The 72,089-nt window shown below is 40.8% G+C and overlaps 1 protein-coding gene across 1 annotated transcript in view; it reads left to right on the top strand.

Annotated features, from left to right (window-relative positions):
* Positions 1–70,955: 70,955 nt before the first annotated feature.
* The window catches only part of MAMDC2 (MAM domain containing 2), a gene marked incomplete at its 5' end in the record, with an annotated part of 166,334 nt that continues 165,200 nt past the window's right edge, over positions 70,956–72,089 (top strand). The window contains 2 exons of the mRNA XM_082843703.1: positions 70,956–70,989; positions 71,331–71,444. Of these exons, the coding sequence (XP_082699829.1) occupies positions 70,956–70,989; positions 71,331–71,444 (148 nt within the window). The remainder of the gene's footprint in view (positions 70,990–71,330; positions 71,445–72,089) is intronic.

Genomic DNA, 72,089 nt, shown 5'->3' with positions numbered 1-72,089 from the left:
CAGCCCCTACCTTTTCTGCAGTAGGTTTGATTCACAGTGACCCAGGAGGATCTCATGAACATTTAAAGCCCAAATGTAGGCGGAGGAAGTGGAGAGACTGGCTTGTTTCTCACTTGGTGGGTGATGACGTGTTGGAGATGGATGTGAATGCCAAGAGTCCAAAGGAGAGAAAGACGCAACTTGAACTGGAATTCTAAACTCTTTCCCAGCAACTGCTGTGTGATGGACACAGTTGCTCTTGAAGGTAGAAATCTGTTCTGTTCCAGATTCTCTGGTTTTTATTCTCAGATGTTGACCAGAATTTCAATCCAGTTGAGATGGATACTGTGTTAGTGGAATTTACATTGCACCACTTAGAAAATGTTTCCCTTTCACTTGGCCCTGACCTCTGTGTTTCTCCCTCTTACGTCTTCCTCTTGCAGAGATAAAATGCTCTGCAAGGACTTAATGGTTTTACAGCCATGCAGCTGGCAGCAGTAGATCACAGAGCTCAGTGCAGAAATCCAGTTATTTCCTTTGTCTGAGATGAAAACCGATACTTTGGGGGTGGTGGGCGAAGGGCCTCTGCTGCAGGGTTGCTTTTTTTTTTTTAACATCTTTATTGGGGTATAATTGCTTTACAATGGTGTGTTATTTTCTGCTTTATAACAAAGTGAATCAGTTATACATATACATATGTTCCCATACCTCTTCCCTCTTGCGTCTCCCTCCCTCCCACCCACCCTCCCTCCAGGCGGTCACAAAGCACCGAGCTGATATCCCTGTGCCATGCGGCTGCTTCCTACTAGCTATCTACCTTACATTTGTTAGTGTATATATGTCCATGCCTCTCTCTCGCCCTGTCACAGCTCACCCTTCCCCCTCCCCGTATCCTCAAGTCCGTTCTCTAGTAGGTCTGTGTCTTTATTTCTGTCTTACCCCTAGGTTTTTCATGACATTTTTTTTTTTCTTAAATTCCATATATATGTGTTAGCATACGGTAGGGTTGCTTGATGTTAAGATTTTGTTCTAGAAAGGACAGGTTCTCTGATGCAGCTTGATTCCTGGGTCACAGAAGCTTACTTTTCTCTCCAGTTGGTGCTGGCCACCTGAACACACTTGGGATCCAGAAAATAGGATAAAAGAACCCCTTAGTCTACTGGCTCCTTTAGGGCTTAAGATGAGTGGTTGAACTAGCATTAAATAGCCTAGGCCAATGATGATGGTGATTCCAACAACTTACTGTCAATGTAGGAGATATTTGGGGAGTAATTTGAAAAGAAAAGCTGCCACTGAGAACACCTAAGCCTTGGAAAGCAAATGTAGAAAGAAATTAATTCACAGAGAGGTTAAGATAGCCAGAAACACCACTCTCTGGGGTTTTTCATTTGCTTAGGGTAGGTAGGAGAATTTCCAACTCCAAAACAAAGAAAGAATATTTATGTCTCAGTTTTGAAAAGAAGTAGCCATTGAAAAATGCAAAAAGAATAGAAACAGCTACATAGTTTCATAGTTATCAGAAACCACTCTGTCACCCTACCTGATACTCTCATATGTTCCCTCTCCATTTTGTCCCAACAATCTTGTAAAACGATATGATTATGAGCTTCTTCACAAAGGAGCCCGGAGAAGTGACTTATTCAAAGAATTAAATAATTAAAATTAGAGCTGGGATCAAAAATTGGGCAGAATAGGATAGGGCAGGAGTGTGGACCTTGAAGTTAAAGAGATCTGTGTTTGAATTCCTGTTCTGCAGCATAAGAGCTCAGATCTCTTATCCAAGCATTCATTCCTTTATCTATAAAATGGTGAAATAGTTCTTACCTTGGTGATATGTTATGAGGATTACTGATAATGTACATAACTGTATTTTCCCCATAATAATCCTGTAGAGTAGGTGAAAGGCAACAGTGAGTAATAAGACAGAAAGGAAATTGGACTCATTATGGAGGAACTAAAATCCATCAGCTCTGCCTGTCAAGATGCTTGGCCACAAGGGATAGAGATGGGCTTTGACCAACAGTGATATGGCATGGCTGAGCCTATTGTAGGCTTAGTGGAAGCTTATAGGAAATATAGCACTGTAGAATAACAAAGCTTTTCCTATATGGCCATAGTTAGACTTTTTTATTTTTTTAAATTTATTTTATTGACGTATAGTCGATTTACAATGTTGTGTTAATTTCTACTGTACAGCAAAGTGATTCAGTTATATATACATTCTTTTTCATATGCTTTTCTATTATGGTTTATCAGAGGATATTGAATATATTGTAGTTCCCTGTGTTATACAGTAGGACCTTGTTGTTTATGCATTCTCTATGTAATAGTTTGCATCTGCGAATCCCAAACTCCCAATCCATCCCTCCCCCACCCACCCCTCCCTCTTGGAAACCACAAGTCTGTTCTCTATGTCTATGAGCCTATTTCTGTTTCGTAGATAAGTTCATTTGTGTCATATTTTAGATTCCACATATAAGTGATATCATATGGTATTTGTCTTTCTGACTTACTTCACTTAGTATGATAATCTCTAGGTCCATCCATGTTGCTGCCAATGGCATTAGCTCATTCTCTTTTAGGCCATAGTTAGACTCTTGAATACAAACTCCAGCCTAAAAGTATAAAAGGCAGGAGTCTTACTTTACATGGGATGCTTTGTCTTCTGAACCTCAGCCATGCCCCTATGAAGAGCTAGGACCCACTCACTCAAGTATCCTCTCCTGTTGTCTACAATTTGCTTATTGGCTGGTTTGGGAATAAACTGAAGTTAAAGCATTGTTAAAACCTCATCCAAGTCATCATGCTTGTCAGTCCTCAAACTTGGACCATCCCTTTATGGTCTGGCCTAGCTAACTAATTTATGCCAAAGAATAATGAATTTAAAAGATACAGAGTAGTAGGTCAGGGGATGAAAAGAAATGCTGAGCAACCAGACCTCCATAGAAGGGAGTCTGGGCTAATTTGAGATCTACTGGAGGCAGAAATGACTGAGCAGTCTTTCAGGGGTTCCACTGATGGGTTGATTAGTTTCAATGATTTTCCCAAACTTGGGTCACTCCCCTGAAGATTCAAAGTCCTAGGGGAAAAAATCTGACTGGTCCAGTTCAGGTCACATGTTCACTGTCTCACCCAGACCCTATCCAATGAAGGAGGGGCATTTTTTTCAAGGAAGCTAAGGTAGAAGGGAAGCTGAGTAGGTCAAAACATCTGGCTGTCTCTCCTCCTGTTAGGACACTCAGTAGAAAAGTTACAGTCTCCTGATGTTGTAGCCCCACAGTCTTTCTCTGAGGAAAGCTGCCTCTGCAGAGTACAGTGAAAGAATGATTAACTAAAGCCTGTCCACGTTTTGCATATCACTCCTGGGCTAAGTACATCTATGCCTGTTAGTGAGTGAACAAGCTTCAGTATAATCTAATATGAAAACTGCTACTGAGTACCTCACAGTTCAAACACTGCAGGGTTGCATTTTGAACAAGAAGTCAGTATTTTGGCATCTATGCACATATCTGGAAATACGCCTCCTGATACGTGAATAAGAAGCTTATTCAATTCTAGGTGTTTTTGCTTAGAAAGGTATCTCTCCTAAGCAGCTGGAAAACAGGAGCTGTTTGGGATTGCAGCACGAAGCGTCACAGAAGGGCTAATGTCTTGGCCACCTCAGTTTTCTGGGGAATGGCAGATGAGTCTCAGCTGTTCTGTCCCTGCAGCCTAATATTCTGGTTCATCCTGGGTCAAAGCATTCTGAAACAGCTCTTCAACACCCAATCCACCTCCCTAAGCAAAGTGGCTTCAGTCTGAGGCCAGATTCTCTATCCCTGCCCCCTCTCCCTACATTCTCAGGGGCCAAGGACTCTCTCCCCACACAGCCCTCTCAGAATCTGTTTTTAGCAAAGGATGTGAAGTACTTATTCATAAAAAGAGTAAACAATAGCTAATATTTGTGTAACACTTCATATGCTTTTAAATGTTATCTCTTTCAATCTTTGCAATGACCCCAAGAGCTGGAATGCTCATTTTCCCCTTCATATCCTCTCTGTACCTTTCTCTATCCTTCTGACTGTCCCCAGGAGACTGACTTTCTATGGACTATGTCACAGGCTGCCTTGCCCATTGGTTTTTTCTTGGGTTTGGCCAGTGGGAGGCTCCAGCAGGATAGAGGTGGGTAAGAGGAGAAGGAAATCAAGGTATGTTTTCCCCTGGCTCCCTCCATGCTGGACCAGGGATTAATACCATCTGTATTTCCCTTGAAAGGCCACAGCTCCTGCTGTGTAGCCCTTTTCTCTAGCTACAGCCATAGCTCTCTCCTCTCATGGTAACTGTCCTCTCTCCTCATCCCTTCACATCTAGGAGTGATAAGGGCTCCCTTCCCGCAGTGCTTCGATACATCTTGTTGGTTTCTCTGAACCCTTAACTGAGCTTTGTAAATAGTCCCCCATTTAACCCTCCTCAGTTACCCTGTTTGAGTGTATTATCTATTTGCTGCTGGGATTCTCCCTGTTCCAGCTGAGTATTACTGTCCCTATTTTATAGGCAAAAAAACTGTGGCCCAACAGTGTTGAACGCAGGTTGTCCATCTACAAAACCCAGTCTCCCTCTTCTAACCTTGTCTATGCAGCCATCTTCATATTTAAGAGAGCTCATTGTCTTTAACTAAAGTATTACTCTGGCCTTTCAGGCTTTAACTCATATGTGGGGATGTATTTTTGGAAGAGAAACTCTTTCTTCTTCCCACCAGGAATAGGTTCCACTCTGTCCCACCCACCACATGTGATCTGGGACCTTATTTTCAGTTTGTGAAGAACCTTTCCTTCTTTAGTTTAAAAAGAATTATTGTGAATTCCCTCTTTTCACTAAGGAATACCTCCTGAGATTTTGATATTTTCAATCCTATTAAGCAGAACTCTTAAACTTAATTATTTGAAAACAACATTAACAAAATCTGATTCAAGGCAAGTCCTGAAATGCCAGATCAAAAAGGAAACTTATTAGCTATCTTTTTTTCTACTCTAGATGCTACAAAACACATTAGAGCTGGAAATGCCTTTAGAGATTATCCAGATTCTTAACCTCATTTTGAGTAACATAGACCCTCTTAAGATTTGAAAATCTATGAACTCTTTTCCCTTAGAAATGCAAATTCTCTCTCTCTCTCTCTCTCTCTCTTTCTCTCTCTCTCTCTCACACACACACACACACACACATGCATGCACACAAAGTATTACCTATAATTTGAAGGTTCATTGTCATCCTGAAGCCCACTCATTGGCCCCCATATTAAACCTCCCTATCCTAGGCTAATTCCTTAGTTTTACAGATATGGAAGCTTATACTCAGTCAGTAAAATGCAGTAAATGACTGGCCCAAGGTCACACACGTCATTAGTTGGTGTATCAATCAGGTTGGGCTAAGTTATGCTACAGTAACAAACAACAAAATGTCCATGTCGTAAAACAACATATTTATTTCTCATTCATGCTGTGTTTCCACTGTAGGTTAGCTAGGTGCTCTGCTCCATATAATTTTTACTTTGGAATACAAGATGACCGACAGATGTCATCTAGAACATCATCTGTCAACATGACAGAAGAAGAGAGAACATTGCACACGATGTGCTGATTCTAAAGCTGATTCTAAAGGGACACATCACTGCTATTCATATTTCATTGGCCAAAGCAAATCATATGGTCATACCTAACCTCAAGGGTGGCAGAGAAACATTGGTGGATAGTGCAATTGATGAAGAAAGCTGGAAAACCCAGAAGTAGAACCAAGGCATTTTAATTTTTTGTCCAGCACTCTGTACACTCCCAAGGTTTCCACAGTATAATCTGATTCTTCTGGGTGTATCCCACAGGTTTGTCATTAGCTTGGGAAGGCTGTATTTCTGAAATGCAATCAAGACAAAGTTGGAGGCTTCTGTTTATCTTATTCGTAAATGCTGATTTTCTGGCACAGTTCATTTAAGATGCTACAGTAATAACGGAGGCCTGTTCACACTGGGTGTGTTGTCTTTAATTTTATAGAACACTCATTTTTCAAACTAAAAATCCTTTCTACTGTCTGAATTGTTCTTATGCTTCCAATACTCATTTGCTGACCCTTCATAGCTTGGGACCCATGGTGTTACCAATGCAAACACAGAGGAGTTTCTGGATTTTTCTACTTTAACAATGGGTGATAGTTGTGGCTCTATTTTTTATCTTCAGTTCTTCATTCATTCCCCGATTTACTGAATACCTGCTTTGCCCTGAGGGCTGTGATGAGAACTAAGTTAGAAAATTCACAAAGCCTGGTACAGAGTAGTTCCTCAAAACATGTTGGCTGGTTTGTTTGTATGTGTTTATTTTTTATTTTTAAATCAATGTAGGATTAATGCTTGAAAGCACACACTTACTATAAGATTTAGATGATTTTATTAACTTCTCTGTGCCTCAGTTTTCTCATTTATTAAACAGGAACAATAATACTACCGAACCCTTGGGCTGTGATAAGGATTAATTGTAATAATACATGGACAGCATCTACCCTAGGACACCTGGCTTGGAGAAAGTCCTTGATGGCATTAGCTATTGTTCCTGTTATCAGCAAGATTACTAGAAAATATGACGGCTATTTACCAAGTGGCACTGTAGCAAGGAGAAAAAAGTATAGGCTTTGGAATTAGGTAGCTTTGAGTTCCAATCTCAATTCTGTCGTGGTGTGAATTTAGGCAAGTTACTTTTCTGAGCTTTGGTCTCTTCTACAGCATTCGTACTAGCCCTACTCCCCTTGCAGGGTGCTTGGCAGTCCCTAGGGGGATACAGTATCATAATGTATCACCCAGTGCATGGCATGTTGGAGACAGTGAATAAATATTAGTTCTCTGGATGCTGTGGGGCATACAAAGATGAACAAAGGAAACAAACCCTCTCTTTCCTGACTTCCAGGGGTTTTTAATCTTGCTGTGGAGATAAGACATGTCCACAAATAACTATAGATACCCTAAAATGGTGAGTGCTGTGAAAGAGCTACAGCTAATGGGCTGTGGGTGTTTGCAGTCAGTGGGTTACTAAAAGAGGGTCATTTGAGCTGGGCTGTTGGCTTTGGCTGAGAAAAGGAGCTCTTTACTAAGGAGCTACTTTAATTTACAAACCCCGCTTGTTTTCCTTTTTCTCTCCCTCCTCATTACCACCTCCTCACCCCCAAACCCCAGAATATCCTATTATGCACCACTGGTAATTTTTGTGTGGAGGGGAGAAATTCATTATCCTCACTGCCAGTAGAGTTTGCTGATGCACTCTGTTTTCGGGCTGTGATATTTACAGCATCTCCGTTAAGATTTAATTTTCTATTATTCTCTGAACTTTGCAGCCCTCATTTTTCATTTGCTGTCTGAGATGTGTTGCTCCAGCACCCTGGAACCACTGCTGGAAAGACTTATTTAACATTCAGAATCGATGAACAAACAGGAGAAACATTTTCCCAGAGACAGGCCACAAGGGATGTGAGCTTTAGCTTTGATTCTTAGTAATAGTTTTATACTCTTCTTTCTGCTTTCTGTGGCTAACTGCACTTCTCTACCTAATTATCAGATAAGATGCCTTGGAGGTACCTGAACTTGGGTGTTCTTGCCTGGAAATGTTATAGTCCAGGATCTCTCTGGTGTTGTTATTATTTCCTTTTAATCTTGGCCTCTGGATTTGTTTGATACCACAGGAAATCTTTTTTTTTCCTTTTTCTCTCATGAGTCTCTTGCTAGAATTGCCCTATGACACAAAAATTTGTCTAAAGAGATCTCAGGGCTAGCAGGCCTTTTTCCTGCCTCATTATTTTTGGATTCATTTGGTTGCTGAAACAGAATTGTGATTAAAGTGTTTATCCACTCCGGAGCTCATTGCTTCCTACATAGCACCTTCCTCTTGACTCCATGAGAGTGTTCATCAGGGATGGAAGTGGTTGAATATTTTCTCATTCCATTGCTTTCACTCTCAGCCCATCTACTAAGGTGTTAGCAGACTTACTGTCATTCTTGACCTGTGACATTTTGGTAACTGCCTGCTCTTCTCCAATGTATATATCCACATCACTGCACTGGAAGCAGCCATTTTATACAACTTGACTATGCCTTCCTAGCCATACCTTATCAGTGGGTGGGAACTTAACAAAAACAGTCTTCCCTGGGATATTGGATTTGGGACTGAGAGAGAGTTAGGCCAGTCTCTTTATAGGGACTGGAGCCATGAATGTGAAAGTGAGGGTGAAACGGAGCAGGACCCTATGGTCCTTACCCCCATGTCCTCAGCCTGCCTGCTGTCTGCGGAAAATTTTAGCCAAAGAATAAGTTTAATCAGAGAAGTGAGAAAATGCAGAAACAAAGGAAAACAGTCAAAGGAGACTGAATAATAATAGTTTAGTCATTAATCAAAGTCAAGGACCTTTAGTTCCTCCTGAAGGGCTGTAGATAATATCCTGAGCCACATCCTGCGAGCTGTCTTATAGATACGGAAACCCCCACCAGGTGGAAGAAGTGAACTACATGATGACCAGGCTGCAGCCATGACATAAGCTGCCACGATCCCAAGAATTGGCCTCAAAGAAATGGGAACAAATGGACCACGGAACTGAAGATTAACTGTACTTAAAACATCAAGATGATGCTGGTCAGACCACTGATGACCAGTTTCAAGCCGACCGTCAGAGCTGACTGTGCTGTTTCTGCATGTGGCCCCCTCCCTCTGTCTACAAAAGCTCTTGTCCACTGATTGTGTGGGGGGGAGTCAGCCTTTGGACAGGAGTCCACTCTCTGCCCTGCCCCCTCCACTGGTTGCCGGCCTCAAAAATAAAGCAAACTTTCCTTTCCACCAACCTGGCCTCTTTATTGGCTTTTGAGCAGCGAGCAGCTGGAACCCACTTTTGGTTACAAGGGGAGTTAGGTGCCATTTTTCTTCCAGGTGGAACCAGAGCTCAGTGAGAAAAAAAATAGAGCAGGCATGCAGAAAGGGGAGAGTGGAGACAGAGATGGAGAGTCCCGAGGGCAACTTGGAGCTCTGGTACTATTTGTTCCTACAGCCAAGTAGTGTCATTCTTTGAATGAGATTCATTCTTCATTGGGTACCACAGATACCCTCAAACCTTTCCAATAAATCTTCTCATTGGCTTAGACTAGTGAAAGTTGGTTTCTTCATAGTTAATCAAAGAGTCCTATTTGTCACATGTTTTTCTATACCAAATTGCTGGTTTCATGTTTCTGGTGATAGCTAACAAGAGAAAGTTTACACCATTATTCAGTACCTTTCTGACCACAAAGGAAAATGTTGAAACTTAAATGTGCTCAAAAAAGAACCATTAGATATACTCAAAAAATTGAAATCAAGGTCCTAAAGAGATATCTATACACCCACGTTCATAGCAGGATTATTAACAATAGCAAAAAATGGGAAGCAACCAAAGCAACGATCAGTGACGGAATGGATAAACAGAACATGGTCTATACATACACGGGAATATCATTCAGCCTTAAAAAGGAAAGAAATTCTGTCACATGCTACAACATGGATGAAACTAGAGGACATTATGCAAACTTAAATAAGCCAGTCACAAAAAGACAAATACAGTGTAATTCCATTTATACAAGGTACCTAGAGTAGTCACATTCATAGAGACAGAAAGTATCAATAGAATGGTGGTTGCCAGGAGCTGGGGGGAGGGATGAATGGGAAGTTATTGTTTAATGGGTACAGAATTTCAGTTTTGAAAGATGAAAAGAGAGACCTGGAGATTAATTGCCCAACAATGTGAATGTACATAACACTACTGAACTATACAGTAAAAATGGTTGACAAGGTAAATTTTACACTATGTATTTTTAATCACAATTTTAAAAAATAATAAAATTCCCTGAAGAATATCACTGATTTCTGGAATGTGGACAGAGGTAGTGGGATGAGCCTGGGCTATGAGTGAGAAGCCCTTATTCTATTCCTGGCTTTGGACTCAAAGAAGCATGACTTGTCCAGCACCATTTAACTTCCTTATGCCTCACTTCACTCATATGTTCCTTGAATTCATTCATATAAGTCTCTGCTATGTAGTTTCTAGGTCCCCTGCAAAATGCTGGGAACATGAAGATGAATAAGATGTAGGTTGCTGGAGAAGCTTATCCATAGGGAGTGATCTCTGAGCATGTCTAGAAAGATGAACTGAGGAATTCACCAGGTGGGAAAGTGAGAGATGGCATTCCAGGCAGAGAAGCAGCACGCACAAAAACCCAGAGTCATGAACAGGCCTGATAACGTTTAGAGAAATCTGAGAAACACTTTTGTGTTGAAGTCTGGGCAGCAGATGGGGACAGATAAGACAGTGGTGGGAGATGGTGCTGAGTAGGGAGACCAAGACTGGACTGTGGAAGGGCTTCCTACCGATTATTTTAGAAACAGGCAATGTTTCCCTCTACATGTTCTGTGGACCTCTGGCCCCTCAAGAGGCTCTTAGGGAAATAATCTGGGAGATGTTCCACACTCTACCTCCTTCTTGGATATTTTGGATATCCCTTAGCATACAAAAAGTTAGAAGAATTCCTGTTATAAAAATCCTGACTGACTTTGTTTAACACAGCATTTCCCAAATTTATATCCATGGAATTTTTTTGTATATATCCTTTAGTGGCAGACCTACATTTTAAAAAATCACTTTGGAAAATCTGTGTTAAGTCTGGGACCCTGGAATATAGGGCACACTTAATTTTTGTTTCATCTTTTAAAACATGAGGGAGTTTTACTGGGAGGTGATCTCTTATTCTGTATTTTCAAGACTCTGGTTCCTTAACTGCCTTCTTCTGCTAACTTTCCCAGATGGGGAGATGTCATATAGGAGAAAGCTACAATGTAAGAGGCAGCTGGATTAGGCATCTGTGTACATGTTCTGCCCCAAAGGCATGCCCTACTTCTTCCCTCTACCTCCAGAAGCAGGTCTCTGAGACAAAGATTTAAGTGCAAGTAATTTATTTGGGAAGTGATCCCAGGAAACATTCGTGGTGGAGTGAGAAAGTGAAGCAAGGGAGGTAAGGCAGTGGATAAATAATGTGTTATCAAGCAATTTTTTTACTGGGGACAACTGGGGCTTTGGGGAGCTCTGAGAGGTAGTGTAGACCTTGCACCTCCAAGTTATTCCACTGGAGTGGCGAGGGATCTGGGGCATCTGCCCACCAGCTCCTGCCATTGAGTAGTTTAGGGTTGATCCTTTTAATTCCCTGGCACTTCTCATCTCTCACCCACATGGACAGAGCAGACTCCAGGGGCTAGAGAAAGCTGGCAGAGGCATGCAGGGGCTGGCATCTGGAAGTCAGACTGACTGGTATGGACCAAGGGGATAAGGATGGGGCACTTGAAAGTGTCCGCTACAGTTTGGAAGCTGGAGAAGCTGGAGAGAACATTGTTACTACTTTAATCTGTTTATCGTGAAGGAAGACTCTGATAGAGTGGTACCTTTCTGTTCACTGCTTCAAGATTCTAGAATTTTACCTGTAGCTCTCTTCTTTTACACAATATCCCAATGATCTCATTTCCAATTATTTGCTGATTTAACTCTCATTTTCACCTTTTGTACTCACCTTTTATATTCACCTAAATTTAGGTCCCAGATTTTTTATTTATCTGATTTTTACTCTAAAACATATCTTAGCCCTTCTGAAGAGGCACTGTTGTTACCATCAAGTTCCTGCTTTTGTTTTGGGCTGGAATATCCTTTCTAAATTGCCTTTAATTTTTTATGGAGAAAGGTTCCTTGTCCTCACGTCTTCTGACTATTGAATAGGAGAAAATTAGATGGGCCACTTTGAACTATGTCCCTAAATCTATCCTTTCAATTCCCTCTCAGCAGCCCTCAGACCAAGACACTTGGACATCCCAATCTCAGGGCTTATTTTTTCATCATTAATCAACTCACACTTCATTTTTATCCATGTTTCATTTATTCATTCAACAATAATTCATTGAGGTTCTACCATGTACACGAGACACTGCTGCAAATGATCTTGGAGTAGGAGGTGAGAGGTGAGGATGCAGGGGAACAGTGGTTCCACAGAACAGATTCTGGAGAGATAGGCTTGAGTGAAAGGTTCATTTCTGCCTTGGGCAAGTCATTTTGTCTTTCTGAGGCTCAGATAACTCATCTATAAAATGAGAATAATCATAATACCTCTATGATGGGCAGAATTATTATTCATATCCATATGTTAAATTACCAATCCCCAGTACCTCATATTTGGAGATAAGTTCTTTTTTTTTAAAATACATCTTTATTGGAGTATAACTGCTTTACAATGTTGTGTTAGTTTCTGCTGGACAATAAAATGAATCAGCTATACATATAAATATATCCCCATATCCCCCTCCCTCTTGCATCTCCCTCCCACCCTCCCTATCCCACCCCTCTAGGTGGTCACAGAGCACCGAGCTGATCTCCCTGTGCTATGCAGTAGCTTCCCACTAGCTATCTATTTTACATTTGGTAGTGTATATATGTCAATGCTACTCTCTCACTACGTCCCAGCCTCCCCTTCCCCTGCTGTGTCCTCAAGTCCGTTCTCAACGTCTGCATCTTTATTCCTGCCCTACCACTAGGTTCATCACTACCATTTTTCTAGATTCCATATATATACGTTAGCATCTTTTCATGTGCCTCTTAGCCATCTGTATGTCTTCTTTGGAGAAATGTCTGTTTAGGTCTTCTGCCCATTTTTTGATTGGGCTGTTTTTTTTTTTTGATATTGAGCTGCATGAGCTGCTTGTATATTTTGGAGATTAATCCTTTGTCAGTTGCTTCGTTTGTAAATATTTTCTCCCATTCTGAGGCTTATCTTTTTGTCTTATTTACTGTTTCCTTCGTTGTGCAAAAGCTTTTAAGTTTCATTAGGTCCCATTTTTTAGTTTTGTTTTTATTTCCATTACTCTAGGAGGTGGGTCAAAAAGGATCTTGCTGTGATTTATGTCATAGAATGTTCTGCCTATGTTTTCCTCTAAGAGTTTTATAGTGTCTGACCTTACATTTAGGTCTTTAATCCATTTTGAGTTTATTTTTTTCTATGGTGTTAGGGAGTGTTCTAATTTCATTCTTTTAGATGTAGCTGTCCAGTTTTCCCAGCACCACTTATTGAAGAGGCTGTCTTTCCCCCATTGTATATTCTTGCCTCCTTTATCAAAGATAAGGTGACCATATATGCGTGGGTTTATTTCTGGGCTTTCTATCCTGTTCCATTGATCTATATTTCTGTTTTTGTGGCAGTACCATACTCTCTTGATTAGGGAGATAAGGTCCTTGAAGACGTAATTAAGCTAAAATTGGCCATTGGGGTGGGGCCTTAATCCAACATAACTAGTGTCCTTTTAAGAAGAGGAAGAGACACAGGGGTGCATGTGTGTATAGAAATGACCATGTGAAAAAGCAACAAGAGGGTGGCCATCTGCAAGCCAGAGGAATTCAGCACTGCCAGCACCTTAATCTTGGACTTCTAAGCCTCCAAAACTGTAAGAAAATAAATTTCTGTTGTTTAAGCTAGCCAGTTTGTGGTATTTTGTTATGGCAGTCCTAGCAAACTAATACACCTACTTTCTGTGATTATTAAGAATGCACACATAACAGTACAGTCCCCGACACACATAAAATGATGACTACATGCATAGAATTATTTTTGCTATTATTATTACAGAGATAAACTAGACTTAGATGCCATACTGAAACTACCCTTCATTCAGATGGAGAAACACAGACTGAAATATCTATAAAACAAGATGGAAAATGCTAAGTGCCAAAAAGAGGTAGAGAACAACCCACGGTAGTCAGAGGAGGAAGAGCTGGGAGGAAAAAGCCAGGGGAGGCTGAGGTGGGTTTGACAGAGGTAGCATTTGACCTGGGGCAGATAGGATTAGTGCATACAGATGGCAGAGCTGGGATGTTAATTGTATACATATTTTAAATTATCTATATTATATGTTAATATGCTGCATGCATAAATATCTATACTTGATTGACCTGTAACAATATACGTGCACTATTCATTCAGTCAATAGATATTTATTGGATGCCCACCTGAAGGTACTGTTCTAGATGCTAAGGAAACAGCAATGAACAAGCAAAATCTCTACCATTATCAAATTTATATTTCAGGGAGTAATGTTCATGATTGTTAAGAATAAAAAGATTCTGAAATGGTATGTGCAGTATGATCCTATTTTTAACATATATGTGAATATATAAATTAATATATTAGAACAGTGATATCATGTGTGTACAATTACACATAAATAGAAAGTGAGAGAGCTAGAACAACAGAAATTTGGAAAGATAGATACAAAAGTGTTAACTGTGATTATATTTCAGTGCTGGAATTATCTTTTCTCATTTTTGTTTATCTGTATTTACCAAATTTGGGTGCAGTAAACTTATGTTTTATACATAATGTTTAAAAAGTTGTGTATAGTGTGTGCAATTAAACAACTAAGCTATAAAAGTTAGAACTTTAACAGAAGTTGCAAAGAGCCCTTGCCTACTTTCCTTATTCCCATCTCCTAGATAGTTGTCACTTCTCCCACCCGAAGGCTTGTTTTTGTTGTTGTTATTCTTCTCGTTTCCACCTGAGGGAGTCTTGATGTTCAACTTTCCCCTACAGCTGCTACCACCACCTTGTTTGTAGTCAATAAATCCTTTTATTTCATAAAATAAAATCTTCAGTGGAGGGGATTGCTTTTCCCAGACAACATTGTGCTCAAATTCTGAATTTTCAGGCTTTTAGAAAGAAAAATACTCAATAGTAATAATAAATGCAGATGATTGCTATTTCTATTTGCTTTACAGTTCTCAAGCGTGTAGAAGATGTTCAGATAAAGCTGGCTAGAAAGTAGCTCATGGATTTTGTCAAGACAGGCAAAGCCCACAGAATTTAGGATCCCCTTGACAGTGCCAGTCTCCCATTCACAAAAGGGCTTCTGATATAAAAGCATGGTGCCCTTCCAGGCCCCCAAATGCACAGGAGGTGGACCCTGACTCGCCAGCTCTTGGCCCAGGACCTCAGCCATTGACTGCATTGGCAGAGCCAATTTCTAGGCTGAGGTTCAGGAAAAGTTGGTCATGGCATCACTTCTGGCAAACACAAGTATGTTTTTTTTTCCACTGAGGACCCAATTTCCTTGGCATGACCTGGTTTATCTGGCAAAGTTAGTTAGTGTTGTTGTAGCTTTCCAGAGCTGCCCTCATCCCGTAAATAGGGTGGGTATGGTGATTTTAATAAGCTTACAGCTTAGAGTGTATTTTCACATTTCCTTTTGTTTATTTACACTGGTTTTTTACCCTAGTCGTTCCTGTCTTTTCTCCTTAAATCAAATGCTGGAAATTTTAACTACAACTTTGCAGTGCATGTATTTATCCCATAAATATTTCTTTAACCTGATTGGTCACTTATGATTGTGGGCCCTGCTGTCATTTTTTTTTTTTTTTTTTTTTTTGGCTGTGTTGGGTCTTTGTTGCTGCGTGCGGGCTTTTCTCTAGTTGCGGCGAGCGGGGGCTACTCTTCGTTGCAGTGCGTGGGTTTCTCATTGCGGTGGCTTCTCTTGTTGCAGAGCACGGGCTCTAAGCACGTGGGCTTCAGTAGTTGTGGCTTGAGGGCTCGTAGTTGTGGCGCACGGACTTAGTTGCTCCACGGCATGTGGGATCTTCTTGGACCAGGGCTCAAACCTGTGTTCCCTGCATTGGCAGGTGGATTTTTTTCTTCTTCTTTTTTTTTTTTTTTGCGGTTTGCGGGCCTCTCACTGTTGTGGCCTCTCCCGCTGCGGAGCACAGGCTCCGGACGCGCAGGCCCAGCGGCCACGGCTCACGGGCCCAGCCGCTCCGCGGCACGTGGGATCCTCCCGGACCGGGGCACGAACCCGTGTCCCCTACATCGGCAGGCGGACTCTCAACCACTGAGCCACCATGGAAGCCCCCTGCTGTCATTTTAAGTAAAATTAATCAATTCGCCTCTGTAAGTTTTAAAAAGATGTAGTCTGGTGGGGGTGGTTATTATTTGAGTAATGATTTATATGGATTCTGGGCAAAAGAGAATGAGCTATTTAAATATTGAAGTGAACACACATAGGTATATTCATGCCACTGGGGAAAAAACCCTCAAAGTTGAAAAAAATTTTTTATTCCTCATCAAGAAAGCCATTTATGTGATCGTTTCACTTTGTTACTTAAAAAATTTCAGTTTTCTATTGCCTTGAAGATAAGTACATTAAACTGGCCTATCGGATCTGGATGCACTGGCCACTGTCTCTTCTGCAGCCTCAAGCCTCACACTCTAACCAGAGTATAATCAGATTCTTTCATTTCCTCTAGAACATGAAACTATTTCACCTCCAGTTCTTCGCGTTATATTTTTTTCTTCCTGGAATGCTCTACCCATTACTCTTGGTCTAGGTAATTCCTTCTTATTTGTCAGGTCTCATCTCACAAGTGGCTTCCCCTGGGGAGCCTTCTGAATCCCCTTGGCCTAAATTAAGGTCCATTCCTCTGTGCTGTGTCATCATAGCAAGTCATTGCTTGTCTCCTCCCTTAGTCTGTAAAATTGTCTTTATGTTACCATTTTACCCCTTGTACCTAGCACAGTGCCTGACTGGCACATAGTAGGCACTCAATAAATATTTCTTGACTGAATGGATACCTTGGAATAATTTGTCCAAAGAATCAGGTTTAAAGTGATTTTATGAGCCCCATGCTGCCATTTATTTGGTTGACTGACTTATTCAATCAATCCAGATTGGACAGTTATTACTGAACACCATTATGTGTCAGCTGCTTCCACCTACACTATTTCATTGATCATCCTATTACCTTTCTATTTCACTGCTGAGGACATGCAAGCGCAGTGAGGCTGAAGTACTTGATCATGGTGACTGATGAATAAAAAGAATCCTGAACTTCAGATATCTAACTTATCCCTCTAGGCTCTGTGTCAGGGTGCTGCCTCTTTAAACTTCTGACCATTACCATGTTTTGTTGCTACAACATTTGCTAAGCTATCATGTGAGAATTTAGGAATCTTTGAATTGCCTACATAAAAGATACGACTGAGACAAAAGTCAAAATGGAATCCTGGAGGGGAATTGAGGAAAGAAGCACTGGTCTAGGGATCCAGACACTTGGGTTCTCTTCTTACTTGTGTTACTGACCATCTGTGTGACATTGGGCATGTCACTTAGTCCCTCTGGGCCTTAGCCTTCTCATCTATACAATCAGTGAGAGTTACTGGATGATTTTTTAGGGGCCTTCCAACTTTAAATTCTATGATCCTAAGCATGAAAGCTGGTGTGAGGCATCAGACTCTCACAATGATTACTGCTCAGGGTATCATCAAGTCTACCTGAAAGAGTTCACCTCTCGAGGACTGTTCTGAAATTGCATTCTGAAGGTAAGAAGTGAAGAGAATCAACACAATTTCATATCACCTTCTTATTTACTTTTTTGTACATACATAGGTAACAAAATAATAACCATGAGTCATGGGGGGAATTGAATGAAAAGAATGAATTACTGGCAATCAATATGCCACCTTTTCATCAGCTGTCATTATGGGCCTTTGAATAAGCCCCAGTGAATGCTGGCCCTCTTCTGTATGCCTTCCTGTATTCATCGAATAGGCTCCTTCTAATCCAGACTTATTCTATGAAAATTGTTTGTAGCTCTGTGCTTCTTGAAGCTACCTTACGTATTTAAGCAATTAGTAATCATACTTCACATCTTATTGCTGCACAAGCATATCTGAAATGTAAAAATGCAAATTGTAAGGAATGAAAATAGACTTTATTTGCACATAAATTGATTTCCATGAACAATTAAAACTTACCATATTTGTAATGATTTTTAGAGGTTCTAAAGTAAATAGAATAATTACATTACCCACATGTGAACATAGTAAAATAACAGAAAAACTGTCATTCTGAATTAAAAACGAGAGCTAATTTTGGCTTTATTGTAGTTGAAAACAACAGAGTAAATTAAAAATATATGTAACTTTAAAACTTGAGGTTATCATAGAACGTATATCAGTGAGTACCTTAAAACTCCCTTTGAAAATTGAAGTTGTAGAAAGGGAAACAGAAGGAAATTAAAATTAACAAGACTGAATTTGAAGATTAGTCTGAGCTAAAACAGTAGGCATGGCCAAAATGATAGAAACTGGAATAGAAAATGAGAGTATGTGTTTTTCCTGTTTTCTCTGTTTGTGTGACTTTGAAACTACATCAAAAAATCAGAAAGCCCATTTTTTCCTGTCACCAGCTGTGTCAATTTAGGCAAGTCACTTTAACTCTCTGGAGAGAAATTTTGCTCTGCATGGAATTAATATTTTATAAAAAGCTTTAAGCCTTAGTAACTTTAGGAAAATGCTAAAAGGTCCTACCCGGAATGACACCATAGATTTCAGCCTTATTCCAAGTTAAATAAATTCTGGAAGTAGGTGTCCACTTTTTATGGAAACAATGATGCATTTTGTTCCCGTATTGGATCAACTTCCTGTCTTAAAATGGGATTTCTGTTAAGAAGTGGCCTTATCATTGACACTGTGGTATAGGAATGTAAAGGACAAATCCCACAGAGCATAGATGGGAAAATTCCTGAGGTTCTTAACCTATATGGTAAAATGTAGAATATGCTCCATTAAAAGACAGACAGAATCAAGAGATATATTTCTAGCAGTGTTTTTGTAGTACTGAGACATCTCATGAAAAGTGGATCTCTTTTCTCTTTTAAGATTGTTGCACATTTTAAAAAAGAAGTTAATTAAGAAGAGCATTGCTTCCTTTTTGACCAAAAATCAATAATAACGTCGCAGAGTTTTATGGCACCTTTCTCAAAAGAACTTAATATATTCAAGTGAGAAATTCTATTTTTCTTATTCATAAAATTTCTAATTTGATTTTTCTCAGTGATAATGTAAAAAATATATATATAACCTATGGATCATAGAGAGTGTTTATTTTAATTGGTTGAAATTCAGAGAGAAGCAGGAAATGGGGTGAGCTTCAGTGTTAAAATGTGGAAGGGAACTTCACTTAAGTTTCAAAACAACCATAACTGCAACAACGTAGATTTAGGAAGCAGGGCTCATTTTGATGTTGAACTTGAACCAAGCATTCAGGAGTGAACTCTGGGTGAACTATAAGAGATAGCTGAAGCAGGATGAACTACAAGAGTCAGCTGAAGCAGGAGAAGTGGGAGAAAAAGATGATGAGCATGAGAAAAGGATTCAGTTAGTGCAAGAGAGAATGGTGCTGAGCTATGTGGCTCAGACGGGAGAACAGGGATGGAGGGTGTATGAGGAATTGTGGATAATATGGAAGTTATGGCAAGAGATTGCTAAGGCTATAAACATGAAGTCAGAGGGAGAGGGACATAGTAAACATGAGGGTGGTGATTATTGGAGGGTACATCTGACTTTTCATCAAATATGCATTACTGAAAAGTGTGAAAATCTAATTGTCATAAAGTAAAAATGTATGTAATAGTTAGCTATTTAAAGGAAATTTGTGGCTCTAAGGGAGAAGGTACTTTTGTAATATGAATGCCAATCCCCTAACTTCTTTGAAAATTCATTTTTTTGTGTATATTGAGTTTTCTTAGAGCAATGGGCAACCGAATTAGGCAGTTGAGAGGGAAATACCCATTACTTAAGCTTTGGGTGTGGCATCAAGAAAGGACAGAATATTCCCAACTGAAAGAGGCTCTTGCAATTTTCTAATTCAACTCCATTCTCTGATGAATAAAACTGAAGATTAAATGCTTTGCTCCAGGTCAACCTGGGGTTCACTGAGAGTTAACCAACTGTTAAGTGATTTGTTCATGGCCCTCAGATGGCTGGCTGAAAAATGAGTGCTATAACTCAGTAGCCCTGCTTCCCACACAGGCCTCATTCTCCGCATCTCACTTGGACTGGATGGTTTGTTATGTACAGAGAATGAAACAAAGTCACAGAGCAGCTGTGAAATTTTGTCCTCAGGGGCCCTTTCCAACTTCAAAATTCTATGATTCTATATCATCCGTGCATCTCTTGTTTTTTAAGACTGTTACCTAAAAAGATTCATTGTAAGATCAGGAGTCAGCCAAAAAAAGAAATAACTGTATTGGCTCCCAAATGGCCAGGTAGTATAGTAATATATCTCATAGAAGGAGATAGATAATGTTCAAAGAAGAAATTTATCTTCCAGAAAGCAATAAAGCTTTAAAAAACACCAGCCTAGTTTCCCTTCAGTTCTGCCAGAATCTATCAAATATGGCACCTTAAATTGGTCCAAGTTTCACAGATACCAGGAAACCACAAGTGTGATGTTTTTGACGATGCCATACATCTCCCAAAACACATCATTTTGTTCCAACTTTCTCTTCTGCACATGCCATTTAACTTAGCTTCTTGTCATTTCTTCTCAGAGATCACATGTATGTCTAGCTCCCCAGAAATGGAACCCTTTATTTGTAACTGCAGAAAATACATTATTTGAGAATTCAGAAGAGAGACAGAGACAGAGAGAGAGACAGAGATACACACAGAGAGATTAAACACCATTGTCAGGCACCCACTTTTCTATTCTCTGCAAAGTGCCATAGAGATGATCCATGAATAAGGGCTCCAATTTTAACCTCAGGGTTTGGAAATTATTTTATTTCTAAGTAGCAGCCTTACATCACCTATTTCTCATTTTGATCTCTTTTTTCCCTTATCTCACATACATATTTCTTGATAAAAATATTTTAGGTTGGGACTTCCCTGGCAGTCCAGTGGTTAAGACTCCACACTTCCACTGCAGGGGGCAGAAGTTTGATCCCTGGTGGGGAACTAGGATCCCACATGCCACACAGCATGGCCAAAAAACAAACAACAACAACAAAAAGCTGCTCTAAAAAATATTTTAGGTCATTATGCATTCATGTGAAATTTTTAATGTAGCAACATTTTGTTGGGTTATCCAAAGAAGAATAGGAATGACTGTTCTGAAAAAGTGTTCCAAAACTAAACTACCTTTAAATAGAAATCATGTTCTGTGACAAGAACATTGTCTAAGTTTTAAAATGTATGTAAAATATCAAAACATTTAATAATTAGCCATTCTATACTTCAATATAAACAGAACCATAGAATCAAAGAATGCTAGAGCTGGAAGAAACATTAGAATTTCTAGGGGATTTTTCTCATATTACAGATGAGGAAACTGAAGTCCACCACAAGCAGATTAGGAGGAGGGCTAGCTAGCCCTGCCTCAGCTGCCAGTCTATAAAGAGCACTAAACCATCACTAGGATAAATGAGAAATCAGAGCCAGATAACTCAGCTGTTCATATACAGCTCCTTATTTGTACAGTCAGCTGAAAGTTGACAGCCTGCTAAAATGTCTGGAATTAGAGAATGCATGGCGTAGTATGTTAACCAAGTGTAAATGACTTATTTTATTATCTGAATTTCAGTTTCCTCAATTTGCCTGCAAACACACTAATTTTTAAATTCACAAAAGAAAGGAGAACAAGAAATACAGAAGAATAGGTGACATATTCTTAGAGCTTTTAGAAACAGTGATCCTACTTTGGCCAATAGAAAATACATTGTTAATTAAATTTACTTCTGAAAGCGAACACTTTAAATTTCAAATTCTCTCTAATCTTACAAAATAACAAGCATGAAAAAATAATGGTTGACCAAGTGCCAAATCATTAGCTTTCCTCAGATTCCCACAAGTCCTAGGAGAGGCTTTTCCAAGATCATGGAGCCATTGCTACATTCATATCAACCAATATAATTAAACAAATATTGGTGCTGTGCCTGCACTAGAATGCTGGGGCTACACAAATCAAGTAGTGATCCAGTTTCTTCCCCCAGGATCTTACATTCTAATCATGACAAACACACACAGACATGAAAATACCACAGACTAAATCTTTGCAGAGATAGCTGGAGGTCCCTAGGATCACAGAAAGTGGAAAGCCTGTGTCTACTGGTGGAAACTGAGAGGCTTCACAGAGGAGGCCACATTAGACTGATAACTGAATGGTAAGTAGGAGTTTGTCAGGTGGAAGAGGGCAGGAAAGGGGAACCAAAAGGTCGTGGGGTCAATGGAAACATCAGCATAAGCAACCATAGCCTAGAAGACTGAGAAACTTATTCTGATGAAATGTTCAGCTAAAATATTAATATTATTCTTCAAAAACATCAGCAAAAGAAAGTGAGGAAGTGTAGTGGTTATAATGATTCGCCACCCAGATCCCCCTTTGGACCTTATGGACTCATTCCTCCAGTTGCTGAGAGTGATGCTGAGACCATCCTCAGCCATCAGCCTTCTCCAGGAAGACTCATCTGAAAGGAGTTCCATTTCCTAAGGTGTCATCCTTTCTCTGAGGCATATGTGATAACAGGTCAGGATGGAGGTGCCCCAACTTGAGACAATGCTGAAAGGCTCACTCCTATCTCAGAGTTCCCCCAGGGACTGGCTGAATCTATTTGCATCCCAGCCTAACTTCTTTCTCCGCCCAGTCCTGCTTCCATCTCTTTGCATGACTGTTGATCCCAGGAGCACTCTTTAATAAATTTCCTGCATGCTAATCTCCATGTCAGTGCTTTCTCCTGAGGTATAGAGGGATAACTAAATAGTATAGGATCAAGGAAGATATAGAATATCACATCTCAACAATCAGGAGCCCACCAAGTCCTGTACTCACTGAAGGGTGGTAGGATTGAGAAGCCAGGATCGGTCACCAGCTTAAGGCAATCACATCTGAACCTTTCCTTCTAGCACTTTCCACTTAGAACAATTTTTCCCTTTTAGTCCTCTTTCTGACAATCTCCAAACCCTTTCCCCCATTCCTACCTTCAGGGGCTTCTAGGAGTTTCTTGGGCTCCTGCTTCCAGATGACTTTCCTGTGAGCCTTTAGCTGAGTTCTACTCCTGGAGCTCCTCCAGATATTTCCTCCAGTAGTTCAATGTAGTAATTCTCAGAATGTGGTCCTCAGACTGCCTGAATCAGGTGCTTCTTTAAAATTCAGATAACAGGCTCCAGTCTACTAATTCAGCTGGAGAAGTAGAGTCATGGGGGGCAGAATCTGTATTATAAACAATCGCCCACTAAAGTTTGAGAATCTTTTCCTCAGAATCTGGGGAATGTACTAAAGAGAAACAATGACAAGTGTGTTGGAATTGCCTGTGGAATCAATTGTTATATAATTGTTAGAGATCTTTATAATTCAGTGACAAAACCAGTGTAGATAATGCATTTACTCCTGTTGGTGAAGATACTGGGGCTTCAACTTGCTGTCAGTGGCTGGGATAGAGGCCCTCTGAATCTAACCAGGCTTCAGAATTCAGAGAAGTCTGACCACATCTGCATCTGGGATGGTTCTGGGTATTTTTTTCTTTTTTTTTTTGCTGTACGCGGGCCTCTCACTGTTGTGGCCTCTCCCATTGCAGAGCACTGGCTCCAGACGCGCAGGCTCAGCGGCCATGGCTCATGGGCCTAGCCGCTCTGCGGCATGTGGGATCTTCCCAGACCGGGGCACGAACCTGTGTCCCCTGCACCGGCAGGCAGACTCTCAACCCCTGCGCCACCAGGGAAGCCCGGTTCTGGGTATTGTTTGGATCTATGGTGGGGTGCTGGGGGACTGTTTTTCAGAGAGTGTAGTGTCTTGCTGAAAGACAGAGTTGGGTAACTGTCAGGCAACTTTCAAAGGCTTAGCTCCAGGTCATTCACAAGTATCTATTCAGCTGGAAGATAAAGAGCTGAGTTTTAACTAGGGTAGAGCAACCAAGGATTTGCCAAGGGGCACTGAAATATCGAAAGTGTTGTTGTAAATAGTTGTTGTTTAAATAATTGAAAATATTTGTTGTTGAAAATAATTTTTTTAAAAATCAACTTGAGGTAAAAATTAATTAAATTTAATTAAACACACCTCTTTTGAGTGTATAGTTCAATAATTTTGGACAAATATACAACCATGCAACCATTGCCATAATCATAATGAACATTAATATCATACCACAAGTTCTCTCGTGCGCCATTTGCAGTCGATCCCCACCCACCATTCCTTGTGTAAGCCAACCATTGGGCTACTTTCTGTCACAGTAGATAAGCATGGACTTTTCTAGAACATAGAAGGCTATCTCCACTAGATATATAATTCTAACAGTTTTTTCTTTTAGCATTTTAAAGATGGTGTTTTATTATTACCTCACTTGCATAGTTTCTGATAATTTCTGTAATCATTTTTATCTTTGTTTCTATGAACTGTATCTTCCTCCTCTGGTTGCTTTTAAGATTTTCTCTCACTGATGTTGTTCAATTTGATTATAATATGCTTGGGTGTGTGTGTGGGGTGTGTGTGTGTGTGTGTGTGTGTGTGTGTGTGTGTGTAGTGATACTGCTTGGGATTCACTGAGCCTTGGATCCGTAGGTTTATGGTTTTTATCAAATTTCAACATCTTTTTGACCATTATATCTTCAGATATTTTTTTAATGCCTTAGTTTCTCATCTATGAGATGGGGATAATGACAGTATCTATTTTATAAAGTTATTATTGAAGATAATAAAAGTCTGCTTCAAATAGGATGTCATATAATGAATTGTACAAAACTGATCAGGTTTGAGATTGAAAAGGGATACTATTTTTTCCAGTTTTATTGAAATATAATTGATGTATAATTTTGTATTGGTTTAAAGTGTACAACATAATGATTGATATAGGTAAATTTTGCAAAATGATTACCGTAGTAAGTTTAGTTATCATCCATCACTTCACATAGTTACAGTTTTTTTCCTTGTAGTGGGAGTTTTTAAGATCTACTCTCTCAGCAACTTTCAAATGTATAATACAGTACTGTTAACTAAAATCATTGTGTTGTACCTTTCATCCCCAGGTTTTATTTATCTTATATCTGGAAGTTTGTACCTTTTGACAACCTTCCCCCATTTCCCCCACCTCTCACTTCCTGCCCCCACTTCTGGCAACCACTAGTCTGTTCTTTTCTATGAATTCACTTTTTAAGATTCCATATATAAATGAGATTATACAGTATTCATCTTTCTATGTCTGACTTATTTCACTTAGCATAATGCCCTTGAAGTCCATCCATGTTGTTTCAAATGGCAGGATTTCCTTCTTTTTTAAGGCTGAAATATCTGTCTTACTAGCTAGCTAGCTACCACATCTTCTTTATCCATTGATGTGTTGATGAACACTTAGGTTGTTTCCATGTCAAGAGGGGCACTATTAATGTTTATGCTGGCCACGGGCATGAGCCAAGACTATTCCAGGCAAACCAGTATGCATGGTCACCCTAGCTATGAGAATAAAGCTTCTGGTATAGCTTCCATCTGTAACTTGAGGGACAGCTCTGGTGTAGAGGAAGATTCCTCCCCACTCCACCTCCCCCCCACCTTCCTGGAAATGAATGTATTTGCCCTGAATTGGGGTGAAGGCACCAGGACTGTAGCTTGGACTGTAACACTAATCAGCTGTGTGGTGCTGAACAGCCCTTGCTGACCCCCAGGGTTTTGTTTTATTGTGTTTTAATTGACTGTTTTTTTAGAGCAGTTTTTTGTTTACATAAAACTGTGCAGACATACAGAGAGTTCCTGTATATTCTCTCTCTCACCCTTACAGTTCCCCTATCATTAACATCTTGCATTAGTGATGCACTTGTTATAATTGATGGCCAATACTGATACATTATTATTAATTAAAGTCCATAGTTTACATTAGGATTCACTCTGTATTGTACAGTCCTATGGATTTTACCAAATGCATAATGTCCTATATTCACCATTACAGCATCATACAGAAAGAATAGTTTCACTGCCCTGTAAATCCCTTGTGCGACACTTATTCACCCATCTCCCCTACCCACTCCCAGTCCCTGGCAACTGCTGATCTTTTTACTGTCACTATAGTTTTGCCTTTCTCAGAATGCATATAGTTAGAATCATACAGTACATAGCCTTTTACAAATGGGTTCTTTCAGAGAGCAATGTGCATTTAAGATTCCCCCATATTTTTTAGTAGCTTTTTTTTTCAGAATAAAATTCCACTGTATGAATGAACCATAATTTATTTATCCATTTGCCTTTTGAAGAACATCATGGTTGTTTCCAGTTACTGAAAATTGTGAATAAACTGCTATAAATATTTGTGTGTAGGTTTTTGTTTCTCATCTCATTTGGGTAAATACCTAGGAACATGATTGCTGGATTATATGGTAAGACTATGATTAATTTTTAAGAAATTGCTAAACTGTCTTCCAAAGTGGCTGTACCATTTTGCATTCCCTCCAGCAATAAATGAGAGTTCCTGTTACTCCACATCATTGGTATTGTCATTTTTCTAGATTTTAGTCATTCTAATAGGTGTGTAGTGATATCACATTTTTGTTGTAATTTCCTATTGACATGATGTTAAGCATCTTTTCTACACTTATTTGCCATTTGCAAATCTTTGTTGGTGAGATGTCTGTTAAAGTCTTAGGCCCACTTTAATATCAGGTTGTTTGTTTTCTTATTGTTGAGCTTTAAGAAGTTTTTTTTTAAAAATATATTTTGGGTAGTAGTCCTTTATCAAATAAATGTGCCTTTTGCAAGTATTTTTTCCCAGTCCATGGCTTGTCTTTTTATTCTCTTAGTCTTCAAATATTTTAATAGTCCCCTGCCCTTCTGGGAATACAGTTATATGTATATTAGAATGCTTCACACTTTCCAGAGATTACTGAAGCTCTGTTCGTTGTTTCAGTCTTTTTTTCTCTCTTTGTTTCAGTTTGGATAGTTTCAATTGTTCTGTCTTCAAGTTCACTGATCTTCTCTTTTGCAGTATCCAATCTGCTATTAATCCCACTCAGTGAAATTTTTCTTTCTACACGGTGAATATTTTTACCTCTAGAATTTCTTTGGGTTCTTTTTTTATTTTCAATTTCTCTTCTCATTATATTTCCTTTACATACTTGAAAGTGTTTATAATAGCTATTTTAATATCTTTGTTAATTCCATTTTTTTGTCATTTTGGGGTCCATTTCAATTGACTGATTTTCTCTCCAAGCTGTGGGTCACATTTTGCTGCTTTTTGTGCCTTGTAATTTTTATTGAATGCTGGATATTGTAAATTTTAGGATATTGAATATTGGATTTTGTTTTTTCTCCTTAAAGAATATTAGACTTTGTTCTGGTAGGTAGTAAAACTTGCTGACCAGCTTTATCCTTTCAAGGCTTGTCTAAACCTCTGTTAGGGCAGGTTTGGGGTAAATTTTAATCTAGGACTAGTTTATCTGATTATTAAGTGTGACCCTTCTGGAGTTTCTGCTGAATGCCCTGAGTATTCTCCTCTTTGGCTGATCAGAACTTCAGTATTTCCCAGTCCTGTGTGAGCTCTGGGAATTTTTCAGTGTGCAGTTCCCCAGTCATTCTTTGCCTGACATAAAGGAATTTCATCCTATACACTCATGGCTTCATATTAGCAATGGACTCTAAAGGAACTCTGTGCAAATTTCTGGAGCTCTTTCTCTGCCACATGGATTCCAGCTGCCTTCACCTCCCTGAACTCAGTGATTTTATTGTACTTGCTGTGAACCTCCTCCCTACACTGCTTTCCTGAAGGTGACTCCAGACAGAAAGCCAGGGCAATCATTAAGACTCACGTCATGTTTTTTCCTTTCTCTCAAAACAATTATAGTCATATCCTGCCTGTTGTTCAATATCTAAAAATGTTATTTAGTATTTTTTCTAAGTTCAAATTATTTCATCATGGTTGGAAACAGAATTTCCAGTATTAAATTATTCAATCTTTCTCCAGCTGTGGTTGAGAGCTTATTCTAGCTCTGAACCAGCCCCTTTGATAACTGGTGAAAGATCTAGGCAAGAGAGGTCTCTCCTCTGGACCCCACCCTTTAGAGGAATACACAAGCACATACACAAATGAATTTATTAGGAACATCTGGGCAGTGGTGCCTTTGTCAGTTGAGATCTGATTTCAGGTGACTTACACTGTTCAGGCCCAAGGGGACTGCTTCTTTACATCTCTGCCCCTGTGTCCTGAATCAAAATGTTTCCAAAAGTGACTACATTTGAATGCCAGGAAGGTTTGTGGATCGTGCCACTGATGATTTCAGAGGCAGGCACTGCTTTAGGGAGCTGGGAGGATTTGAATGGCAGAAGCACTTAGTGAGAGAAAAGACAAATTGTCAAATTCTTCTTCTTAGACAGCATGAATGCAAAAAATTCGTATTTATCATTTGCCAATAATGTCAAATGTTCATTTTCTCTTGCTTCTCTTTGTGTTACAATTTACTGTACCAGAGATACTCACAAATTATTGTAGTATCTGCAACAGTTGCACATGACAACTGAAGAATGTTTGGAAATAGTAAAAAATTAATATTTATGTTAAATTTGTATGTATGTAGATGTGGATGTAGATATAACATGTGTGAAGTGTGATACTGATTTTTTTTAATTAATTAATTAATTTTTGGCTGCGTTGCACGGCATGTGGGATCTTAGTTCCCCAACCAGGGATCAAACCTGTGCCTCCTGTGGTGGAAGCATGGAGTCTTAACCACTGGACTGCCAGGGAAGTCCCTGATACTGATTTTTTACCTCACCAGCTAAACCAATGTTGAATTCTAGAATTTTGAATAGGTTAAATTTTGCTAAAATATTAAGATTTAAATAAATTTCCAAAAGAGCAGTTTTTATAATTTCAACATTATTTAAAACTTTTTAAAATTTAACATTTGGTATTCATTTAGTTATCATTTGCCTTTTAATTTTAATATATAATTTTGAATATGTCAGAAGAAATAAAATTCCAAAAACATGAAAAAATTTATTTTTTAACATTTAATTTAAATTTTTGGTAAAAATATATTCAAGATTTTTATACTTTGAATAAATTATATTTTAATATTTTATACCATTGGGAGTGACTACAGGTTGCAATCATGATAAATGAGTATAAGTTACAATCATTATCATAATAATGCAATCATGACAAAATAAAAGTAATCATAATAACCATACCAAAATGTAGTTCAATTAAGTAGCTGAAGAGGAAAAACTAACCCTCGTTATGAAGATGTATTTGTCAAGGCAGGAGGGTAGGATGTATTTTATTTAATGGTTAGTTAACTTGATTTGTAACTTTTAAATAGTTGCGAGGTGAGAGCCATCAATTGTATTCCTGCTCTGAACCCCATGAACATTAGGGGTGGGCCTGGTTGAGAGGGATGGAGGCAAAATCTCCTCCCCAGTTGGGAGAGAGTCTCGTTGTGTGTGTTGTGTCCAGACTGGGCAGGGTGACGTCAGAAGTGTAGGAAGACTGACTGGAAAATATTTGTCCCCAGGATTGCTGGCTATGCCTCTGGTCTGGGGTTTGCTTTCACTAGCCGGTGGTTCTGTGATGGAGGTCAAGGGTAAGCAGGCTTGGCTTGGGGGCAGAATTCTAGCCAGCAAAGGACTTAAGGGTAAACAGGGACACTAAGGCAGACATCTGTCCGTTTAGACAAGGTTGGGGGTAGTGATGGTGGTGGTTGGCGGGGAGGAGAGGACAGACAGGAGATGCCTGCCCTATCTCCCCTCTCTCCCCTCTGGAGAGAGGTCCAGTGGGACACCAGCACCCCTTGGATACAGGCTCCCATTGGCCAGTTGTGCCAAGACTCCTGGAATACCTCCTACACTGGTCACAATCGGCCAGACTCTGAGCTGGTGGAAAACATGACTGACTCCTGCTCAAAAGGATGAAAGACAAAAAATAATAGGGGATATTTTCATCTATCCCATATGATTAAGGATAGTATTTGCAGTAATGTTTGATAAACAGTTTAGTCATAAGCACTTCACTAGGCATGTCTCCTGTGACAAAATTGATGTTCTGTCTGTGATTGGCTCTGCTGGATGACTTTGGGTGAACCAGGACTGATGGTGTGTTGTCTTTGTGCCAGTTCCTGTGCTAGGCACTGGGAGAACTTTGAGCAGGAGAGAGCAGGTATCAGTGTTTAATGGACTGCTCTAGCTGCCAGAGGAGATTGTGCCTATGAGAGACAGTCACTGAAATAAATCAGAGACGTTTTGAAATAACCATGCGGCCCATTCATTTGGCTAGCAGATGGTGCGTATTTCTCCCCAAAGTGATCCATGTCCTGTGCACATAATGTCAATAAAGTCCAAACTGATGATTGTCTTACCCAAGGTGAAACGCTAGTGCCAGTTACAAATTAGCCAAAGACACATGATCTGTTAGAAGGGAGGGACTGTGCCACCTTGGTTTCTGTATCTCTAGTTCCTAGCTCGGGGGTTAGCTCTGGCTGCACATTACAAACACCAGGGAGCCTTGAAAGTACTGCTGCCCAAGTCTCCAGACCAATTAAATCAGAATCTCTTAGAGATTGGGCACTGGCACATTATGTTTTTTAAAGCTTCCCAGGTGATTGCAATGCTTGGTTAAGGCTGGTGTTTGCTAAGCTAGCTCTCAAGCTGGACACATAGTAATTACTCCATAAACGTGCAATAAACTCAACGGGGAGCACTTAGCTTTTGCAGATACCACTTTAAGGGAGAGACAGAAACTGATGAGGGAAGGGCTGTATTCTTCCAGTTAGCAAACTGCAGAAGTAGAGAAGGGTTTATCTAGAGGTGTGACCTCCTGGCTGTTAACAAGGTATGTGCGTAAGGGGGAGGGGTGGCGATTTTAGGCCCTTTTGGGAAACAGTGAGGCAACAGCCTTTCTAAGGTGAGGAGTATACCTCTTCGGGCCAGAAGTCCAGGGCTGTGGTGGAGTCATTAGAATTTTAAAGTTGTACCACATCTGCTGCTTTTTGTGGAACAAATAACCTCTGTTCAGATTTTCCAATTTGCTCATGTTTCTGAGATACATCAGCTTCCTCTAGTACTGGGGGAAAGCTTGGCCCGCTGACCCTGGCAAAGGGTCAGGAATGGCCGTTCTTGGTGTGTATGAAATGCACAACCCCAAACTGCTCAGTCCTGTGAGCTTTGTATTTGTACCAAAATGTGCGTCTGGGCTTAAAGGGGGTCCTTAAAGGGGTATTTGAGAATTTCCCAAGTCCACAGAACAATGTACAAGTTTGTGTACAAGAAAAACATTAAAAACAGTGAACTAACTGTTCTAATGAGAGGATTATGAATATACTGTACTGAGAGGCCAACTTAATGGCTCTTACTCTTCCTTTTTCTTCTTCCCTGGGAAGGGGAATTAGTGCACAGCCACGCACAGATGACTACTTTAGACAGTATTTGCACTTAGAACTTGTTCTTCATGGGAATTTCCCTCATTTTGATTATCGGCTGTGTATGGCTGAGTTCCAAGAGTGGGCCGAGTGATGACTATCCAAAAGGAAAGAATGTCACACCTCGTGTTGCAATGTTTTTCATTGTTATTCTGTATCCTCTAGTAACATGTCTTAATAGCAGAGACACGTCTGAGCATTTTGAGGGTTTGCTTAATACCTTAGATATTCTACTTTATCAAAAAAATAAAAATAAAAGAATGAATGCAAAGATGAATAGACAGATGGATGAAGGGCCAACAACAGTAACCTCCAACATCTGTGATTGAACCATGACTTGTTCCGTCATACAAATCTGACCCATCTTGGTTTTAGTTTCAGTTGAGTTTTGTCTAGGTACAAGGAGCATATCTGCTGATTGATAGTGAACCCAACATTGATTTCACTTTGTGTCAGATTTTGCTCTCTTCTGATTATTGACTCATAATCTCAGATGTTTATTGTGTCCTTATGTCTGTACTTGATGGTGAGGGTAGAATAAGATGAAATGTTTAGGGTACATCGCAAGAACAGAACTGACTTTTTAAAAATATGTAACTTTATCTTTCATTCTATTTACAACTTTACACATCTAATAAACAAATAACAAGCTTTTTGGAAGCTGGCTGCCACTTGTAATATCAGAAAAATGTTATGAAATCTTGGGAATTTTACAGTTAGGAACCTGGAGTTACCTAGTCCATTGTATAGATGAAGAAACCGAGACTTGGCGATAGATCCTGCAACAGCACATTCAGAACTAGGACTCAATGGGATATAACTGGTCAAACTGGATCAGGAAGCAAAACCTAACATAGACACTTTGTCATATGACAAAGGATCCTTCTTTTTTTTCTTCCACTATGAATAGGGGTAATCTATTTGTCAAGGCAAAGAGATTTGGGAGGTGGGGGTAAGTGGGAATAAGAAGGTAGGGAGAAAGGAAGGGTGAATGTTTGTTAGGAATGAATTTCCTCATAGCTATAGGGAATGTTATTCTAGTAACCTTGAACACTGTTGAGATTTCCATAAACCTAGACTCAAGACTACTTAGGAATTGATGGTGGTGGTGGTCACATCTTATTGGTGTCAGAACCAGCTTAGGGTGCCTCAATTCTGTCCTTTTGACCAATTGACCCCTTGGCCATGACAATCACACCCCTCTTGCTGTGGTATTAACTCCCGCAATCCCTAGTTGCATGTGGCCCCCATCACAGTGTATCACTTGCATCAATTTAGTTTTGCAGCTGTCTCTAGGGCTCAACTCCCAGCCCAGACATTTTAGGGATAAAATAAGAGTAAGTATGTTAAATGAAACCTTAAGTATCACAGCAGTGAATGACACTAGCGTTCCTCAGACAAAGAGTCTGCTGAGGAAGGAAGGAGTGAATTAATCAGTACCAGTTAGTGTTATTACTTAGATTGACTTGAATGGGGGGATGTGGTCCATGAGTTGCTCAACCTTGGCCAAGTCACTTTCCCTCTTCGGGTCTCATTTCCTCATCTGTGTAATGAGATAGTGAGACTAGCAAGCCTCTAGATATTCTTTTGGTTCTAACATTCTAACTAGTATTTTATTAGCCTATTTATTTCTTTTACTCTTTTTCCTCCATACATGGTTCACTGCAGGCAGTAGGTGGAGAGGTGGACTGTAAGCTGGCCAGTGCTTGAGGGTTAAGCACTGGCCCATTTACAACTGGTTCACCAAATGTGACATCCTGTACTGTCTCTTCAGGTCACTTCCTCTTTGGGACCTGCCACCTATAAACTGATCATGCTCATCATTGCTCTTTTCCCTTGCAAAATCCATTCATTTCTAAGAAACTTCAGTCTTTCTCTCCAGCCATAGCCTCTCTGCCCTTTAGTAAGACAGAGTCTGGTACGATGATTCCCCCTTTTCTGTGCATCAAGAAAACAGTCCACTTGGAGACCTGTTAATATAGCCTGATGAGACAAGCTATATTTCGATTTGGTGACTTGGGGATTTGAAACACAGAGCCTACTTTAAAATTAATTTTGAACATTAGATTTCATTTTTGGTTCCAAAAAGCACCCATCATATACAAATCTTTACTTGTAGATGTATCCTACATATGATCGGCTATGCTTTCTGTCGATTTTTACTCTTCTATAGTTCCTTGAGCTTTCTTTGTAACAGGAATTAATACATGGACATTCTTTGGTCCCAGAGGAAGCATTTTTCCCAGGAAATGAAAGTCTGCTGTTTTCTCTGACAACCTTTATTTTGTGTTTCTTTGAGGTGGATTCCTGAGTCATGTAACCAGTGAACTATGCCAAGTTCTTTTATTAAAATCTCACTGAAGCCTGTGAGATCAGTGAAGAACCACAGCATTACAACATTATTTGACCTGAGAGAAACTTTGAAGATTATAAAATCCAATCTGCTCTCTTCACAGATAAAGAAGTAAGGCTCAGAGAGGTGCAACTTGTCTGAGGTCACACAGCTTACAAGTAACACAGAATGAGAGCTAGAATCCAGTTCTCCCAATTTCTAGCATACATACTTTAGCAGGCATGGGGGGTGCCGGAGGGCGGTAGAGTAAATGAAACAAATACAGTCACCTCTGTGGTAACTTTATGTTCTAAGGAAGCCCGTTTTCCAGTTGTGTATTTTAAAGTTTTGTCACCAAATTTGATATTTAACAAATGTCTGAGATTATAAAATAATCTTAGTACTACTATGTATTACAAGAATATCTTCCTAGTCCAGGTAGTAAACTCTGGAGACAGGAAGGTAATGGGGGACAAAGCCAATAGGGTGGAGGGGTACGCCTTGCCTATAGGCCTTCGAGTCCCTTCCTGCCCACCCTCATCTTTCAACTCCTCCTCCATAATCTCCTCCTCCTGCTTTTCCTCTGATATTTACAAAGCGTTGGACCAAGAAGACAGTGCATGCTGGGTGACCTATTTACTCCCCTAGTGGAAGCTGTAGATTCTTTGACAGTAATATTAGCAAGGATTTCTCCTCACTCACCAGTTAACCCCCAGCACAGTATCTGTCAGTCAATAAATATTTTCTTCAGTGGGTCAGTGATTAAATATGTATTGAAAGCAGGATCTTGAATTCAATGTAATGATCTCCTTTTGTGAAGATAAACTGGTTCAGAGCTTGATGAAAATTTTTCTAAAATTTACCATATAGAGTATACCAATTCTTAAACCATGAGTACCTTGGGAAGGCCATCAGTCATTCACAGCTTGATACGGATTCATCTCCCTGGGTTTGCTTTCCTCCTCCCCGTGAGTTGAGATCAATCACATTTGGAGGGAGAATGAGGCAAAGGTAAAGAATTGTATGTGGGCGTGGTGGGTGGCGGGCTTGGGGAGGCTGGCCTCACTGCACAAAGTGACGACAGGGAGAAGGGGCTTCAGAAGACAGAACAAGAAGCTAAAAGGTTGATGAGACTAGCAAACAAAGCCTATTTCACAATTTTGTTTGAGGCTGATACTGCTAGATTCCAGTATGAGGGAAGTGAGCTTACTTTTAGATGCAGATGATCCATTAACAAGCTCATTATAAATTCTCAGGAAGAAATTTGACCCTGTGTTCTGTTTTTTGTCTGAGAATCCTTTCCCTTCTGCAGTCTCCACCCCCCTCTTACCTCCCTCCCTCTGTCTCTGTCTCTCTGTCCTTCTTTCTCCCCCACCTCCTTTTCCCTCTTTCCCTCTCCCTCTCTCCCTCCCTCTCCAAACCTTCATACTGGATAGAAACAGATTCTCCCAATTGTCGCTGGGGCCAGGTATCATCAGTTAAATCCTGATCATTTCAACAACAACATAGCCTGCAGTTCACACACCGTCAGGCCTTCTGGCAGCACTCCAAACACATGCCCTTGTTCAGGGGAAATCAGGACCAGCAGTGCTCTGAACTGCACTTTTCAAAAACTGTTGTCCACTTGTGCCAACAGAATGGGAAAATTTCCTTTCAACGCTGCCATGAAGAGCATCCAGATGTTTTCGCTGAGCTAAAGTGCACCTTCACCAGAGGCTGCTTCTTACCGCAGCTGCCAGGATCCCTTGGGAAGGCAAGCCATACTTAGCTCCATGAAGTGGTGTCATGGGCAACTTGGGGCCAGGAAGTCTCAGGGGAAAGCATGCTGGGTTTTGCACCAGGTGATCTGAGTTTAACTCCTCACCTTTTCTTGGCAGGTGGCGTTGGGTGAAAGCCCCTGAGCTCCACCCCGCTTGTCTGCAAATAGACCCCAAGCCCTGCCCTGCCCGTCAATAGAGCTGTCGTCGTTTCTTTAGCTTACACTCTATGCTGGGCACACTTGTGCCTCCAGTAACGCACTTATTCCTCACGGCATCCCTGTGGGTGGTTAGACACCATCGCTATTCTCACATTACAGATGGTCAAGCCCCAGCTCAGAGTGTTTAGGAGAACCAAGGGAGCACAACTGGGAAGGGGAAAACTGAGGTTTGCAACCAGGCCTGTTTTCGAGTTGTTGAAAAGACCATTGTATTGCATGTGGAAGGGCTTTGAAAACCATAATCTAGAGACTGCAAACCAGAGTGATTCAAAAGCACAGGATTTTATAGTCTGAGAGGGCTCTGGCTGTGGGTGTTAGGCGAGTTATTCATCCTCTCCAGCCTCAAATTTTCCCTCTGGAGATGATAAGAGTAACTACCTCCTGGGGTTACCATTGGGATGAATGAAATTGTACATTTAAAGCATGGGGCACAGTGCCTGGCACGGTAGTCCCCCATAAGTGTTTGCCTCTGCTAGTATTGTTGGGAGGATGATTTAAGTTTGTGGTTCTAAATTAAAGGAAATAATTTTCACAGCCCTTTTCTCATCTTACACATGCCATCATCTGTTTACTTCTTATTCCCACTGAAAAGCAAAAGCCAGAAGGAAAGCTGATTACTGATATCAATTTTTAACAAGAACATTTTTTGGTATGAGTAACACATGTACTTAAGCTTCTTTGTTCCTCAGAATGAGGAATGAGTGAAATGCAACACACAGTACATCAATAAATCATGGCCAGTGCCCCTTCCTGTCACATCCATCCCCTGCTGGCCCTCAACCAGGGTTCTCAGCATCCACCCCTCCTGCCTTTCATCCCAATCTGCTTTTGCTTTTTGCCTCTTTCTTGACTCTGAACTCCTCTCTCACCTCTGCTCCTCTGGGTTAGTATTCACCCCTTTCTTTCACTATTGGGTCCCAGTAGTCCATTATCACCTCTGTTTTAGTGGAACCTCTGGCCCTCACCATCACTTTGGTCTCAGGCCCAAATTTCAGGTCCCAGCCAAGGTCCATGGGGCCCCACTCCATTGTAACTGATGGTGGAGACACACTGGTTTTCCTCAGGCTTGTGCTGCTTTGCCTTCTACTGCTCTCTATTTTTAACTCTCATTTTTTTTGTGGAGGGAATTATTTTATTTTTTTATTGAGGTATACTTGATGTACATTTTTTAATTTTATATAGCAGGTCCTTATTAGCCATCAGTTTTATACACATTAGTGTATACATGTCACTCGCAATCTCCCAATTCATCCCACCACCACCACCCACCCCACGCGGCTTTCCCCCTTGGTGCCCATACGTTTGTTCTCTACATCTGTGTCTCAATTTCTGCCCTGCAAACCAGTTCATCTGTACCATTTTTCTAGGTTCCACATATATGTATTAATATACAATATTTGTTTTTCTCTTTCTGACTTACTTCACTCTGTATGACAGTCTCTAGATCCATCCACGTCTCTACAAATGACCTAATTTCGTTCCTTTTTTTGGCTGAGTAATATTCCATTGTATATATGTACCACTTCTTTATCCATTCATCTGTCGATGGGCATTAAGTTGCTCCATGGCCTGGCTACTTTAAATAGTGGTGCAATGAACATTGGGGTGCATGGGTCTTTTTGAATTATGGTTTTCTCTAGGTATATGCCCAGTAGTGGGATTGCTGGGTCATAAGGTAATTCTATTTTTAGTTTTTTAAGGAACATCCATACTGTTCTCCATAGTGGCTGTATCAATTTACATTCCCACCAACAGTGCAGAGGGTTCCCTTTTCTCCACACCCTCTCCAGCATTTGTTGTTTGTAGATTTTCTGATGATGCCCATTCTAACTGGTGTGAGGTGATACCTCATTGTAGTTTTGATTTGCATTTCTCTAATAATTAGTGATGTTGAGCAGCTTTTCATGTGCCTCTTGACCATCTGCATGTCTTCTTTGGAGAAATGTCTATTTAGGTCTTCTGCCCATTTTTGGATTGCTTTGTTTGTTTTTTTAAATATTGAGCTGCATGAGCTGTTTATATATTGTGGAGATTAATCCTTGTCCGTTGATTCATTTGCAAATATTTTCTCCCATTCTGAGGGTTGTCTTTTCATCTTGTGTATGGTTTCCTTTGCTGTGCAAAAGCTTTGACGTTTCATTAGGTCCCATTTGTTTATTTTTGTTTTTATTTCCATTACTTTTGGAGGTGGATCAAAAAGAATCTTGCTGTGATATATGTCAAAGAGTGTTCTTCCTATGTTTTCCTCTAAGAGTTTTATAGTGTCTGGTTTTACATTTAGGTCTCTAATCCATTTTGAGTTTATTTTTGTGTATGGTGTTAGGGAGTGTTCTAATTTCATTCATTTACATGTAGCTGTCCAGTTTTCCCAGCGCCACGTATTGAAGAGACTGTCTTTTCTCCATTGTGTATCCTTGCCTCCTTTGTCATAGATAGTTGACCATAGGTGCGTCGGTTTATCTCTGGGCTTTCTATCTTGTTCCATTGATCTATGTTTCTGTTTTTGTGCCAGTACCATATTGTCTTGATTACTGTAGCTTTGTAGTATAGCCTGAAGTCAGGGAGCCTGATTCCTCCAGCTCCGTTGTTTTCCCTCAAGACTGCGTTGGCTCTTCAGGGCCTTTTTTGTCTCCATACAAATTTTAAGACTTTTTGTTCTAGTTCTGTAAAAAATGCCATTGGTAATTTGATAGGGATTGCATTGAATCTGTAGATTGCTTTGGGTAGTATAGTCATTTTCACAATATTGATTCTTCCAATCCAAGAACATGGTATATCTCTCCATCTGTTGGTATCATCTTTAATTTCTTTCATCAGTGTCTTATAGTTTTCTGCATATAGGTCTTTTGTCTCCCTAGGTAGCTTTATTCCAAGGTATTTTATTCTTTTTGTTGCAATGGTAAATGGTAGTGTTTCCTTAATTTCTCTTTCAGATTTTTCATCATTAGTGTATAGGAATGCAAGAATTTCTGTGCATTAATTTTGTATCCTGCAACTTTACCAGATTCATTGATTAGGCCTAGTAGTTCTCTGGTGGCATCTTTAGGATTCTCCATGTATAGTATCATGTCATCTGCAAGCAGTGACAGTTTTACTTCTTCTTTTCCAGTTTGGATTCATTTTATTTCTTTTTTATTCTCTGATTGCCATGGCTAGGACTTCCAAAAGTATGTTGAATGATAGTGGTGAGAGTGGACATCCTTGTCTTGTTCCTGATCTGAGAGGAAATGCTTTCAATTTTTCACCATTGAGAATGATGTTTGCTGTGGGTTTGTCGTATATGACCTTTATTATGTTGAGGTAGGTTCCCTCTATGCCCACTTTCTGGAGAGTTTTTATCATAAATGGGTGTTGAATTTTGTCAAAAGCTTTTTCTGCATCTATTGAGATGATCATATGGTTTTTATTCTTCAATTTGTTAATATGGTTTATCACATTGATTGATTTGTGTATATTGAAGAATCCTTGCATCCCTGGGATAAATCCCACTTGATCATGGTGTATGATCATTTTAATGTGCTGTTGGATTCTGTTTGCTAGTATTTTGTTGAGGATTTTTGCATCTATATTCATCAGTGATATTGGTCTGTAATTTCCTTTTTCTGTAGTATCTTTGTGTGGTTTTGCTATCAGGGTGATGGTGGCCTCATAGAATGAGTTTGGGAGTGTTCCTTCCTCTGCAATTTTTTGGAAGAATTTGAGAAGAATAGGCGTTAGCTCTTCTCTAAATGTTTGATAGAATTCACCTTTGAGGCTATCTGGTCCTGGACTTTTGTTTGTTGGAAGATTTTTAATCACAGTTTCAATTTCATTACTTGTGATTTGTCTGTTCATATTTTCTATTTCTTCCTGGTTCAGTCTTGGAAGGTTATGCCTTTCTAAGAATTTGTCCATTTCTTCCAGGTTGTCCATTTTATTGGCATAGAGTTGCTTGTAGTAGTCTCTTAGGATGCTTTGTATTTCTGCAGTGTCTGTTGTAACTTCTCCTTTTTCATTTCTAATTTTATTGACTTGGGTCCTCTCCCTCTTTTTCTTGATGCGTCTGGCTAATGGTTTACCAATTTTGTTTATCTTCTCAAAGAACCAGCTTTTAGTTTTATTGATCTTTGCTGTTGTTTTCTTTGTTTCTATTTCATTTATTTCTGCTCTGATCTTTATAATTTCTTTCCTTCTGCTAACTTTGGGTTTTGTTTGTTCTTCTTTCTCTAGTTCCTTTAGGTGTAAGGTTAGATTGTTTATTTGAGATTTTTCTTGTTTCTTGAGGTAGGCTTGTATAGCTATTAACTTCCCTGTTAGAACTGCTTTTTCTGCATCCCATAGGTTTTGGATTGTCATGTTTTCATTGTCATTTGTCTCTAGGTATTTTTTGTTTTCCTCAGTGATATCTTGGTTATTTAGTAATGTATTTTTTCACCTCCATGTGTTTGTGGTTTTTATGTTTTTTTCCCTGTAAGTCAGTTCTAATCTCATAGCGTTGTGGTCAGAAAAGATGTTTGCTATGATTTTAATTTTCTTAAATTTACTGTGGCTTGATTTGTGACCCAAGATGTGATCTATCCTGGAGAATGTTCTGTGCGCACTTGAGAAGAAAGTGTAATCTGCTGTTTCTGGATGGAATGTCCTATAAATATCAATTAAATCTGTCTGGCCTATTGTGTCATTTAAAGCTTCTGTTTCCTTATTTATTTTCATTTTGGATGATCTGTCCATTGGTGTAAGTGAGGTGTTAAAGTTCCCCACTATTATTGCTACTGTCGATTTCCTCTTTTATAGCTGTTAGCAGTTGCCTTATGTATTGAGGTGCTCCTATGTTGGGTGCATATATATTTATAATTGTTATATCTTCTTCTTGGATTGATCCCTTGATGATTATGTAGTATCCTTCCTTGTCTCTGGTAACATTCTTTTTTATAAAGTCTATTTTATCTGATATAAGTATTGCTACTCCAGCTTTCTTTTGATTTCCATGGAATACCTTCCTCCATCCCCTCACTTTCAGTCTGTATGTGTCCCTAGGTCTGAAGTGGGTCTCTTGTAGACAGCATATAGATGGGTCTTGTTTTTGTATCCATTCAGCAAGCCTGTGTCTTTTGGTTGGAGCATTTAATCCATTCACATTTAAGGTAATTATTGATATGTATGTTCCTGTGACCATTTTCTTAATTGTTTTGGGTTTGTTTTTGTAGGTCCTTTTCTTCTCTTGTGTTTCCCACTTAGAGAAGCTCCTTTAGCATTTGTTGTAGAGCTGGTTTGGTGGTGCTGAATTCTCTTAGCTTTTGCTTGTTTGTAGATCTTTTGATTTCTCTATTGAATCTGAATGAGATCCTTGCTGGGTAGAGTAATCTTGGTTGTAGGTTCTTCCCTTTCATTACTTTAAGTATATCATGCCACTCCCTTCTGGCTTATAGAGTTTCTGCTGAGAAATCAGCTGTTAACCTTATGGGAGTTCCCTTGTATGTTATTTGTCGTTTTTCCCTTGCTGCTTTCAATAATTTTTCTTTGTCTTTAATTTTTGCCAGTTTGATTACTATGTGTCTTGGTGTGTTTCTCCTTGGGTTTATCCTGTATGGGACTCTCTGCACTTCCTGGACTTGGGTGGCTATTTCCTTTCCCACGTTAGGGAACTTTTCAACTGTAATCTCTTCTAATATTTTCTTGGGTCCTTTCTCTCTCTCTTCTCCTTCTGGGACCCCTATAATGTGAATGTTGTTGTGTTTAATGTTGTCGCAGAGGTCTCTTAGGCTGTCTTCATTTCTTTTCATTGTTTTTTCTTTATTCTGTTCCGCAGCTGTGAATTCCACCATTGCGTCTTCCAGGTCACTTATCCGTTCTTCTGCCTCAGTTATTCTGCAATTGGTTCCTGCTAGTGTAGTTTTCATTTCAGTTATTGTATTGTTTATGTCCGTTTGTTTGTTCTTTAATTCTTCTAGATCTTTGTTAAACATTTCTTGCATCTTCTTGATCTTTGCCTCCATTCTTTTTCTGAGGTCCTAGATCCTCTTCACTCTCATTATTCTGAATTCTTTTTCTGGAAGGTTGCCTGTCTCTGCTTCATTTAGTTGTTTTTCTGGGGTTTTATCTTGTTTCTTCATCTGGTACATAGCCCTCTGTCTTTTCATCTTGTCTATCTTTCTGTGAATGTGGTTTCTGTTCCACAGGCTCCAGGATTGTAGTTCTGCTTGCTTCTGCTTTCTGCCCTCTGGTGGATGAGGCTATCTAAGAGGCTTGTGCAAGTTCCTTGATGGGAGGGACTGGTGGTGGGTCTGATGTACAATATTATGTTTCAGGTGTACAATATAGTAATTCACAATTTTTAAAGATTATACTCCATTTGTAGTTATCATAAAATACTGGCTATATTCCTCATGTTGTACAATATATCCTTATAGCTTGTTTTTAAAAAATTATTTTTGGCCACACTGCACAGCATGCAGGATCTTAGTTCCCTGACCAGGAATTGAACCCATGCCCCTGCAGTGGAAGCGCAGAGTCTTAACCACTGGACCACCAGGGAAGTCCCTCCTTGTAGCTTATTTTATACATAATAGTTTGTACCTCTTAACCCCCTACCTCTATATTGCCCCATCCTGCCTTCCCTTTCCCCACTGGTAACCACTAGTTTTTTCTATCTGTGAGTCTGCTTGTTTTTTGTTAATATTCACCAGTTTGTTGTATTTTTTTAGATTCTACATATAAGTTATATCATACAGTATTTATCTTTCTCTGTCCTACTTATGTCTTTTAGCATAATACCCTCCAAGTCTATCCATGTTGCTGCAAATGGCAAAATTTCATTCTTTTTATGGCTGAGTAGTACTCCACTGTATATATATGTATATATATGTGTGTGTATATATATATATATTATATATATATATTATATACATATGCCACATCTTCTTTATTCATTCATCTGTTGATGGACACTGAGGTTGCTTGCATATCTTGGCAATTGTAAATAATGCTGCTATGAACATTGGGGTGCAAGTATCTTTTTGAGTTAGTGGTTTTGTTTTCTTCGGATGCACCAATTTACATTCCCACTAATAGTGCCCAAGGGTTCCCTTTTCTCCACTTCCTTGCCAACATTTGTTATTTTTGTTCTTTTTGATGATAGCCATTCTGACAGTTGTGAGGTGTTATCTCATTGTGGTTTTGATTTTCATTTCCCTGATGATGAGTGATGTTGAGCATCTTTTCATGTGCCTGTTTGCCATCTGCGTTTCCTCTTTGGAAAAATGTGTATTCAGTTTCTCTGCCCATTTTAAAATCAGGTTTTTTTTTTTAATGTTTTTGTATGAGCTGTTTATATATGTTGGATATTAACCCCTTATCATTTGCAAATATTTTCTTTTATTCAGTAGGCTGTCTTTTCCTTTTGCTGATGGTTTCCTTTGCTGTGCAAAAGCTTTTGAGTTTAATTAGGTCCCATTTGTTTATTTTTGCTTTTATTTCCTTTGCTTTAGGATACAGATCCAAAAAACTATGATTTATGTCAGAAAATGTTCTGCCTATGTTTTCCGCTAGGATTTTTATGATTTCCAGTCTTACATTTAGGTCTTTAACCCATTTTGAGTTTATTTTTGTATATGGTTTTTAGCTCTCTTATGATTCATACAGGGGTATGTACCAAGCAAAATAGCAATTGAGGCTCAGACTGTGTCTCTCAATGTCAGACCTCCAGATGTTTCCCCAAACCCAAAAGTTTGGATCATGTAGCTAAATTCCTGTTCCTGAGTGAATTGTTAACTTTTCCTCCTCATGTGGCATCATGTAGGCACAGCCTGTGACTCATGAAAGTTAAGAGCAGGATCTCTCAGAGCACAGACACTGGAATCATCTCTGATGAAATATGCCTTTTCTAAATAAGCAGCCAAAGAGGTCTTTTCAGGCTAGTGGCAAAACTGGAACATGTAAAGTTTTCATAAAGGTCTTATGTAAGTTTTAGTAATAGGGAAAGACAGTGTAGCATTAATCTCTTTCATGTGAGCAAAGAAGCATGCATGCTCTTTCAAATAACTTTTTCCTCAGTGTCCTCCAAGGAATCTCCAAGTCTTCCTTCTACCCACACCTCCCTGGTTCACATGGTGGAATGGAAATTGCATGATTTACAGAGGAGTTACCCAGACCTGGGATGGAAGTCCAGCTCAAACACTGATACACTGCGTGTGTGCCGAGCAAAGTTTGTTCATTTCTACAGCTCCTGACAACAGAGGTGTAAGACCTAAAACCTACCTCTTAGGAGAGTTAAAAGAGTTAATATATGTAACATACTAGCACAAAGTCGAGCTATAAGTGTGTGATGTTCGTCCAGGTAGCTACATGAATGGTATGTGTCCTTGTGTCTATATAGGTCTACATAATGCTGTCACTTTATATCCTTCTCATTTTGGTGGGCCGTTTGATACAAATATCATTCTCTAATCATAGGGATCATTTGAAATTTCATGTTGATCCCAGTGGTAACTCTAGAGTGAGTTGTCCATTAAAAAAATTTTTTAATAGCCTTCTTTTTAGACACTATCAGGTTGTTGGGTTTGTTTTGATTGTGTGTGTGTATATGTGTGTGTGTGTGTGTGTGTGTGTGTGTGTGTGTGTGTCTCCTAATTTTTCAGTTCTTTCCACTGTCAGTTTGTCTCCTGCAAGTCTCTGTTAGAAGCGGTCCTGGTGACTATCCAGTTGGTCTGGCCCGTGGGGCTCTTCCAACTCGCTGATTTCAGAATTTCCATTGCCCTCTGACAGCCACTATCCTTCAAATGTGTCCTTAGCTAGTTTAGTGCTAGGTGGCCTGTTTGCTCTAGCAAATACATCTGAATGCTTTCTTTTGCCAGAAAAAGTTTTACTAAGGTGCTCTTTTTTTCCCCTGAAAAATATCCGCCTGGTGTTTGATGGTTTGGAACTTTATGCTTGATCTGTTGTCAATGAGTAAATTTCCCGGGGGGTTAATAAAGCCCTTGGGCAGGGTGTTAACTCTTTAAGGGTACCACTTTATTACTTAGTTATAATTTGAGAGTTCTAAAAACGTATTATTTTCCTTCTCATTGAGAGAGGACTTGAATTTGTCTCAAAAATACATGCCATACAAATTAAATAAATTGCAAAGATGTCAGATATTGGTAAGAATTCAAAACAAGAGGAAAGAGTAGCACTTGGCCCCGTATAGTTGAAGTTGTCAGATAGCCAGTTTGTTTCCAAGTTTCCCAGTAACCAAAGCAAAGAGGAAAACTCCCTCAGTTTTAACTGATACAGTTTGATAATATAAATCTAAACTTTTTCTCAAGCCAAGAGGGAATTCTTTGTGACCCTTCCCCAAGAAAAGCCATTGCAATAATTCTCAAAGCTCTAGTTTGACCTGAATTGCTGGACAACTCAAAACCTTTGGGACAGTTTTCAGCTGACCTGGGCCTAGGAAAACACTGTGGCAGTTTTCATGGGTGTATAAACGGAACAAAGCTGTAATGTGTAATCTCCTATGCATGGACATAAGAATGAGGGTATTTAAAAAAATTTTTTATTGAACTATAGTTGATTTACAATGCTTTGTTAATTTCTACTGTACAGTAAAGTGATTCAGTTATACATATATATATTCTTTTTCATATTTTTTTCTATTATGGTTTATCACAGGATATTGACTATAGTTCCCTGTACTATACAGTAGGACCTTGTTGTTTATCCATTCTATATATAATAGTTTATTATCTGCTGATCCCAAACTCCCAGTCCTTCCCTCTGCCTCCCCCGACCTTGGCAACTGCAAGTCTGTTCTCTATGTCTGTGAGTCTATTTCTGTTTTGTAGTTAGGTTCATTTGTGCCGTATTTTAAATTCCACATATAAATGATATCATATGGTATTTGTCTTTCTCTTTCTGACTTACTTCGCTTAGTATGATAATCTCTAGGTCCATCCATGCTGCTGCAAATGGCATTATTTCATTCTTTTTTTTGACTGAGTAATATTCCATTGTATATATGTACCACATCTTCTTTATCCAGAAAGAGGGTTTTAGAGAGCAATGCAAGCATGTTCCTGGCTCTTCCATGTAGCAGCATTATGCAGTGTGGTGTAATTGAAAATAATACTAAATTACTGAATGTGTATAATTTTAGAACATTCAACTCAAGGGAAAGTTTTATTCATCTTTCAAGGGCCTGCTGAAGTGTCTCTATCCTGTGAAGTTCTGAGACATTTCAGGGGCCCTGGCATAATCTACAGCGAATTAGGGAGGGCTGTCTATGTCCTCTATGTCTCAATTATAATATTATAATGATTTACTTCCATGTCTGCTCCTCAGCTAGATTGTGAGATCACTGAGAGGAAACTGTCTTATTCATCACTGGATACCAGGGCCTAGCATGGCGCCTTCTATAGTAAATGCTGAGTGTAAGAGGAGTAGATATTATGTGCTCATCAGAGTTCTAAGTGCTTTACATGGTTTTCCTCATTTTGTCCTTCTCACAGCTCTGTGAGGTAGTTACTATTATTACTTCCATTTTACAAATGAAGAAACCATGGCCTAAAGAGTGATTTGCTTGTTTAATTGAAGTAAATGGTAGAAGAGAATTTAAGCCCATTCTCTCAACTAGTACACTAGCATGAAGACCAAGTCTTAAGTGTTTTGAGTAGGTAAACCAGTTGTGGGTTTGGGAGTCACTGCACATGTCAGCGGGTTGTGTCACAGGAAGAGAGTAAGATACAGTGTTTATTGAGATGCTTGAATCTGAATTCCCTTTCATTATCCCAGGAGTGGAGAGCCCTCTCTGACTTATGGCAAACAGTTTATAGATCCTCATTTCTTAAATTAAAATTTGGTAATATAGCTAAACAGGTTTGTGGATGGTACTATATTAACTGATTGGAAGCTACCAGATAGCAAAATAGAGACAATAATCTCTGCTTCTAATTTCTCCTAAATGTGTACTCTCTCTCAATGCAAAGTACTATTTACAACTTCGCATTACTCTAAACTCAGCGCTTTTTTAGCTGGCCTGACATCTTCTATTGTTGTCTGGGGGAAAGAATGAAACAGTTGCACTAATCTAATCTTGGTATTTACTCTAAGATTTTGATAAATAAATCCCTGTTCTGAAAGGGAACAATGCCCTTTTGATATGCTTCACATATTTCTTTTCCAAGGGCATCCCGAATGGGTTGACTACAAATATTTCTGCTAATGAGATGGCCTTGAAATATCACTGCTGTGATTATAGGCATAAATAGTGAATTTCATTAGGTTACTTGAGTCCCACTTTTGATGGCATAGTAAATCTCAGAACAGCAGTGGGCGGTAGATAGATGAAGGGCTTTTTTGGATATAATTAACTTATTTGAGTGCAACTACTAGCTCTCTTAGCATAGCAATTCTAACTCAGTCTCAGGCTACTTTAAGTACATAAAACAATTCAGCACTGTTATAGGAATTCTACATGAACCCAAAGGATTAATACGTTTAAAAAACAAAGACTCTAGTTTGAGAGAGGCATGAAGATATTGATTAAACTCTCCCTTTACTTCATAATATTCACTGTAATTTGGTTATAAGCTAGGCATTAATACCTGGTACCTCAAGTGATATTACAAAGTATACTCACAATAAATTTAATCAAATCCTTAATGTTTTGTCCTAAATGATACTCTTCTTTGTCAGTTCTTAGATGATTATTCCTCTTGTTGTATATTCTGATGAACTCAAATTTTATTTGTGAATGTGTGTTGGCATTCAGGGTGAATAAAGGGATTTTTCTAAGCCAGGAATGTGCATGGTCTTGGAGATACATCTAGAGTTACAACAATAATGCATGAAAATGCCTGTTTCCTCACCTCTTCACCAATGCTGTTTTGAAGAGACCAGGCCAATTATCTTGTAGAGTGTTCCATATTCTGAATTTTTCTGATTGTTTTCTCATGGTGGTGTTTAATTTGTTTCTCTATCACTTGCACTTCCTGTAAACTTGAAGTTAGATCTAAAAGCCTGAGTAGTTTCTGGTTCAATGTTTTTGGAGCAAATTGTTCATAGGTGATGCTGTATACTTCATGTTGCATTGCATCCTGGGGCATATCATGTCACATTAGCCCTCTATTCACAATGCTCGGTTATGATGGTACCCTCTATTGTGAAGGTACACTTCTCACTTCACAATTAGAAAGTAGTTGATGGAATGCATTTATTTAATGTTAAGAATATTGATCATATTTGCATATGTTATTGGCTAAGGAAGTAATTTCCATTGTTGAGGAAGCAAAGATTTTTGTTTGTTTGTTTGGAGCCGGGGCAGGGGTATTCCAGCATTTCTTAATTCACACCAGGCAGATTCCTACTTATCAGTAAGTCCTTGAGGATAATCAGGCCAAGGAAACCTTAGACAATTCTGTTACTGAAACCATTTTAAGGGTTAAAGATAGATAAAAGATTAAGCCAGGGAATTTGGAGGATAATTTTAGCTTTATTTACTTTTTTAATAGGAAATACATTCATGTGATTCAAAATTCAAAATGTATAAACGGTAAACAGTGAAGGGCTCTGTTCTAGTTATCTCTTACTGCCTAGCAAACCACTCCAAAATAGTGGCTTAAAACAGTAATGATGTCATTAGTTGCTAATGAAGCTGGGGGTCAATGGGTCAGTTCTCCTTCAGGGTCTCTTATGCAGTTACTGTCAGAAAGTGGCTAGAGTTGGGGTCATCTCAAAGGTTTTTTCACTTGCACGTTTGGTGCTGGAGCTGGGAAGACTCGAGCAGCTGGGGCTTCTAGGGCATTTCTATTCTCTCTCTCCTGGAGTGACTGTCCCAAGGGGAACCTGCAGACCTGCCGAGACTTTTCAAACGCTGCCTTGGGCACCACCACTTCTACTGCATTCTGTTCATCAGGGCAATTGCAAAGGCCCACCCACCAAGCTTTTCAAACGCTGCCTTGGGCACCACCACTTCTACTGCATTCTGTTCATCAGGGCAGTTGCAAAGGCCCACCAAACTCCAAGAGAAGGGTCCTGTACTCCACCTCCTGATGGGAGGAGGGTCAAAGGATTTGCGACTCTGCTTCAAAACCATCATGTACCCTCTCATGCTTTTTTTTCCCCAGCCACTCAGTTTACTTTTACCAATGCAACCAATGTCACCAGTTTCTTTCGTTTTTTTTTTTTCACAAAGAGCATTTAATTAACTAATTCATTTCTTTACACGTAACTGAAGTGATGTTACAGTACATAAGTTATTTACAACTGTGCAGTAACGTGTTGCAAAATAAATTATCTAGAAGGCAGCAAAAGTACATTGTGAACGTGTATAAAACTGTACAGCGTTTACCAGTACACTTTTTATATGATTATTGGCTCTGTAGTGTTTCAAGTTATGTTCTCAGAAAGAGAAACAAAATGCCCAAGATTAAAGGAAAAAATATACAAACCACGTGGATTTGACTCCATTAAGAACACAGCCGAAAGTCCTGCCTCTGTGTCCCTGTGAGGCGGGCGGGCGGCGCAGCCAGACCCTCACCCGGCCCGGCGTCCCAGCCCAGGTGCGAGGCCAGCACCGTCCGCAGGCAGGTTCGTGGCGACAGGACGGCAGCCGGTCCGAAACTCTCCCCACCCCCCGACCCGGAGGCCGCTGTTGGTGAGGGGTGGACGCCTTAATTTTATTCTCTTTAATCGATCAGAAATGGAACAAGGAATTTTAAAAACGCTCTTCGTCCTGCAGCTCCTGAGATGCCCGTGCAGCCGCCGGAAAAGAGCCTGAGGCTGCCGTGTCCGTGCACGCGACCCCGGCTCCGCGTCCTCCCGCGGCGGCGGGTGTGAAAGAGGCGCGTGCCAGGGGCCCAGCGCGGGCTTCTCCCTGGGTGTCCCCACCGGGGACGTGGTCTCCTTCCACCTCCCGGACTCGGCGGCAGCCATAGGGGGCTCGCCTGTGTCCCGGGCAGCTGTCCCACCGCGTCAGGCTGGAAGGAGCACGAAGTCATCGTTGACGTCGACCATGGGCACGTAGAAGGACGGCACCTCGTTCACACACCGGGACTTGCGCCCGGCGGGGCCCAGCTCCTGCACCTTCACCTGCCACTCCATCCTCTGCACGCGGCCTCGTGCTGCTGCCGCATCAGGAGACACTGTCACCAGTTTCTTGCGATGCATTTAAGAGCTGCTCTATAGACAAGATGAGCATACATATTCTTCCCACTTGGCATGATGTATGCGGTGTACTGTACCTTGTTTTTTTCTTAACAATATTTCATGGAGATTATTCAAATCAGTCCATAAAAAGAATCTTAATTTTGAAAATACCCCTACAGTGTTGCATTATATAGATATACCATAATGATTTAACCGTTCCCTTGTTAATGCATATTCAGGTCATTTCTAATCTTTTAATATTACAAACAACAATAATATGAATAACTTTGGGCATACATACATCATTTTGGATATATATAAGCCTATTTGATTTATAAATTCCTATATATAGAATTACAGGGTTAAAATGATATGAATATTTAAATTTTGATAAATATTTCCACATTGCCCTTCATATAGGATGCAAACATTTTTACTTCCACTATGCATGAGAGGGTCCACTGCCTTACACCCTTACAAAGGAAAATTTTCTCAAATGTTTTGAGTTTTGGTACGTAAAAAATTACTTTTAATTCAATGTGGTTTTAATGTGCATCCTTTTTTTTTTTTTTTTTTTGCGGTACGCGGGCCTCTCTCTGCCGTGGCCTCTCCCACTGCGGAGCACAGGCTCCGGACGCGCAGGCTCAGCGGCCATGGCTCACGGGCCCAGCCGCTCCGCTGCATGTGGAATCTTCTCGGACCGGGACACGAACCTGCGTCCCCTGCATCGGCAGGAGGACTCTCAACCACTGCGCCACCAGGGAAGCCCTTAATGTGCATTCTTTTAATGAGTGAGTTTGAGCACTTCTTTTCCTATGTTTAAGAGCCAAGGGCTTCCCTGGTGGCGCAGTGGTTAAGAATCCACCTGCCAGTGCGGGGGACACGGGTTGGAGCCTGGGAAGATCCCACATACCGCAGAGCAGCTAAGCCCGTGTGCCACAACTACTGAGCCTGCGCTTTAGAGCCCGTGAGCCACAACTACTGAGCCAGCGTGCCCAGAGCCCGTGCTCTGCAACAAGAGAAGCCACAGCAATGAGAAACCTGCTCGCTGCAACTAGAGAAAACCCGCTCTCAGCAATGAAGACCCAACACAGCCAAAAATAAAAAAAATTATTTTAAAAAAAAACTTGTATTTTCTCAATTCCTGAAAAAAGTTAAAAGATCATTTTAACAAAATGTTTGTGATGAGTGAAAAGTGAGATAATCCACATTTCTGATAAACCTAAAGACCTTTTAATCATTCAAAAAGTGCTATTTTCCTGACTTCTATAAATGAGTAAGTGATGAAGATTTATTACCTTTGTGATTCTTTTACCGTTTTTTTTTTTTTTTTTTTTAGCTGCACTGCACAGCAGGTGGGATCTCAGTTCCCTGACCAGGGATTGAAGCCGGGTTCCCTGCAGTGGAAGCTAGGAGTCTCAACCACTGGACCACCAGGGAAGCCCCCCTTTGTGATTCTTAGACTCTGTCAAACCCAGCCTTCAATTCCCAGGTGGGCAGTAATGGATTTGAGATATTATAATTAGATGATAACCACTCTTTATCAGTAAAATTATTAATTTAAGAAAGGTTTCCTCTCTATCCCTTAGGGCTTACTACAAAACTTTCATTATTTCTGTGAACCGTTCTCTAACATCCTGATTTGAGATGAATGATCTGCCTTTGGATTTTGTGTGCTTTTCCTTGACTTCCTCCATACACGCCACTTTTACTGTCTCTTCCTCTCCCTCCTCAGCTAATATTTTATTTTTTGGATTCATGGGATTCATGGCAGTTTAGTCAGGTACAGTGACAATGTAGTAAGTAACAAACAGAATTTTGGTAAAACTCTGTAAGCAAGAGAGAGGACAAATTGGTATGGTTGAGAAGATACTAGTACTGGAGCCAAAAAACCTGCCATTCACTCACCTGGCTGTGGGCTGGTTGGTCAACTTTTCAGGGAATCCATTTATTCATAGGAAAGTGAGGATAATACTTAACTTACTGGGTTGTTGTGAAGATGAAGAGAAAGAATGTTTTCAGCGAACGTTTATTGAATGCCTCTCATGTGCCGGTGTCTTTGTATTCTTGATCTCATTAGTCCTCAGAGAGGTCCACTAACTTTCCAACTTACTGATTGTATTACTTTCTTAGGGCTGCCATAAGAAATTACCATAAAATGGGTGGCTTAAAACAACAGAAATATATATTTACACAGTTCTGGAGACCAGAAGTCTAAAATTAAGGTGTCAGCAGGGTTGATTCCTTCTAAAGGAGCTGAGGGAGAATCCATTCCGTGCCTCTCACCGAGCTTCTGGTGGCTGCCCACAGTTCTTGGAATCCCTTGGCTTATTGATACATCACTCCAACTCTGCCTACATCTTCATGTGGACTTCCCCTCTGTGTGTGTCTGTCTTCTTTTCTGTCTCTTATAAGGACACTTGTCATTGGACAAGTGTCTAAAGTCCCTAAATCTGAGATGATCTCATCTCAAGATTTTTAACTTAATTACATCTATTAAGACCCTATTTCCAAATAAGGATCACATTCACAGGTACCAAAGGTTAGGAACTGGACATATCTTTTGAAGGCCAGCATTCAACCCACTATAGTGACCAAGCTAAGAACTGAATCCAGGTTCTTTCTGATTCCAAGATCAATGTACTATGGACTCTACCATGCTCTCTCCTTCCTTGAGACTTCTTTGCCAATGTTAAGGACCACATCACGGTTTCTTCTCCTTCTTGTTCTGCAATTATATAGTTCCCTGTACTTCTAATTCATACCAGAAAGTAACCTTGGCCCCTGAAAGAAATCACTGAATTCTACTAATTTAGGCAGGTATTCCCTGCCTAAATAATTTTTGAATGATAAGTTGAGTTGTGCATTTGGGAGTTGTTAAATTATCCAAGTTTGTAGCAAAACACAAGAAGATAGTTAACATTTATTAACTGCTTATTATGTGTCAGGCCTGTGCTGAGTGCTTCACGTGCATCATCTCATTTCATCTTAGAACAGTGACTGTTACTATCTCTCATTTACAGTAGAAAATGAGGTTCAGAGAGGTTAAGGAACTTAAGCAGCTTTTAAGTCAGAGTTGCTAAGTGGTGGAGCTGAGATTCAAACCCAGGCATCTGACACCAAACCTTATGCTCTTGAAACTAGAGTACAGTAACATTACCAGTGGAGCTCCTGACATGGAATTCATATCTCCCTACCACCAGGCTGGGCAGGAGGCAGTGGGGCTTAATGAAAGAAGACTTGTTAATCATGAAAATTAACCATGTATTTCTAATGGGAACAGATCGGGCGTTCAGATGTCTCTTTCTTTTCCCTCATTTCATTTCTGTAGTGACACTGTTGAAAGATATTTGGAACCACTGAGTGAAAAGCACTTGGAGCTTCAGCTCAGTTTTTAGGGAAAAAAAAATCAGGGTATTCCCTTTCTGTCATTACTGTTCCAATCCCTTCAGTCTGGAGTTTCCCTATGCATTCATTACTCAGAACAGTTGTTTTGAATTTGTCAGCACATTATAATGTAATTTTGCTGAAGAAATATAGCATTCTTCCCCCGCCACAAAGGCCAAATTTGTTTTCATTTGCTATTAATGTAAAACAAATTTCCCTTCACCAAGGTACTATAGTAAAAAGCCACCTAACTACAAGAAAGGATGTTGTTAAGTCAGATGTAGTCAGCCTACAATTCTTTCTTTCTGACTAATATTTTTAAATTATCTTTAGTTGACACAAAGATGAATCATTAATATGATCCCAAAGTCTAAGCAAAAGTTTATTGCTTTACAGTATATTCATTTATTTTTAATGCTTACGTCTATTTTTAACGAACGGCTTTGTAAAAATATCTTAACTACTCAAAACATTAACTACACTGTCTGCCATTCCATCAACTTAAGTAACTGCTGAACTTAACCAGAACTGCTCTTTGTCTTCTCTTGCCTGTAATGCCATTCGTTAATGATGGCATGTTTATAGCTTATATGAAAAAGGTCATCTTCTTTTGTATATTGTCCTCTTTAATTAACTTAGGATCCTTGAAAAAGAATTTAAGCCTAAAAGTCCTTCTGATAGATTTCTTATTTTCCTCCTAAGGTAACAATGTCACTTGTATTTAAAGGATCAAGGTAGCTTGCTTCAACTCCAAAGCAGTCTTTGTAAATCACGCACTTGAGAGGTTCTTGGGAACACACGCCTGGATTCAGGGTTGCACCATTACTGTGCTAGGATGAGTGAGATTAGGGGAACAAAACAAAACAAAACAAAACAAAACAAGAGAGCTGGCAAGAAAAGAGAAGATTGGCACTTTTGCCCCTTTGCTCAACTACTTTTTCTTCTCAGTATTTGATACAGTAAGTCACCAGGACGACAAAAGGCAAAGAGACAGAAGGTGGAATTGCATTGCAACTGGCAACCAATGTGTGTTGACTTCTGAGAGTCATAAAAAAGAAAACTAACAGTTGTATATAAAGCGTCTATTTTCTTGTTTGGAGCATTATGTGCCCAAAATGAACACTTGATGATTCTAGCTCAATATACTGTTTGTAGATTTTCTATAAATTTGAAAGAAACAGAATATCTCCCCTGGGTTTCTGCAGGCCATGGATTTGCTTGACAACAGTGAATTCAGGGAATTTCCTAACACCTCTGTGGGGAAGCTGTGTTTTTCATTGTGGAGTCAGGGAAGCTGAAGAGCAGAGAGTTTAAGTGATTCACTCAAGGTCAACTGGAGATCAGGGAATATTTGGCTCCAAAGTTCCTGGGCTAATTATTATTTGGTTACTCTCTCTCTCTGATTTATACATATATTAATAATTGGTTTTTATTTAAAGCTGGAGAGAATGAGTCTGAAGACCTTTTAGAAAAGAAAACCAGCTTTTGGGACTTCCCTGGTGGGCCAGTGTTTAAGACTTCGCCTTCCAATGCAGGGGATGCGGGTTCAATCCCTGGTTGGGGAGCTAAGATCCCACATGCCTCACAGCCAAAAAACCAAAACACAAAACAGAAGCAATATTGTAACAAATTCAATAAAGACTTTAAAAATAGTCCACAAAAAAAAATCTTAAAAAAAAAAAAACAGCTTCTGATATTTTTCTTATCAATAAAGCACATTCTCCTATTCTTGATTCAAGGCCTTTTAAATCTTCTTTTATTGCTCAAGGACTGTCCCTGTTAACCGCTATTCTTTGTTTCTATGAATTTGACTGTTCTAGGTACCTCATGTAAGTGGAATCGTGTACTATTTGTCCTTTTACGTCTGGTTTATTTCACTTAGCTTAATGTTTTTAAGGTTCATCCACGTTGTAACATGTACCAGAATTTCATTTGTTTTTGAGGCTGAATAATATTCCATTACATACACACACACACATAACACACACACACACACACACACACACACACACACACATACCATGTTTAATTTATTCATTCATCTATTGATGGACATTTGGGCTGCTTCTTTCTACCTCTTGGCTATCATGATAATGCTTCTTTGAACACTGATGTACAAATATCTATTTGAGTACCTACTTTCAATTTTTTTTTTATTAATTAATTTATTTATTATTTTTGGCTGTGTTGGGTCTTCATTTCTGTGCGAGGGCCTTCTCTAGTTGCGGCGAGCGGGGACCACTCTTCATTGTGGTGTACGAACCTCTCACTATCGCGGCGTCTCTTGTTGCGGAGCACAGGCTCCAGACGCGCAGGCTCAGTAGTTGTGGCTCACGGGCCTAGTTGCTCCGCAGCATGTGGGATCTTCCCAGACCAGAGTTCGAACCCGTGTCCCCTGCATTGGCAGGCAGACTCCCAACCACTGCGCCACCAGGGAAGCCCAATTCTTTTGAGTATATATATCTAGAAGTAGAATTGCTAGATCACATGGTAATTCTATGTTTAAAATTTGAGGAACTACCATACTGTTTTCCACAGCAGCTGCACCATTTTATATTCCTGGCAGCAAATGCACAATGGTTCCAGTTTCTCCACATCCTCTCCAACATTCATTATTTTGTTTTTTTGGTAACAGCCATCCTAATGAGTATGAAGTGGATAATCAATTTGATTTTAAACAATATGAGCTATAGTGGACATGTGTCACATTTGCAGTGACCCATCTTCTGAATAGCTTTTCTAACTATGGAGAATTTCCATAAATTCTACTGCTCCAATGTAGATCTCAGAGTTCAAATCCCCAGCTTCTTTCACAGCTAGATGGACCTTGCATGATCCATTAATCAGATGCACCTATGCAAGATTTTAATTTCTAAATGACTAATAAAAAATATAAGCTCAGTTCAGTGCTTACATTTGTTGGCTTGAGTGGTGGCAATGGAGCCTGGCTTTGGGGGGCATTCACAGTGGCAACAGGTCCAATGCTGTCAAGTTCCTGGAGTCTAGGGTGACAGTGGAATTTCCTCATCAAGCTATTTCTGTGGCATGATTTTGGGCATTGTTCCTGGAAACCCAGCCTCAAGCCTATTTCTCCAGCCAAAAAAGTCCACTACAATCTAATTTAGTTGCATATCCAATTGATTACTTGTCTTCACCCTGCCCCATACTACCAGCTATGCTTCTGCCTGGGGGCCTTTGAGTGGGGAAAGGGCATTGTCTACATGTTCACGCTTCCTTCTGTCTTTTTCCTGTAGTCTAAGTTCTTGTATTACAGGAGCAGGGAGGATGGATAAAGATAAAAAAGAATGTTCACCTAACTGATGCCTTTGTGGTTCCCTCTCAGAGAGCGTTACCCTCTCTGTGGCCTGGATCTAAATGCTTGTCCTCTGGTGGTGGACTTTTCTATATATGCAAGTGACCAGAGAGCTGTGGAATCTGCACAAGATGTCATTAAAGAATAGCCAAGGGAGATTCAGTAAAGCATGGTTGAAGGCAGTAAATGGAAAAAAAATCCAACCAGTTTATATTTATGCCTCTGTGAATTCAGGTTGTCTAACATGCTAGTTACTGAAGATGCCTCCATTTGAGAGCCCTGTTTGTATATGCGAGTCTCGCTTCCAGCTCCTCACATCCCCCGAACCCATCTGCTGACCTGAGAGGTCCACTCAGACTTGACTTTACCACCCCACCCCCGACGCCAACATAGTCCATGATAGAACACCCCACAGACTCCAGCTACCGGAGTCCTTGCTTGATGGCTCACCCTCTTGGTTGGGGTGCTAGCAAGGCAGCTCAAGCCTGGCTACTTGTGAACCCACAGGAAACTGACACAGCTTTGCCCCCACCAAATAGTGAGAGTACAGACTGCTACACACTTGCATCCTCTCTGCCCTGCCATCTTTTTTCATTTATTTATATAGGTACAGGGCACAGATCAGCAAGCACACTGTATAAACAGAAGCCAAGCTAAGGAATAAGATGTCAAAAAGACACTTTAGATCTGAGAGTTTCATATTTGGAGCCCTTTTCACATTGTGGGGATTTGGATAAAAGCAGCTTCCCTTTCCTCTCCCAAGGGGAGAGGAGGGAAAAGTCACAGTACTCTCATCCTTCACCAGCAACACCCCACTCTCAAGATTCTCCTTTCTCGCCCTGATCTTCTCTTATATAAACTAGAGTTGGAAGGGCATGTGGGGCAGAGGATGAGAGTTCCAGAGCCCATTTAACCACTTCTTAATAATCCCTGGAAGAAGTGCCACTTGGTTTCATTTCTCTTTCAAATCTGGGGCATTTCATACCTCTTTTATCTCTGAGCACTAGGTCATGTCCCACCAACATTCTGTTACATCCATTCCCTGGATATTTGTTCTTGTGGTCTCTGGACAATAGCTCATGTCCCACTCAGCAGTCTATTACATCCAGTCCCTGGATAGTTTTCCTCAAATTATTTCTTTCATCTTTTTCTCATTCCTTTTCTCTGTTTTCTCTTTCTGAAACTCTCGTTATTCAGATATTGGCCTTCCTAGATTGTTTTATACAATGTTTTATAATATAATGTAAGGGTTTATACTTTCTGTATAAAATACATGCACATATAAATTTATGTAACATAATATAATATTTTATATATTTCTCATATTTCCCTTTCTTTGGTTTATGCTCTGCTTTTGGGGAGATTGACTCACCTGAATTTCCAAACTTTCTATTGAGTGTTTTAGTTCTGCTATCATGTTATTAATTTCTAAGGGCTCTTTTATGTTCTCTGAATGTTCCTTTTTAAATAGCATTCTGACCCTGTTTCTAGGATTTAGTATCATTGCTTATCTCTTTGAAGATATTAATAATAGTTTTATTTTGAAGTTTTCTCTTCCCTTCATAGTTTAATTTTCCTCCAAGTTGTTTTTCTCTCTTTGTGGTTTGTTTGTTTGATCTTTTTCTTATTTATTAGAGGCATTCTGCAGCTGTCTGGTAATATTTAGGTGTCTGCTTATGTTTAATTGTGGGTGAGTAAAAAAGCTGATTGGAAGATCTGAGTGGGTTTCATTGGAGGGTGATATGGCTGGACTATTTGTTGGGGGAAACCTCAATATCAGTATCTTAAGTTCTTCCTCTGGGTCAGATATCCCAGAGGTAACTCTTCTGCTAATTCTTCCACCTGGAGAGAAAACGTTTGGTCATAACCATTTCTGGAAGGTAGGTGGGTGAACAGGGTTTGGAGGTGGGGTCCCACTCAGCTTTCAGTGTCTGCATATTCATCTACTCACCCTGGTTTCAGTATGGTACTCTTGCTCTTAACCGGGTCTGTGTCATCCAAGTCCAATATACTTCTGTTTTTCCCTTTCCACAGAATAAACATCCATACTTTTGCTAGGGTGGTGTGATGGTTAATTTCATGATGTAACTTGACTGGACTAAGAGATGTTCAGATAGCTGGTAAAACATTACTTCTAGATGTGTCTGTAAGGGTGTCCCTGAAAGAGGTTAGCATTTGAATTGGTGGACTGAGTAAAAAAGATCACCCTCACCAATGCAGGTGGGCATCATCCAATCTGCTGAGGGCCTGAATGAAAAGAAAATGTAGAGAAAGGGTGAATTTACTCTCTGCTTGAGCTGGGACATCCATCTTCTCCCGCTCTTGGACATCCGTATCCTGGTTCTTAGGCCTTTGGACTTGGACCAGGTGGATCCTTCGGCTCCCCTGGTTCTCAGGTTTAGGTTTGGACTGGAACTCTACCACTGGCTCTCTGGGGCCTCCATCTTGCAGACAGCAGATCATGGGACTTCTCAGCTTCCATAATTGCATGAGCCAATCCCTCATAATAAATCTCTTTCTGTATATGTATATATACTTTTGGTTCTGTTTCTCTGGAGAACTGACTAATACAGGTGGGGAGGACAAGTCATCCATAGCATGGGGTATGGAGGGGATCGAGGAAGGTAGTGCTTCCCAAATGGCTTTCTAACCCTCCTTATTTTAAGCCACCCTCTTCATGCCCATTTCTAATGTTACCTGGTGTCACCGTCTCCTGGACTGTTGATGGTGTTGCAGAATTAACCAAGCCAGCTTCAAATCTGACTTCCTTTGATCTGCTTAGTCAGTTTTTATTTTTCCATCTTCTTTCTAGCTTCTAAAACCTTGTTGTTGTCTCCTCTCCCATTTTCCATATTCTTAAATGTTCATACATTTCTAAATAATACCTATCTACTCATTGTGGTTTTTACGTGGTTTCTGGAGAAGCAAAATTTGGATGAGTATGTTCAATCCACCATCTTTACCCAGAACTTTAATCTAGAAGCCTACATCCAACTGAACTATTTTTTATGACAGATGTTTTCAAAGGTTTGGAGAATAAACCTCTCTAGATCTTTGCTGAAAAAGGTTACTAAAGGATATATTTCAAAAATCAGGAAACTGAACCTTGAAGGAAAGCATGGACTACAAGAATCAATAGACTTGGGGGCCTGGTGGAGATCCAGGCAGATGCCACCTATGGGGAAGTTATTCCCTTCTGGAAGAATGTGGGGATGTCTTTGTTTTTTATTATTTATTTTTTTATTGAAGTGTCGTTGATTTACAATGTTGTGCTAATTTCTGCTGTACAGCAAAGTGACTCAGTTATACACATATATAAGTCTTTTTAAGTATTTTTTCCATTATGGTTTATCCCAGGAGATTGGATATAGTTCCCTGTGTTATACATTAGGACCTTGTCGTTTATCCATTCTAAATATAATAGTTTGCATCTGCTATCCCCAAATTCAGTCCATTCTTCTCCCTCTTCCCTGCTTGGCAACCACAAGTCTGTTCTCTATGTCTATGAGTCTGTTTCTGTTTTGTAGATAAGTTCATTTGTGCCATATTTTAGATTCCACATATAAATGATATCATATGGTATTTGTCTATCTCTTTCTGACTTACTTCACTTAGTATGATAATCTCTAGGTCCATCCATGTGGCTGCAAATGGCATTATTTCGTTCTTTTTTTAATGACTGAGTAGTATTCCATTGTATATATGTACCACATCTTCTGGAAGAATGTGGGGATGTCTTTGGCCCAGTATGGAAACTTAGCAAAGAGACAGAAGGCAGCCCCCACTATAAAGCATTTCCAAAGCTAGAGTGAAGGAAGCCACCCCAGTCCACTGCCTGGTTCTGGAATGAAGCCTAGAGGTGAGGGAATCAGTTTCCCCAGTTCTCTGCCAAGCCTAGAGGTGAGGGAATCAGTTTCCCCACGGAACATCCCCATTCCCCACCACCATGAGAGAAATTCTGCATCCAATGAGTTAGATATCCAGAAGTCTAATTTGAACCTGGGTGAGTGAATAAATAAAACCTCCTCATAACAAAATAAGTTTAAAATGTGCATATAAAGTTGTCAGATGGGTCATGAAAAAAACCACCTTTTCACTTTGGGAGGAGTTATGGGGGCTCCAGCAATTCAGAAACAATATGTCTCACTTAAAAGTTTCTCTCTGTTTCTTTTTCTTGGAACACACATTTACTGGACACAGACAGACTTGCCCCTCAGGCTATGTTATAACCAGGGCCCAAGATAACTTCCTTTAGCCTCTAGAAACACAGTCCTGTAAGATGCCTTTTGATATATTCCATTCCATTTTGTTTGCTCCACCTCAAGTATTGTCAAATAAAGATTTCTATTTTAATCCTAAAACTATCTTCTTTGTTTTAAATTTATGTATATAGTTGATTTTAAATATTATATTAGTTTCAGGGACAGCATAGTGATTCAATATTTTTACAGATTATACTCCATTAAAGGTTATTACAACATAATGGCTATAATTCCCTGTGCTATATAATATATCCTTCTTTCTTATCTATTTTATACATAGTAGTTTGTATCTCTTAATTCCATACCCCTAATTTGCCCCTCCCCCTTCCCTCTCCCCGTTGGTAACCACCAGCTGGTTTTCTATATCTGTGAGTCTGTTTCTGTTTTACATATACATTCATTTGTATCATTTTTTAGATTCTACATATAAGTGATATCATACAGTATTTGTCTTTGACTTATTTCACTAAGCATAATATTCTCTATCTCCATCCATGTTGCTGCAAATGGCAGAATTTCATTTTTTTAATGGATGAGTAATAGTCCATTTATATAAATATATATATATATATCACCACATCTTCTTTATCTATTCTTCTGTTGATGGGCCTTTGGGTTGCTTCCTTATCTTGGCTATTGTAAGTTGTCCTGTTATGAACATTAGGGTACATGTATCTTTTCAAATTAGTGTTTTAATTTTTTTCCAGATATGTACCCAGGAGTGGCATTGCTGGATCATATGGTAGTTCTATTTTTAGTTTTTTGAGGCACATCCATACTGTTTTCCATAGTGGCTGCATGAATTTACATTCCTACCAACAGTATACAAGATTCCCTTTTCTCCACATCTTCTCCAACAATTTGTTATTTTTATACTTTTTGATGATAGCCATTCTGACAGGTGTGATATCTCATTCGTGTTTTTATTTGCATTTCTGTAATAATTAGCAATGTTAAGCATCTTTTCATGTGCCTGTTAGCCATCTGTATATCTTCTTTGGAAAAATGTCTCTTCAGGTCTTTTGCCCATTTTGAGTTTTTTTGCTTAAAACAACAGAAATTTATTCTTCCATAGTTCTAGAGGCTAGAAGTCCAAAACTAGTAACATAGGACCAAAACTCCCTTCTGAGGGACTAGGAAAGAATCCATTCTTTGCCTCTTCCAGTTTCTGGTGGCTGAGGGCATTCCTTGGCTTATGGCCACATCACTCCTATCTCTGCCTCCATAGTCACATATCGTTCTCCCTTTTGCCCGTATTTTGACTGTGTTGTTTGTTTTTTTAATATTGAGTTGTATGAGCTGTTTATATTTTTTGGATATTAACCCCATGTCGATCATATTATTTGCAAATATTTTCTCCCATTCTGTAGGTTGTCTTTTCATCTTGTCGATGGTTTCCCTTGCTGTGCAAAAGCTTTTAAGTTTAATTAGTCCTATTTGTTTATTTTATTTTATTTTTTTTAACATCTTTGTTGGAATATAATTGCTTTACAATGGTGTGTTAGTTTCTGCTTTATAACAAAGTGAATCAGCTATACATATACATATATCCTCATATCTCCTCCCTCTTGCATATTTGTTTATTTCTGATCTTATTTCTTTTACCATAGGAGACAGATCCATAAAAAGATTGCTATGATTTATGTCAAAGAGTGTTCTGCCTATGTTGTCTTCTGAGTTTTATGGTTTCAGGTCTTAACATTTAGGAATTTAATCCATTTTGAGTTTATTTTTGTATATGGTGTGAGGAAATGTTCTAATCTCATTCTTTTACATGTAGCTATCCGGTTTTCCCAGATCCACTTGTTGAAGAGACTGTTTTTTCTCCATTGTATATTCTTCCCTCCCTAGACTAAAACTATTTTCTTCATTACTATTTTTAATGTTCTAGTTGTTGGTAATTATAATGGAATTCACTCAATACTTTACATTTTTCTTCTCTTCTGATAGAACATCAAAGCTACAGTTTACCAATAGTCCAATTTGTATTTCTAGTTTCTGTACCCCCTGTACTCGACCTCCAAAGGCAGGACACTATGTGAAAGGCTATTTTGATGACTAGACTACATCTTCAGTTTCAACTACAAGCCTAGACCCGTGAAAAACTTAGGTGGGTAGAAAATTAATAGTAAATATTTATATGGTGCTTACAGAGTGCCAGGTACTCTTTTAAGTATTCTAACAATATAAACTCATCTCGTATTCACAACCACCCAGTGAGATAGGTACTATTATTATTTTCATCTTACAGAAGAGGAAACTGAGGCACAGACAGACCAAACGATGTACTGTAGGTTCACAGGTAGTAAGTGACAGAAGACAAGTTGAACCTTAGTGGTTTGGCTCCAGAGTCCACAGTCTCAATGACAAAATCATGTTCCCTGTTCTGATACAACACTCTCTTATTCTTTTAAAACAGCTTTTTCCCCCCTGTTAACACTAAAATTATTTAATTTTGCTGATGATGAAAAGATTAAGTCAGTGCCTTTTTAACCCTGGCTCAATAGAATCACCTTGGAGAGCTTTAAAGAAATAGCAATGCTTTGGTCCTATCTCAGAAATTATGATTTAATTGGTCGGTGGAGCCCAAACTTTGTATTAAAAGAAGCAACTCCCCAGATGGTTCTATTGTGCATCTGGAATCATGATGCACTGGATTAGCTCATTGAAGCATCTTGCAATACCTGGTGGTAGAATTTCTTCATTATCACCAATTACTTGGGCCTTTAAATCCCCAGCATTTCAGCCCTTTGCATTTCAGTCTTCCAGATTAGTAGTAATAGTGTGAATTGGCTTCTCATGGATAATGTGTCTTTGCACAGCATGCACTCGTGCATGCATGCACACACCTCATATGCCTGTTCAGAGCTGATATTCGCTGTCTGTCACCTTCCCAGTTGGTGTCCATTCTGTGTCTCAGTGCCCAGGACTTACTGGTTGTGAATATCATCTTGTCCCTCTTCAGTTTGTTTGTTTTTAAAAATATTTATTTATTTGGCTGCACTGGGTCTTAATTGCGGCACATGGGGTCTTCGTTGCCACATGCGGGATCTTTTTTAGTTGTGGCATGTGGGATCTAGTTGCCTAACCAGGGATTGAACCCAGGCCCCCTGCATTGGGAGCCCAGTCTTAGCCACTGGACCACCAGGGAAGTCCCCCCTATTCAGTTTAGACCAAATCACATAATGTGTAGATCCCCAATCTAACACATTAACAACGTCAGAGGCTAAGCTGGGATTTCACTCCTCTTTTCGGAAATATTTTTGGCTACAGAATGCTTTTCCTTCCTCTTTTTTCCCCATGCCACAGCACTCAGACAAAACTTGAGGAGAAAGCATACCACCTGGGTTTAGCCCAACTTGCCCACGGGCCTCACTGGTCTCTGGAGCCACCATTAACTGTAATAAATCAAATTCCAATGTCCTTCAGCTCCCTCTTAGCCCCAACAGGTGACATAGAGCCTCAACTCCCAGGACTGGGAGGAACGTCCCAAGGGAGCACATACACCCTCACGAACTAACCTGTACCCATTCTCGCTGCCCTGAACCCTGAAATGCTAAAGGGCTGGAGGTCTGTGGCGAAGTGCATTGTGACACTGCTCACCTGCTCTTTTCTTAATATGGCCACGGGGGTCTAGAGCTCTTTGTGGCCCAGTGTTTTGTAGAGAAGAGAGCTTCCTGGCTTTCCCAACAGCCTAGCCTTCCTCCTGGACCCAGACAAGAGTCCACAGGGTGGGGCTGGGACAACCCAGGAGGCAGGATGCAGGCTGTTGCATCATCTCTATTTCCCTGCAACAGCCAAGGCTTGGTGCCTCCTTCCAGGGGCCGAGCCCTCTCCCTGGAGCTTCCTCTGCCTCTCATGAAAGTAGGCTTCTGAGAGCCTTCCCCGCTCCCCTCTCCCCAGTCCCAGCTGTGTTGCTCTGACACCAGAAAGCCTGCTCTGACTCCCTGTTCACACTGCACATCTGTGTAGCTCATTCGTTTCTATAAACATCCCCAAGGATGACCTACAGTTTACATTTAGCTCTTTTTCTTCCAACCACAGGGATGAAGCTTAGGCAGGCCTCCGGGCTGTGTGGACCAGTGAGCTATGCCGGTCCTTAGCCTTTCCTTCAACAAGCATTTATTGAGTGCCTACAATCAGCTGTGCACAGACATGGCACAGGAGCAGACACAAAGATAAAGCAGATGTGTTCTCTGCCCTTGAAATCTCAGCCTGCATTGCAGAACAGAGACATAAATAAAGTCATTGCGATACAGCGCAACACACGCTGCAGCTTGGGTGGGGGGGACAGTGAAGAACAGGCTTGGAGAGGGGGACGTTTGAACTGGGTCTTGAGAAATGAATAGGAGTGCATGAGTTTCCTAGGGTTGCATACAAAGTACCACAAATTGGGTGGCTTAAACAACAGAAATTTCAGTTCTGGGGCCCAGAAATCCAAGATCAAAGTGTCAGCAGGGTTGGTTCCTTCTAAGGGCTGTGAGAGAGAATCAGTTCCAGGCCTGTCACCTAGCTTTAGTTTGTTGGTTGCTGGCAGTGTTTCTCTTACCTTGGCTTGTAGAAGCATTGCCCTGATCTCTGCCGTTGTCTTCATTCACATGGCATTCTCCTTGTGTGTGACTGTGTCCAAATTTCCCCTTTTATAAGGACAACAATCATATTGGATTAGGGCCCACACTACTCCAATGTGGCCTCATCTTAACTAATTACATCTGCAATGACCCTATTCCCAAATAAGGTCACATTCTGAGGTGCTGGGGGCTAGGACTTGAACAGATCAACGTGGGTGTGAGGAGATGATTCAACCCATAATAAGGACTTTACCAACTAGGGAAGGGGAGGAAGGTGTTCTGATTCTCAACAAAAAGGAGCACGTGTGAACACGTGAGAGGGATAAGAGGATGCAGTCTGAGAAAGGGAAGTGGGCGCACAGGTATTAGTGTGGGATGGAGAGGTAGGGCCTCTGATTACAAAGGGCTTTTCCAGCAGGACTCCGGGTATCGACACTTCACTGGGACAGAGAGAAATTTGCCTCTCTGGCCTCAGCCCAGCCTAGGGTGGAGGAAGGTGAGGGATCCAGGAACAGGACACTTCAAAGTGTCTGCTCACACCTCCCCTGTGTTGGAAGATTAGAGAGATCAAGAGGGCTTTGCTGGTAGCTAGATCTGGGTTTACGTCCAGCCCCCCTACCCTTGGGCGAATCGCTTCAATGCTTTGGCTGTAGTTTCTTCCTCCATAAATTGAGCATGAAACCACCTGGCACATCATAAACACTCAACAAAAGGTGGTATCATCACTGTGATGAGTCAGCCTAGAGAACTTTGACCAAAAAAAAAAAAAATTAAAAGGTTTCATTCAAATCATAATGAAGGATGTCTGACACCAAGCTAGGATTCGGAGTAAGCTGATGAAGAAGAGATTAATGATGGAGAGAACGTATCTATTCAATATCTATTTCCTTTTAAATGCTCACTCTGAAAGAAATATCTGCTTTCCCAGTTCAGGTCATTTGAGTGCAGCAATTTAAACAGTGGGGTATATATTTTGTAATAAAAGGAGATTTGTAATAACTGGTTAACCTTGGGCCTTGTTCCCTCACGGGGGATGATTCTGACCCACAGCAGGCATGTGACTACTCCTCAGGGGTGAGAGGCAGCTGGTGCTGGGCAGGAAGCAAGGGACAATGCCAGCCGGCCTCGGGGCAGAGCCCCCAGACACCTCCTGCTGGAATGCGACGAAGGTCACTGGCAGGACAAGCCACAGAGCCTGGAATTATTTTACCAGCTCATTTTCAACCTGATGGTGTACATGTTCGTGTGTATGTGCGGAGAGAGAGACAAGGCGAAAGTAAGGTAGCAAAACACTGAGGCTAGAGTGGGCATGAGAGGTAGAGGAGAGCCCAGACAGAGACCTACAAAGAGACAGAGACAAAACAGCGACGAGCAGTGGGATGTGCCAGGTTCTGTGAGAGGCGAGCCTCGTGCCCACAGAGACAGCAGGTCGCTTTGCCTGCCTGTGGTGTAGGCGGCCCTTGTGAGGAGAGACAGGTCTTTGCAAAGAGGAAAATTTTAGGGGCACTGCAGCGTATGCCATCAAATTCCAGCTTCACACTGGCTGGACATGTGACCTTGAACAAGTTAAATGACCCTTCTTGTCCCGTTTCCTTGTCTGTAAGCGAAGATAACAGTGGTCTTCACCTGATAGAAATGTTGCATGGATTAAATGAGATAACACACATAGAGTGCCAGGCATGTGCTCGCTTGATGTATAACACTCTGTATGAGTTTCCTACGGCTGCTACAACATACTACCACAGACTGGCTGCTTTAAAACAACAGGATGTTATTCTCTCACAGTGGAGGCCAGAAGTCTGAAATCCAGGTGTCTGCAGGGCTACACTCCTCCAGGGCTCTAGGAGAGAATCTGTTCTTTGCCTCTTCCGGCTTCATTCTTTGCCTTGGGGCTGCATCACTCCAATCTCAGCCTCCCTCTTTACATTGCCTGTTACTTCTCTTCTCTCTCTTATAAGGACACTTGCCATTAATTTAGGACCCACCCCATAATCCAGGATGAACTCATCTCAAGATCCCTAATTTAATTACATCTGCATAGCCCTCTTTCCAAATAAGGTCACACCCACAAGTTCTGGGATATAAACATATCTTTTTGGGGGGCTACCATTTAACCCACTACACTACCTAATGTTTATTGAGTGCTTTCTAAAATCAGAACTTTATGTGCATTATTTGATTATTCAATTAAGCTACATCTTACGGAGAGAGGCCCAGGTAGTTCTTACCTTGGGGCCTCATGCTGTTTTCCCAAATGATGTGGCAGTGAACAGCCATGTGGCTTTGTGAAGTGTGTTGACACACATCATTTCTAGATTTTCCAGATTCCTTCCTTGGCCCTCTCCACATACAATATCCTTTCCCTTCCCTTGAAAACGTCTTCAGGAAAGAACTTGTCCCAGCTGCTGGGAGTGTTGTCCTCAAACAGCCTTCAGCTGTTCGCCCCTTTGGGTTGGCCTCCGTGTAGAGAGCCGCCTCATTGGAGCTCATTGTTCCAGTGTGGGCCACATCCAGTGACAGATGGAGGCAGCTGTACAAAGAGCCAGGCCATTTTAACCTGACATGGGGCAAGTTAAATGGGCCATTTAAACTCCAGAGTTTCCTGTGGGGTCAGAAGGGGCTTCAAGGGACCTGATTGCATCGTCACTTCTCCCTGGACCCAATCCTGCTTCTTCCCACTCCCTTCCACAGGAGCTGATCCCAAGGGTGCCCCCTAGTGAACATTCTGTGCACTAAACTCCAAGTCAGAGTCTGCTCTCCAGAGTCCCCAGTCTGTGCCAATGTGGAACGGTCATCTGTTCTTGGGATCATGCAATTATATGTGAAATAGAAATTTTACTCCAACTAATTCTGCACTTACGTGTAATGATCCAGTTTCCCATAGGTGGCAATAAACGATGTCACCTTTAAGTATTAAATCGTATTTTTAAATTTTTGGAGATCTCTTTAGGGCTTTGAAGTTTTTCATTTTCCTAACACCTGGAACATGCAAATGAATCTAAGGCAACCCTAAAGCTTTGAAATACTCCATAGGTACCTGGGAAGAGGAGAACCGGTTTGATAGTTGCTGAAAATTTGTTTGGTTGAAAATAGTGTTTTGAAGTTTCAACTGGATTCATATCCATCTTTAAATTTTTAATTAAGTAATTTGATGAAATTCATCAGATATGTAGCACCATCTGCGAGCAAGAAATCAAAAAAGAAAGACAAAGGAGATAGGCTACTGTATCAGTTGAGAAAATAGGCTTTTGGAATAAAGCCAATCTGAGTTTGAATCTTGTCTCTACCGCGTGCTGTCACTGAACTCTGCACTTCAGTTTCCTCATCTATTAAATGGGGATAATAATGGTGCATACCCCATAGAGTCTTTGAGAAAGTTAAATGCGATTATCTATCTAAAATGTTTATAATAGTCAACATGATCAATGTTTTTATTATCATTAGCTACTCCCTGAGGCAAAGCATATAAACACACACACTAAACAAATTTTAGATCATTTGAGCCACTGCCTACAGAAAACTCCTGAAACCTTGTCTAAACTTATTTTAAAAGGATCCAGGAGCTTTCTTCTTATTAGAGAGAAGGCTTTCGAGTTTTCTCATCATGAAGATGACATCTGAGTCAAGACCTAGAGGTAGTGCCAGCATGAGTCCTGTGGCTCTCCCGGCAAGAGCATTTCAAACAGAGAGAACAGCCAGTGCGAAGTTCTGAGAGGACAGCTAGACTGTGTCTGAGGACCAGCCAGGAGGTCCATGTAGCTGGAGGGAAGTAAGCAGGCCAGAATAGGTCAGAGATATAAGTGGGTGCGGATAGGTTTTGTAGGACCTGGTAGGCCATTGTGAAGAGTCTGGATTCTGCTAAATGATTGATGGAGTTGTTAGGAGTCTGGAACCAAGGAGTGACATAGTCCGACTTCTCTGTCAAAAGGATGCCCTGACAACTGTGCTAAGAATGGAATGGAGGTGTGCAAGGCAGAAGCAGCAAGGAGACCACCTTTCGGAAACTACTGCAGCATCCCCAGCAAACAGCAGTGGCGACTGGGATCAGGGCAGTCATGTGGGCTTGGAGCACGGTCAGTACCTGCTATGTTTTGAATCCCGAACTGACAGAATTTGGTAATGTCCTGAGACGAAGAAAAGAGTCAAGGATAACACTAAGTATTTTGTCCTGAGCAACTGGAAGGGAAAGGTTCCTTTAACTGAGATGACGAAGATGCAGGGGAGAGACAGGTTTGGGAAGGAATATGAGGTGTTCATGCTGGGACCTGTTAAGTATGAGATAGCTCTTAAGCATCCAAGTGAAAATGCTGAGGTGGCAGTGAGACAGAAGAGTCTGGAGGCAGTGGGCCGTCTGGAGTAGAAAAATATTTGGGAGATATCAGGTTTTAGTTGGTGTTTCAAACTATGAGACTGGATGAAATCACTGAGGAAGTGAGGAGAAAGGGAAACAGGAGCTGAAAGGTTAGAACTTGGAGGCACCCTAGTATCTGGGGGTCAGAGAAAGAAAAAGAAACAGCAAGGAGAAGAATGAAAGACAAGGAAAACACAGAGTCTGGAAACCAAGTGAAGGCATGTGAGCAGGGCTTTGATGGTTGAACAAGAGTTTGTTAGGCCAGTGGTCCTCAAAATGTGGTCCCAGACTAGCAGCATCAGCACCTGGAAACTTGTTAGGAATGTGCAGAATCTTGGACCACAGACCAGAACTACTGAATCAGAAACTCTGATCGTGGGCTTCTGATGTACCCTAAAATTTGAGAATCATTGCCCTAGGCATCACATTGCCTGCCCAATATAATAAAGAGCATTAAGAAGAACCCCCACCCCTATCACCACTTTCTTTACTGGAGGAGACTATTTTTAAAGACCCACTTAGTGCTCAAAGCAAATTTGTAGCCAGTGGGTACTTCACCATAACCCCCTCCCTGACATCACTACCCCCATCCCAATTTAGAAACCTTCTACTAATTTATCATGGCTCTTTGGAGAGGAGGAATGCCCCCATTTCACCGGACAGAGGGAATGCTGAGCACCAGACATGCCAAACATTCCACTGCTAAATAAAGGCGGTGGGGGGGGGGGGGTGTTCCAAGGTTAGCGTTAACGGGCCATAAACGCTGAAACTCTTAGATGTAAAGCTTATTCCACCCAACCGTTCCCAAAATTTCCTCTAGATTTTCCTAAGAGAATTCCACCCTCTTCCATTCTGGGGAGAAAAGGTTAAAATTAGGGCAAGCCCCGCAGGCCTGGCATTCCAGATAGAGGGAGGCTGTCCCCAGAAATAAGCTGGTTCCCACTAGGATGGGCGGGGTGGGGCGGGGCGCCTCCAGTCCCAGTTCAGCCGAGGGGCTCCCGGGAGGCCTGCCCTCTCCAGTATCTGCCAGGGGTCTGGTCCCAAGCTTTAAAAATCTGAGCCGTGGCACTGCATCCCGACCTCTCCTCTCCCAGCCAGTTCTGGCTGGCTTTTCAAAAGTGTGCAGTTGTCTCCTCCCTGCCCAGCCCCATCCTCGCCCAGGACCAGCTGTGCGGCCGGCCAGCTTCACTTAGGACGCGAGCGCACCGAGCGGCGCTCACAGTTCAGGCACCTTCGGCTTTCCGCTCTGCTCCCGGGGCCGCTTTGCAAAGTTGGGCAGCTCCAAGCGCACGCTTTGCCTCCGACTTCTCCCTCCCCCGATTCCAGGCGCCCCCGCTTCCCACACTCCTTCCACCCCGAGCAGCCTGTCCCAGCGGGCTGGCGGCTCGCATCCCTGTCCAGTCTTACTCCCGACCATGCTGTTCGGGGGCGTACTGCTGGCGGTGCAAGGTAAGGCCTGGATCGGGGGTGGGGGGGTTCCTCCGAGGGGCGCTCTCGTGACCCTCTCCCAATCCCGCAGCCCTGGTAGTCGGGCTCGCGGTCCTAGGCTGGGCCATCCGAGGGCGCCTACGGATCCATCTCCACAGCCGCTAACCTCCCTCCCCGAGCCCAGCGACCGCGCACGGGTCGCGCAGTGCAAGCGCCCTGGGCGGGGGCGGCAATACTGCCTCCCTCTCCCGTCCCCTCCCGCACCCCTTCTCACTATCACCAGGTGGTTCCCCGGGGTGCCCTGAGTTGGTGTAAACGCTCCTGAGACCGAGCCTGAACCGAAACCCGCTTTGTGCCAGCAGCCCTGCAGCTTGCCAGTGCCCTGGACCTGCCCGCGGGATCCTGCGCGTTCGAAGAGAGCACCTGCGACTTTGACTCGGTGTTCGAGTTCCTGCCATGGATTTTAAACGAGGAAGGTAAGGGGGTCAGTACACAGGGGCCCAAGGTGAACTTTCCTTTTTTGCTGGTTGGCTCTTTCGCATGGGCAATGTTATCATCTTGGAGTTAAGTACTCTCAGGAGGAAAAGTGTGAGTCACGGATCATCTTTCCAACTCTCAGCTGTGCTGCATGGACGGCCAATGAAGAGATGGAGGCCATTGTTTACCTGGCCTGCGGGTAGAGGCTCTGCGATTTTGCCCGCCCCCTCCCCCCATGGAAGGGAGAAAGGGGGCACAGCTGATGATTGTCTCCCATCAGCTGCGTGCCCTCTGCAGGTCAACAGCCTCTCTGGTCCGCAGCAGACACCTTGGTGAGCTGGGAAAGTTGGGTGAGGTTAGTTTCCTTCTCGTCCTGCAGAAATGGTGCCCTAATTCTGTGATGGGACCTCAGTGCTAAACCTCACATTTATGTTGTGCTTGACAGCGTTTTGTTGCATGACATCATCCTCATGTTATTGTTGTATTTATAATCCAGTACTTGGCGAAAGAGGATACCAAGTCCATGGCCATGTGCCTGAGGTCTCTCAGCTGGCTGGCATTGGTCATTGTCTTACCACTCATACCATTCGGGTTCGAGTGACAAAGTTGAAATGTGGGCTCTTCAGATATAGCTTCTTGCCCTT

The sequence above is a fragment of the Leucopleurus acutus genome, assembly GCF_964270905.1.
Source record: "Leucopleurus acutus genome assembly, chromosome: 7".
Taxonomy (NCBI): Eukaryota; Metazoa; Chordata; class Mammalia; order Artiodactyla; family Delphinidae; genus Leucopleurus; species Leucopleurus acutus.
Note: the sequence above shows the minus strand (reverse complement) of the source record. Positions and strands in the feature narration are given on the sequence as shown.